Raw genomic sequence first — 66,440 nt, 5'->3', positions numbered from 1 at the left:
CCCAGCTAATTTTTTGTATTTTTGGTAGAGACGGGGTTTCACCATGTTGACCAGGATGGTCTCGATCTCTTGACCTCGTCATTCACCCGCCTCAGCCTCCCCAAGTGCTGGGATTACAGGCTTGAGCCATGCGCCCGGCCGCAAATAAAGTCATTAAAGAATATTATAACTAAGAGGCCCTCCTTCCACAAGGTTCTAACAAAACTTTCCACTTTACAAACATTCTGTGTACTAAATGCCCACTTCATTGGAACCACTCCAAACCGAAGAGTAGAATATGAGTCATATGTCTACATAGATTTAGCTGTGCCATCACATGAGTCTTGTATTGTACAAATTTGTGTGAACAATCCTGTGTGCGAGTGGAATAAAATTATATATATATATATATATATATTTTTTTTTTTTTTTTTTTTTTGAGATGGAGTTTCACTCTAGCTACTCAGGCTGGAGTGCAATGGCACGATCTCGGCTCACCGCAACCTCCGCCTCCTGGGTTCAGGCAATTGTCCTGCCTCAGCCTCCTGAGTAGCTGGGATTACAGGCACGAACCACCATGCCCAGCTAATTTTTTGTATTTTTAGTAGAGACGGGGTTTTACCATGTTGACCAGGATGGTCTCGATCTCTTGACCTCGTGATCCATTCGCCTCGGCCTCCCAAAGTGCTGGGATTACAGGCTTGAGCCATTGTGCCCAGCTAAAATAATATTTTTATGATGTAAGTAAATAGTAACGTAATAAGGAACAAAGGCGAAAGAACTTCCACCTGGTATCTGTTTACTTTGTAGCTTGGTTTTGAAAAATATGTGTTTGTTGTTAATTACAAGTAATACTTTGCTGATAAAAAGTCAAATGATACACTGGGTACCGTGGCTCACACCTGTAATCCCAGCTCTTTGCAAGGCCGAGGCTTGAGGATCACTTGAGCCCAGGAATTCAAAACCAGCCTGGGCAACAGTGAGACCTTGTCTCTCCAAAAAATAAAATAAATTAGCCAGTTGTGGTGGCACATGCATGTAGTCCCAGCTACTCAGGAGGCCCAGTTGGGATGGGAGGATTACTTGAGCCTGGGAGGTCGAGGCTATACTGCACCATGATGGCCCTACTGCACTCCAGCCTGGGCAGCACGCAATGGACCCTTGTCTCTTAAAAAAAAAAAAAATTCAGATGATACAAGTGTCTAGGTGTTAATCCCCAATTTGATTCTATTTTATTTCCAAGAAGTAGCCATTTCTTTCTGTACTTTTTCTTTTCCTTTTTTTTTTTTTTTTGAGTTGGATTTTTTTTTTTTTGTCGCCCAGGCTCAATCTTGTGGTGGGGAAATCTTGACTCACTGCAACCTTCACCTCCCGGGTTCCAGTGATTCTCCTGTCTCAGCCTCCTGAGTAGCTGGGATTACAGACAGGTGCCACCATGCCTATCTCATTTTTTGTATTTTTAGTAGAGACGGGGTTTCACCATGTTGGCCAGGCTGATCTCGAACTCCTGACCTCAAGTGATCCACCCGCCTCAGCCTTCCAAAGTGCTGGGATTACAGGCATGAGCCACTGAGACCAGCCTGTTTTTTCTGTTCACATGAAAACTTTAAGTCTGTTAAAGTTGAGTTTTAACTCAGTTTGTTTTCTTTTTCTTTTCTCCCCCTCCCCTTAACTTCAGGTGACACAGTGAGTCATTTGAGTGAGCGAGAAAGCTTTTGCCGTTTGTGATTTCCAGGGTAAGCTTGTAACGTGGCTTGTAGGCTTTGGTCACTCCTGGACTATTACCATTGTATCTACAAGCCCGTTGTCTTGGTCTTGGACAGAGTCCAGAATGCAGGCTATTCGGCTATTCTGTGAGCAGGCTAGAGGGTGACACAGGAAAGTCCAAGTCCATTTCTCATCACCATCGAGGAGGAGTCCAGTTTCTTGGAAGGTTGGTGCAATTTATTTATGTCTCTTGAACATAGCCCCTATACTTTCATGTCCAGATGTCCTAGAGCATATTACAACCCCTCCTCCTCTTCCCCTCTCCAGGGCCCTGTTCTGACAGCTGTTTGACAGTGCTTGCATGTATTTTAACTCTGAGTCAGACCAGTAGGGGGATCAGACCATTGGTGAAAATGTCAACAGTAAGATTATTTTAAGGAAATCACTCATTCTGTGTCTTCAGCATTGTGGTCTCCTCAGTAGCCTTTGGAGAGTTTGAGAAGAAACAACTAGGATAAAAGTCCCTGAGGTGACAGAGCAGCCGGCCCCTTTCTGCAGGCTCCCATTCTGAACGGGTGTTCTGAGCTTCTGTCTGTGTGGTTTCAGTTGCTGCGTTATCTTTTTGTTTTTGGTCTTTTGTAAATTGTGGGAAAGACTGTGCTCCAGACAGCCAATTCTAATTGCTGAAATTCTGTTTTCGTGGGAATAAAATGGCACTGAATTTTTCCCTTCTACTTCCCCACTCTCTGACCTTGACCAAGTTACCTAACATGACTAAGCCTTTTCTCATTTGCTAGCAGGGGCTGGGTGGGCATTAAATGAAATAAGTAAAGCACCTGGCATGAAACACAGGAGGTGATTCTAATAACTGCACTCACCCTGGCATAGCAGAGTGTCCGTGTGCCTACCTTGTGCTACGCAAGGGCTGCCGTTGGTTGCATCGTCTGACTGCAGAGGTGTAGATCCTCACTCAGAGCCATCTCTTCTCTGTTCTGGCCCTAAACAGGTATGCTCTGCTAAGGAAGTCAAAAGAATGGCAAGGGCTGGATGGCCTCAACGACCTGAACTACTTAAACATCACATACGACGACTTGTATAAAAGCATAACTGTCAACCTGACACCCGAGCTGGCTCAGGTGAACGAGTACTGAGAGGAGAGAATGTACGTTTGCTTTACCCATCGCCACCAAGAAAGCAGTCTGATGAGATTTTTTTTGTGGGGGCATCTACACAGCAAGAGAATAGAAATACAGTGTCTCATGAAGGATCACAGGGTTTGGGGGAAAATTTGACCACACACACACAAACATCTTCACTGGATCAGCTGCTGGGACCGAGGGAGTGAGCTTGGTCACTTCGTCAGCACTGGCTTTGTATTTTCACAAGACAGACGTCTGTCCCGCTGCTCTCTCCCCGTCTCCTACCCCACATCCTGTCTTAGCCACAGGCTCCAGAACCCGTGATGAACTGTGATCTGCCGTGGTCCTGCCGTGGAGCCTGTCCCTACGTGTGACCTTGCAGCCTCTTGGCCTTCAGAGCAGAGGCAAACCCAGCACAGGGCAGCTGTGTTTTAGGAAGAGCAAATGACACTCCATACCATTCTTCTATATTTCTGGTGTTGTCTTTGGTTTCATTTTTTTTTTTTTTTTTAATTACCTTTGGGTGGGGATTGAGGGTGGAGGGGAGGGTGTTTGGGAAAGATAAATAGAAATAAATATATAACAATCACTTCTTGAAGAAGTATAATTGTAAAAAGCCATGTAAAATGCCTTTTTAAAATTTAATTTCTAGGTGGCTCCAGTTCAAACCTAGGGTTTATATATTAGACCATTTATTTGGTTGGCAAGTGCAGGAACTCAGTTAAGATGCAGTTGGAGGATGTCATCTCCCGAATGGCTGTCACCTGGGGAAGGGAGTGGATATAGGGCACGTCACAAAAGAACAAAATAACTCGACCTTTATTGCTGGGAGCTGGCTTCTGCCCTTTCTTTCTCCCCAAAGTCTTGTCTTTGACTTCTGCTCTGTATTCACTCTTCCCTGTTGGCCACGTTCCCGCTCATCCCACTCTCCGCTAAGCGGGAGGCTGCTATTAGAGCAGGCTGCTTCCTGCCCGAAGCAGGCCCTCCGGGGCTCGCTGCACACACATCCCTGGCTCTCCAGGCTTCATGTTTCGTCCTTTGATCAGCATGTGGTTTGGGAGGGGGGTTGTATGGGAACTCCTCCCTCCTTTTTTTCTCTGTGGAAACTTGGCCACAGTTTCTGAACAATGTGCCTACATTACCAGCTGGCTTCAGTGATTCCTGTTTCCCTTTTTGGTTTCTGGAAAGATTCTTTGTCAACATTAGTAACTGATACAGAGAACCAAGGAGCACTGGAGTAGAAAAGAATTCAGCCAGGGAGCCGGTGACACTTGTGTGCTGTGGGGCAGCTGGGATCCAGGAAAGACCGGATGGAAGCTCTGAAATTAGACCAACAAAGCTCCAGATGGCAAGAGCCCAGGTGCACTGCTTACACCCCCACCTGCATTTTGAAGTCATATTCTTTTTTTTTTTTGAAGTCAGGGTCTGGCTCTGTCACCTGGGCTGGAGTACATCGGCACCATCACAGCTGACTGCAGCCTCATCCCAGGCTCAAGCCATTTTCCCACGTCAGCCTTTCATGTAGCTGGGACTACAGGTGCACACCCTTATGCCTGGCTAATGTTTTGTATTTTTAATAGAGCTGGGGTTTCGCCATGTTGCCCCGACTCCTCTCAAACTCCTAGACTCAAGCAATCGGCCCACCTTGACTTCCAAAGTGCTGGGATTACGGGAGGTGTGAACCATCATGCCCAGCCTTGAAGTCATATTCTAAATTGTATGTGAATTTGTGCCTCTTTGTTTTTCCCCCAAATTAAAGCCCTCAATTTGTAGTCCCTGTTCGCTTCTGCAGAAATCTGGAAAATGCCAGTTTTCCTCTCCCCCTTCTTTTCCATACAACATATTGTGGTGAGGAGTACTTTCTGAAGAGTACTTTGTATTAATTTTAATGGCCTTGTTTGCCTTCAACTTCCTTGATTTTCACGGTTTACATGGATGTGTGTATATACGTGTGGGTTAGGGCTTTTGTGCCGCACGTGGTGGTTCTGTGGACATATGATCCCCGCAAACTGCGGTAGTGATTGGCCAGGACTTGTTTTCATGTTTGTGTTTTCTTTTGAAGAATACAGTGGTATTTAGAAAATAAATTGCATTGCAAAGCTCTTACCGGCTCATATGAGAGAGCAGGCTCCTGCCCTTGAAAATGGTGGTAAGCTATAGCCTATGTTTTTTTAAACTTTTAAGCATTTCATGCTTTAAAATACCTTCACAAGGGAACATTACACCCAGAGGTTCATTTGGTTTTCCTTTGTTTTAGGGAGCATATAGCAGTAAAGGACTCCCGACCCCATTTCGACCCCCACCAGGCCTTTGTCCCTGCCTCAGCTTTTCTCCCCTTCTCATTCTCCTCTCCCTTTTCCTCACTGAAGGCTGTGAGTTGCTTTCATTGTGACAACACTGTGATGTCATTTGGAAGGATTTGCCAGTACAGACTGTTACAGGTGGCAGTGTTGTTTGAAGCTCTATGTTACCATAATTACCGTCAAGTACACACTGTTGGCAAAAGACTAACACCTGACTTTTAAAATGCTGAATTGAGGACAAAGGGAAAAGTCTCTTTTCACTGCTTAAAGTGGGGTCACATAGATACCCTTGCGGTCATAAGTCCGTCTGATGAGTGTGGAATCTCTGAATGTAACTCATGCTAATTCCGGATCTTGAATACTATATGGGATATGTTACAGTTCAAAATGTACAGCCAGGCCCGTGTGCTGTTAATAGCGTAGGATTGTCATTTAAAAACAAACAGGAACCAAATGTGACCTTGTGCACATGTTGACAGCTGAAATTCTTATGGCCCCTTAAATTTGTCTTTGATTGCTGTGTGCCGGGAAAGGTGTCCCTGTTGATGCTGTTTTTGGAGGCAAGGGGGTACTTGCAAGAATACTCATTTTGACATAATAGGTCCTTTTGTCAGAGATCCTCTACCACAGACATGAATAACTGAGCAGCAGCCACAGGGATTGATTGTATCCACCACATTGACAATAGCATTGAGCATAGCTAGCTTATTTCCATCACTACGTGTTTCTGAGCTCGCTCTTATGTTTTAAGAGGTGACAGGGGTACATTTTTGCACTGAAATCTAAAGATGTTTTAAAAAAACTTTTCACAAAAAATAGTCCTTTGTCATTACATTATTTACTCATGTGTTTCTACATTTTTGTATTTTAATTTATGAATGATTTTTTCAGTAAAAAAATACATACTCAAGAACCAAACCTTGGTGGTGGTTTCTCTTTGTCTAGGACAGGTGGGCTCCTGGGTGGGGTCTTTCCTTTTTCTTTTCGTTTTCCTACAGGAGTTCAACTTCAGGCAGCTCAGCTGAGCTCCGGGTCTTTCTGGGGTAAATACTGCCTGACCCGTGTAGCAGGTGGGTGGGCTGAGTGAACAACTGCATGGTGTGACAGAAGCACTGCTCCCAGGGTGCTGCCAGGGAACGCCCACACAGGTTTTCTTTCAGGAATCACCCAGGTGGTACCAATAAGACACTTGAATAAGACACTTGGGGAAGGGGACTTGGGGGTAAAGGGGATGGTGAGGGTTGATGGAGTTTGATTCCAGAAGGTTCTCTGGGATCAGTCTAGGGTTTATCCGCCTGATTCTGCTCAGAGATTGTTATGACTTCTGTGTTGAATGTTTGCCACTCACAGTATTAATAGTGTCAGATGCTGCGGACACAATAATAGAGAAAATAAGGATGGGTGGCCTCATTAAGCTCATGGTTCACTGGCCGTTATGACTAAAATTGTATCCTCAGTACATGCTCCAGAAGAGGAAGCTGTGGGTGATGAGTGCATGGAAGGGCAGGCATCCGGTGGGAATGTAGGGAAGGTGGGAGCGGGTGAGCTAGGGGAGACAAGGAACATGGGTGCACAGCTGCAGGACAGGGAGGAAGCCTATGTGGCTGGAGTGGAGGGCAGGGCTTCACAGGGACGGCCAGGCTGGGGAGATGGGCCTGGGCCTTGCAGTGCAGGGCTTTGCAGGCCAGGGTGAGGAGTTTGCATTTCATCCTTAGAGCAATGGATTGGAGAGTTTTCAGCAGGTAGGGCTGTGTGATGCGATTCAGATTCCATAGCAACTGTGAGAGACATCTCTGGCTGCAGGGAGAATGGGCGGTGATACAGAAGAAGGGGCGGTGGGTTGGGTGCAGGGATGATGGAGGAGGGGAGACTGGGAGATGCTGAGGTCATGCCCCCAGGACCTGCCAGTGGTGATTGGCATGGAGGACTCCACCTAAGCTGCTGGCTTCCCACTTGCACTGATGACAGGGCCATTCCCTGAGACTGGGTCACTGGAGTCAGACCAGATTGGTGGGGCAGATAAGAGATCAGTTGTGACTGCTGAGCTCAGGGAGTTTTGAGACAACTTGGCAGAGATGGCAGGATGGGGGCCATGTGTGAACTGAGCAGTCTCTGGGTTGAGGAGGTTAGTGAGGACCCAGCAGTGGATGAGACAGCACCATTGCACTCCAGTCTGGGTAACAAGAGCGAAACTCCATCTCAAAAGTAAATAAATAAATGAGATGGGAAACCAAACACTGCCTTTCAAGTGTGAGGCTGTGCCACGCTCCTTCATGGAGGAGGGGCCGCTGGGTCTGACCAGGTCTGCCAGTGCCATTACCAGCTGGCACATGTGAACTGGAGAACGGTACCAGAAAGGCTGCAGGTTGGCCATGGCACAGTTGCTGACCTGCAGCAGTCCTGAGAGTGAGCAGTGGGCCCTCCACAAGCACTGCAGTTTTGTCTAAGTGAGCCCTCTTGCTTTTCGGAGATGCTACTACTACCAGCCAGTGAGCAGACTAGGACACCTCTAGACAGGAAATTTATCTAAAAATTGGAGGACCACCTGACATGCCCAAGTGACGATGGACCCGGGCAGCTGTGCACACGGTCGGGAGGCATTTGGGGCAGTTAGACTCACCAGTGAATAGGTTTTTCTAGCACAAATGGAATGTGGTATTCCATGTCCCTAGGGAGACAAAGGGCAGGTTTTTAAATTGGGTCTTTCCAAGCTTCCGACTCTCTGGCTCACATGTTTCAGAATGAACTAGAAGTCTATTCCTCGACCCTGGGCCATGGACACTTCCAGAACTCTGAAGTGGCTCAGAAGGTGATTCCCAAAAGGCCAGCCTTGCTTGAGGTCCTGGTGGAGCCCGTCTGGACTGAGGGCGATGCTGGGCCTGCCACGCAAAGACCTCATTCCAGAAGGCCTCCCTCGGAGCCACCGGCCTCCAGCCTCATTTTTTGGCATGCTGCCTCCTGGAATTGAGGGGCTATTTCTAAGACATATGTTTTTGGCTTTTCTTGTGTGTGCCTCATCAGCCTGCACAGGATCCCCCATCTCAAGGGAGGGAAATTCGGCGTTATTGTTCCCTGCCTCTAAGGGCCTGAGGGGCCACCCAAAGGAATTCCCTTATTTCTTCTTCTCTCGTAGGTGTTGAGATTTTATCGTCCTAATACCAAAAAGCAGGCAATTACCGAGCTTTTCTCTTAACCTTAATCTGATCGTCTCAGGTTTGTGCCTTCTTGTTTTGAAGACCACAGACGAGGCTGTCAGGTGACTGCTGAAATAGAACTAAAGCTACAGTTTTCCTCAGATCTTGGCAAGTTCTGCTAATGGTACCTCTGGGGGCACAATAATCCTCAAATGACATCCAACCAGACTCCCCTTAAATAAGGTTCGGGCTGGAGCCATCTCTATGGAAATATAAGGCAAAGGACAGAGCACCTCATTTTGCCTTAGCTTTCCCAGTGGAGGGGGATTTGGGAGAAAGTGCTGGTTCTCTCTGTCGGGGAAGTGCCAAGTGCAGCAGACCTGGGGCTGCGGGGCAGGCTGGTGGGGTCCAGGTTCATTTGCGTGGCTGCTGGATATGCTGGGTTCTCGGGAAGGATGCTTGTCCATGGAGGCATGCGGCTTCTGGTGAGCCACCTATGTGGCCACCGGGGGGAAGTCTTTATCACCCTGTCAGCATACACGGAAAGCACAGGCTGATCAACAGGAAGCACAGGGTTCGTGCATGAGGTGGGCCCAGGCCAGCGTCCCTGCAGGAAGCATGAGGTTCATGGGTGAAGAAGCCCCAGGCCAGCACCCACCAGCATCCCCGCAGGGAGCATGGGTTTTATGCATGAGGAAGCCCCAGGCCAGTGCCCACCAGTGTTCTTGCAGGATGGGTGGGGACTGTGAATGGGTAAAGGTAGAAGCCTGTCCCATGTGGGTAGTGGGGGTCCTGGGCCATCAGAACCAGGGAATGGCAATTGGCACTGAGGCCCACACACCAGCAGGGCGGCAAGAACACCTCATGCTATGAGACACAGGAACACGCGCCTCTCTCAGATCTGACTTGGGTTCCGGGACTTTCTTCTGCTAGATCTGTACTTGAGTCTACTTAAACTGGGGGAAGGACAGAACTAAATCCAGGATCTTAAATTCAGATGTGCTGCCGCAGCTGTGAGCCAGGCCTAGGGCACTGGCCGGGAAGGAAACGCACAGGGTGGCTGTGAGACACAACCAGTTTCTGCCTGCACAGTCTCAGGAGGGACCCGCTATTTTCCAGAGGGACCAATGGGCTTCTGTGCCAACGTGGGTGTGACCAGGGTGAGCCCCGCATGGGCAGGCTGGAGCCACACTTCTCTGGCTGACAGGTTGGCCGGCTATGGTCACAGCTCCACCAGCAGTGGGATGTCCCCAACACTGGCACTTTCTTCAGGCATCCTCTGATAAGTTCATCATCTCAGTGAACATCCTGAGAGCAGTGGCCCTGTGGATGGCAATACTGCGGGGGCCACTGGCGGGAGGTCTGCACTCAAGTCACATCGTTGAGTCTCACCAGATGGCAGCTCTGTAAAGGTAAAGGATGTGACCGAAGCCGTGAGTTTGGCCTGGGGTTTGCAAGAGCAACCTTGGGGGAAATATGGCAATGAAGAGAGTCACGGCCACAGATGAGAGGAGCAGCGCTGCTGGGTTACTCTAGGTACAGTTTAACAAAAGCAGAAGGAACCCGGAGATTCCGTGCTGCCACGCAAAGGCCTCAAGCCCACCCCAGACAGCCCCAGACTTACCCGGGCAGTGACCCCAGGGTTGAACACAGTTGGTTTAGGGGGACTGGAAAACAAGAAGGGAAAAGGCAGATTTCACAAAACAGCCCACAAAAGGAGACCCTGTGGAAGACAATGTGCACGTGGATGAGCCAGGCTGGCAGGCGTGGAGGTTGGATGGGAGCGAAGCTCTTCCTCTGTGTTATCTGTTGCAATGACCACACTACTGGGCTTGGGAGCTTCCTTCTCCTGAGGCTAGTTCAGCCCCAAGTACGAGAGAGAAAAAGACACAGTCAACTGCAAGTGAATTGCCCACAAGCACTGTGTGTGTGTGTGTGTGTCTGTGTGTGTCTGTGTTTTAAAAGATAAGGTCTCTGTCACAGGCTGGAGTGCAGCAGCACAATCTTATCTCACAGCAGCCTCTACTTCCTGGACTCAAGTGACCCTCCTGCCTCAGTCTCCCAAGTAGCTGGGACAGCAGGTATGCATCACTATACCTGGCTAATTTCTTAATTTTTGTAGAGACAGGGTCTTGCTGTATTGCTCAGCCTAGTCTCAAACTCTTGGCTCAAGCCATCCTTCCACCTTGGCCTCCCACAGTGCTAGGATTACAGGCATGAGCCACCGTGCCCAGCCTATTTTTGTTTTTTGGTTAAATGAACACATTTTAACTATGGGCAAGCCCGACTTTTGATTTAATGAGATTGTGAAACGCGCTTACCTGAAGCAGGGCAGAAGTAGCTTTACGTGGTGTGGACTTTGCTCTCACTGCCTCCTCAACGCTGGGCTTGCCTTCCGGCATCCTCACAGGGGAGATTCCGGAGCCAACACAAACCTCCTGGCCCCATCAATCCCTGAGCATTACAAATATAAGGTCCTTGGGAAACCTGTCACCTCTTGACGTGTTAACTCACATTGAGCTCATCCAAACTGGAGTATTGAGGAAATGCACATAGTACCAAAGCAATACAGCTCAGTGTGAAAAAACAGGCTCAAATCGCTGGCAGGGCTACCACCTGCAAATACGAGTTGCTAACATGGGGCTCTCCCTCCAGGCTTTCCTTCTGTGTATGCATAGATGTACGTGCTTGTCTTCTTTATAATTTTTTTCTTACAAAAATGGTCATCTGCCTTCTGAACTAAGAGTATGGTAAGCATCTCTCCATGTTCTTATATACTCTTCTGTGCATTTATTTTTGATAGCTACATGTACCATAACTTAAAAACATCAGGACACAGTTGGAGGTGGTGGACAAGGTGTGTTTACTTCTAAAATGCCTCCACCAAGAGATATGGACACCCAAGAACAGGAGATGAATACAAGGTCAGCCCAGTGGGGACACTCACGGAGGTGGGTGGAGAGGAAGCATCTCCCTCTTGGCTCAGTTTTGCTTACGGCCAGGCCTGCTGGCCAGATGGGGTGGAATTTATCCTCTGGGCTCCCCAGCCTGCCTCTGCCCAGCTTGGCTTCTCTGCTGCTGGTGGTCTTTTTGAGAAATCCACTTGTCTTAGCTTTGTTTTGCTGCAGGCAAAAGTCCCAGCATTCAGGAAGTTTGCTATTTACTTCCCCAAAGAATTTACCAAAAACACCTGAAATTCCCACAGGTAATTTCTGTCACTTCATGAGATTAAGAAACTTCAAGTTTTACTAAGCAGCACAGAGATGAACCATACGTTACCTTGGTTTTGGTTAGTGTTTGTTGTGTGGTTAGTTGGGTTGGATTTTTTCCCCTTCCTTTATGTATACGATTTAGCTATAGGATTAATAGCTGGCCAGAGATGAATCAATTTAACTCAAGTTTAAGCCCCTGCCCCATGTGGTTTGACTGAATTCATTTGGATTCTTAAAGCACATCCTGCTGTGATGCCTGATCCCACCCACAGGTGAGAACCTCCAGGTATTCAGGGCCAAGGGGTCTGCCTCCAAAGCTTGGGAAGTGTGATCTGAATTCTAACATTTTATAAAAGATTTGGAAAGGAATACAGAAATGTAGCACGAAGTTTCTTAAAGTCCTTTGGAATGTTCTTTTAAACATCTAGGAACAGCCTGAGGCAGGGATGGCCCCACTCTGGTAACAAATCATATAGTACCATCCTCCAACAAAGCACAGTCGTCTTTCTGTATCCGGAGCACACAGTGGTTTCCATCGTAACCTATGTCGAGGCTCTGAAAGACAGAACTGCAGGAGATCCCCCTAGTCCAGAAGCCTGATAATGTCACCCACAGAGAGTCAATCTAGTAAGAATAGATGCATGATGAAGGGAATTAGCTTCTCCACAGAAGGGAGCCCTAAAAGGTGGCTGAGGAAGCTTGAATAATTATATGCATATATAGATATGCATTTCACAGGTAGCGTGTTTCTTTAGGAATTGAAGGCTTGTGGCAACTGTGCATAAGCCAGTCTGTGGACACCCATCTTCGCTATTATTATATGTTATGGTGATGTGTGGTCACTGATCTTTGGTGCTGCTACTGTAATTGTTTTGGGGCACCATGAATTGTGCCCATATAAGATGGTAAACTTAATCAATAGTTGTTGTATGTGTTCTGACAGTTCTACTGACCAGCCATTCCCTGTCTCTCTCCTTCAGGGCTCCCTATTCCCCGAGGCACAGCAATATTGAAATTAGGGCAATCAGCAACTCTACGATGGCCTGTAAGTGTTGAAATGAAAGGAAGAGTAGCATGTCTCTCACTTTCAATCAAAAGCTAGAAATGGCTAAGTTTGATGAGGAAGACATGTCTCAGAAGCTCAGACAGGCTGGCCTCTTGCACCAAATAGCCAAGTTGTGAATGCAAAGGAAGACTTCTTGGAAGAAATTAAAAATGCTACTCCAGCGAGCACTGGAGTGAGTGACAAGGCAGTAAAAGAGCATTATGGCTGATATGGAGAAACTCTGAGTGGTCTGACAGAAGACCAAACAAGCCACAACATTCCCTTAAGCCAAAGTCTAATCAAGAGCAAGGACCTAACTCTCTTTAGTTCTATGAAGGCTAAGAGAGGTGAGGAGGCTGCAGAAGAAAAGCTGGAAACTAGCAGAGGTTGGTTCATGAGGTTTAAGGAAAGAAGCCGTCTCCAGAACATAGAAGTGCAAGGCGAAGCAGCAACTGCTGATGGAGAAGCTGCAACAAGTTCTGCAGAAGATCTAGCTCAGATCAAGGTCTAGGTTAGTGGCCACACTAAGCAACAGATTTTCAATGTTGACAAAACAGCCTTTTACTGGGAAAAGATGTCATCTCGGATTTTCACAGTTAGAGAGGAGAAGTCAATGACTGGTTTCAAAGCTTACAAGGACAGGCTGACTCTTACCAGGGACTAATGCAGCTGATGACTGTAATTTGAAGCCGAGCCTCATTTACCATTCCAAACATCCTAGGGCCCTTAGGAATTACATAATATCTACTCCATCTGTGCTCTATAAATGAAATGACAGAGCCTGGATGACTGTACATTAATCTACAGCAAGGTTTACTGATTATTTAAGCCCACTGTTGAGACCTACTGCTCAGAAAAAGAAGATTGCTTTCAAAATATTACTGCTGATTTATAAGGCTCCTGGCCACCCAACACCAAGTATACAAGGAGATTAACGTTGTTTTCATATCTGTTAAGACAACACTCATTCTGCAACCCATGGATCGAGAAGTAATTTAGACTTTCCAGTCTTAATAGTTATGAAATAAGTAATTCCACTGGGTGGATTTGGGCAAAAACCTTCTGGAAAGAATTCACCATTACAGATACCACTAAGGACGTTCATGATTCATGGGAGGAGGTCAACATATCAATATTAACAGGAGTTTGGAAGAAGCTGATTCCAGCCCTCATGGGTGATTTTGAAGGGGTTCAAGACTTGACTGGAGGAAGAAACTGCAGATGTGGAAGTAGCAAGAGAACTAGGAATAGAAGTGGAGCCTAAAGATAGAACTGAATGGCTGTAATCTCGTGATCAAATTCCTTAGGGATGAGGAGTTGATTCTCAAGGATGAGCAAAGAAAGTAGTTTCTTGAGCTGGAATCTACACCTGGTGAAGATGCTGTAAACACTGTTGAAATAACAACAAAGGATATAGAATATACATAAACTTGCTGGGCGCAGTGGCTCATGCCTATAATTCCAGCACTCTGGGAGGCCGAGGTGGGTGAATCACGAGGTCGAAAGATCAAGACCATCTTGGTCAACATGGTGAAACCCCGTCTCTACTGAAAACACAAAAAATTCTCTGGGCATGGTGGCGTGTGCCTGTAATCCCAGCTACTCAGGAGGCTGAGGCAGGAGAATTGCCTGAACCCAGGAGGCGGAGGTTGCGGTGAGCCGAGATCGCGCCATTGCACTCCAGCCTGGGTAACAAGAGCAAAAACTCCATCTCAAAAAAAAAAAAAAAAAGAGAGAGAGAAAGAGAATATTACATAAACTTAGCTGATAAAGCAGTGGCAGGGTTTGAGATGATTGACTCCATTTTTGAAAGAAGTTCTACCGTGGGTAAATTCTATCAAGAAGCATCATATACTGCAGAGAAATCGTTCCTGGAAGGAAGAGTTGATTTACGTGGCAAACTTCATTGTTGTCTTTTTTTTTTTTTTTTTGAGAGAGAGGGTCTCACTCTGTTGCCCAAGCTGGAGTGCAGTGGTATAATCTCTGCTCACTGCAAACTCTGCCTCTCAGGTTCAAGGAATTCTCATGCCTCAGCCTCCAGAGTAGCTGGGATTACAGGCACACACCATCACGCCTGGCTAATATTTGTATTTTTAGTGGAGATGGGGTTTCACCATGTTTGCCAGGCTGGTCTTGACCTCCTGGCCTCAAGTGATCCACCTGCCTCCACCTCCCGAAGTGCTGGGATTCCAAGCATGAGCCACCACACCCGGTCTGTTGTCTTATTTTAAGGAACTGCCACAACCATTCCAATCTTCAGCAACCACCACCCCAATCAGCCAGTGCCCATCAACACTGAGAGGCAGGCAAGACCGTCCACCAGCAAAAAGATTAGAACTCACTGAAGGCTCAGATGATCATTAACATTTTTTAGCAATACAAAAATTTTAAATTAAGGTATGCGCATTGGCTTTTTTTTTTAGACATCATGGTACTGTACACTTAATAGGCCAGAGTGGAGTGTAAACACAACTTTTTCATGAATTCGGAAACCAAAAACTTTGTGAGACTCACTTTATCAGAATATTTCATTTATTATGGTGGTCTGGAGCAGACCCTGCAATATCTCTAAGTTCTGCCTGTACATTTCATTATTGAAAAGCAGACAAGCAGAAAGAATTAAAATCACTTGTAATTCTGTATTACTGCATGTGTGTATTTACAAAGATAAATGCACGCAGAGAACTATCATCCAATCACAACTGCTGACTGGCCATGGAGGGTCTCAGGGCTAAAGGAGATCCCAGCAATGAGGGTGATCTATGCTGTGAGTGGATCCCAGCAATGAGGGGCTACGCTGTGAGTAAGCTGCCCTTTGCAGAGATGGAGTGGAACTCCAGGACACTGAGGCGCTGTCCAGCAGCAGGGCACCAGCCCAGAGAGGCCTCCGTGTTGGGTACTCCTGACAGGCTCCTTAGTTGAGCCCAGCCCCACTCTGTAGCAGCTACCAGGTGAGGCTCTTGGGGACCTGGCTATCCAGAGTCTGTCTCCAGCACTGCTCCCTGTGTACACTGAGGACAGCTGTCTGGACCCCAGGGGCCTGCCACAATCCTGCCCTTCCTCCCTGCCCTCAGTGGTCCTCGGAGGTGATACTCACACGCCAGCTATCTCCATTGCCCCATGTCGTCTGGGTGTCTCCTGCACTGATCACAAGAGGGTGGGGTTCTTTGCCTGGAATATGTCCCAGGGGAAATGTGTGTGAACGGTGATGATATGAAGTCATGACAGCTCTGCTCTAACCTGAATCCTGGAATACACACAAGGAAGCAGAGGCCTAGAACCCAGCCTCAGACTCCCAGGGCATGCTGGTTCCTTTCCTAAACCCACATTTAGCACCTCAGTCCCAAGCGGGCTGCTCAAGGACACTGTCCCATTGCAACTGCTGAATGACCGTGGAGACCCTGGGGGCTAAATGAGACCCCAGCAGTAAGCACGACTCTCCCCCTAGTCCCAGCTCATTCCAATAGTGTCCAGGGCCACAGCTGCAGGCTGCAGATTCTCAGTCCACGGGAGGCATTCACAGATGGGGCTGTCCTTGTGAAACCCCTCATCTCACGGACATCGCTCCTTTCGGGGGAGTCATGACTGAATCTGTTGAGCTTTAGTGGCTTGCTGGATTCTTGTCACGAGGGCAGAGTATGTCAATGGAACGCATGCTGGAGTCAGTGTAAAAAATGTGCCTCTGCCAACCATGGGTGGTGGGGGTAAGGTCAGGCCCCCGGGCACGGCGATGAGCCAGGCGCTGGTGTGCTCTGTGCTACATCCTATACAGAGTGGCTAGTCATTCTGCTGATGTGGTGCTGGCGACTTGGCTGAGTGACTGCGAGACTGAGGGCCTGGCGCTGCAGTCAAAAGGACTGAGGACGGAAAGGCTGTGAACTTGCCCCTGTGCACACCCTGAGGCTGTCTCTGAGCTGAGGAGCAGGGACAGGGAATGTGACTCAGTGGCGAGCTTAGATCAGAGCACTCTTTTGGGGCACAGCCAAAACAGTGTGCATTTTCCCCGGTTACCTTGGGGAAGAGCAACATGAAGACCTGAGACTTCATCCTGTCCTGCTGCTCTCCAGCGCCCCCATCTGTTTGGGACCGGTAAGAAATAAGGCCCCGAAGGAAATAACCCTGTGTATCTAGCACTTCCATAGGTGAGGTCCTTGCTCTAAGAGTGCACTTTTTGCACAATATTCAAGAATTGTGTTGCGTGAGAAAGTCTTATCGAGCTGCAAGATGCAACTTGGTGGGAAGTGACAGGACACCAGACAGAGGATCTCCTTTAGCTCCGGTCAGCTCCAGGGAAACATTCTTCCTAAAGACAAGAGTCCAAGCCCTCCCTCTTTTTCAACTTTGCCTTGAAATTCCAGCCAGCTCAGCAACTAATTACAAAAACATTATTCACCATTTTAGCCATTTTTAAGTATACAGTTCAGTGGCATTAAGTATATTCATAATATTATGCTTTCATCATTTTTATCTATTTCTAGAACTTTTTCACCATTCCTAACAGAAAGTCTGTCCCTGGCAAGCACTCGCTCCCATTCTCTCCTCCTCCTAGCCCCGGCCATCACCATTCCACTCTCTGTCTCCACGAGCTTTACTACCCCAGGGATCTCACATAAGTGGAGTCGTACAGTGCTTGTCTTTTTGTGTCTGGCTTATTCTTTCTAGCATAATATCGTCAAGGTTCATTTATGTTGCATCATGTGTGAGAATTCCGTTTTGAGGCTGAATAATCTTCCACTGTACGGACAGACCACATTCTTATCCATTCATCTGCTCATGGACACCTGGACTGCTGTGAGTAGTGCAGCTATAGATGTGGGGGAGTAAATATCTGCTCGAGTTTCTGCTTCCAGTGATTTTGGGTATAACTCAAGTGGAATTGCTGGGTCATATGGTAATTCTGTGTTTAACTTTTTGAGGAATCACCAACCTGTTTTCCACAGCGGCTGTACCGTTTCAGGTTTCCACCAGCAATGCACACGGGTTCCTATTTCTCCATATCCCTGCCAACACTTGTTTTCTGTTTTGTTTTATTTTGTTCTTTTGAATAAAGGCTCTAATCTAATGGGTGTGAAGAGGTATCTTACTGTCATTTAGATTTAGCAACTAATTTTAAGAATAAGATTTTCTGCTGCAAAATAATAAATATCACTCTGCATTCATCATTCATTAAAGGTCTTTATGAACCAAAAGTCTCCTCCAAAAGTTTTCCTCCTCTAAAACTGAAAGGCCATAATTGGCTCTAAGGACATATGGCAGCTGCCCGTGAAAAGATGGCAAAAGGCAGGCCTCTTCCAAAATGCCTAACAGCAATATGTATTATTTTCTTTTTTGTGATGGAGCCTCATTCCGTATTCCAGGATGGAGTGCAGTGGCACAATCTCTGCTCACTGCAACCTCCACCTCCCAGGCTCAAGCTGTTCTCCTGCCTCAGCCTCCCAAATAGCGTGGGATTATAGGCATGCGCCACCACGCCCAGCTAATTTTTGTATTTTTAGTAGAGACGGGGTTTTGCCACGTTGGCCAGACTGGTCTTGAACTTCTGACCTCAGGTGATCTGCCCGCCCCAGCCTCCCAAAGTGCTGGGATTACAGGTGTGAGCCATGCACCTGGCCCAGCGACATGTATTTTCATGTAACTTGACCATTGACAGCATATGTTGTGTTGCAGGTTTTCACCAAGTTTGGCGCAATCCTTTTTTCCAACTATAATTAAGAGTAACTTAAATTGGTAAATAATTATTTGTTATATTTGTTCAGTAACAACACTGACTAAACTCTTTGAGATATGGTAGCTTGAAGAAAATTTCACAAATGAGAAACCCCAGTCGAGTCTGGGTGCAAGGCTGTACATGCAAAAACACACCTATTTGAAATTCCATTAGGCTTCCACGCCAAGTCTAACCTACATTTCTGAAGTCTATAAACTATGACAGCTGCTTTGAGGATTCATTTAATCTGATGAAAATCATTCTGACAGATGCTGTTTTGAAGATGCTACATTATTTTCTCTCAGGAAACAGAGACAGTCAAAACTATCATCCCTGCTCTCCCCATGTCCTCAGGCCTTTCCAGAATTTAAAAACCACACTTATTTAAATGTAAAGGAACTGCGAGCCAGGCAGAATAGCCAGGATAGAATCCAGGTAACACTTCCTATCCACTAGTTAACTGCAGCTTTTTCACAGCCTGACTAAGCAGCCAGCAGATGTTCGTGCACGTGGGTCTCTACTGTCCCTCTGGTAAGGACCATATCAGACTCTTAAAAGGACCTGTTGTTTTTAACAAAAGTTCACTATTATTTATTTCCTAAATTTTCTTTTTCTTTTTTTTTTTTTTTTTGAGACGGAGTTGCGTTCTTCTTGCCCAGGCTGGAGTGCAATGGCACGATCTCTGCTCACCGCAACCTCTGCCTCCCAGGTTCAAGTGATTCTCCTGCCTCATCCTCCTGAGCAGCTGGGATTACAGGCATGCACTAGCATGCCTGGCTAATTTTGTATTTGTAGTAGAGATGAAGTTTCTCCATGTTGGTCAGGCTGGTCTCAAACTCCTGACCTCAGGTGATCTGCCCGCCTTGGCCTCCCAGAGTGCTGGGATTACAGGCGTGAGCCACTGCACCCGGCCTAAATTTTCTTTTTTCTTTTTTTTTTGAGATGGAGTTTTGCTCTTGTTACCCAGGCTGGAGTGCAATGGCGCGATCTCGGCTCACCACAACCTCTGCCTCCTGGGTTCAGGCAATTCTCCTGCCTCGGCCTCCTGAGTAGCTGGGATTACAGGCACGTGCCACCATGTCCAGCTAATTTTTTGTATTTTTAGTAGAGACGGGGTTACACCATGTTCACCAGGATGGTCTCGATCTCTTGACCTCGTGATCCACCCACCTCAGCCTCCCAAAGCGCTGGGATTACAGGCTTGAGCCACCGTGCCCAGCCTTGGCCTAAATTTTCTTGATGAAGAAGATTTATACCTTACTGGCACTCTGTGGAAACCGCAGACAGGCAGGATAAAATGCCAGAAACACTCGGTGGGTGAGTGACCCTGTGGAAAGCAGGTATCAACCAAGACTGACTTTGATGCCCTCATTTTTAAGGGAAAGTGGAATGGGCTGAGAAGCCCAAATTTATAGTTGTAAAACTTCCCTCAACTCTAAAACAGCAATTATTTAACTCAATATATTCAAATTACTGCCGTCCCAACATGTAACTAATATAAACACTGAGAAGACTTAGCATTATTTTGTGTTCTAAGGCTTTACACCCTCCCTTATCATCGTGGGACTCTGACAATGTGCTTTCTGCCCCAGACCTGAGGGGTGTAAAGTGAGGCACGCTGTGAGTTAGGGCTGGACAGGAGGACCCCTCCGAGGCAGACGCTGCTGCAACCTACACCTTCATCCTTTCACCGATGAGAGCTTGAGGGCCCTCAGTGGGGTCAGCTGGGGTGTCTCTCAGGTGGCCCAGATTCTGCATCCCTGCACTTGGTCCAGCATCTATCCCTAGTCTAATGCCTCTTCCATAGGAAAGCCCTTCAGTATTGGAAGAAGGCTACCGCAGGCCTCTGGGACATCCCTTTCCCAGGCTCAAAGCCATGATTTCAAATTTTTTTCCTCTTTCAGCTGTTCTCCCGACTGCATTCCAGAGTGGTTTCTATTTGCCTAGAACTGTACACGACACCGCACATGTACCTACTCAGTCCCCACAGGGCACCGATACTGCCACGATATTTTCTCCAGGTCAGCCAGGAAATGAATCCAGGCTCCCCAAAAGGATCGATTGCTAATAATCTTCAAACAGGATTGCTACTGATCGGCAACTTGTAGACAAACTTTGTATCTGTTGCCCTGCTCCAGCCTGGCTCACCACAGCCATTTATGTGGGGGTCTTTTCTCTTCTTCCCTTCACCCTGGGGGAGCTTCTGCATTCCTGGAAAAATGCAGTGCCCTTCATCCTCCAGAATAGGATTCTGTGCAGCAGGGAGGGGTCCTATGTGCATCTGACTGGTCGGCCTCATCCTTCCTAAGCATCCTGGTAGAAATTAGGGTCAGCTTAAGTTACCAAATAGATGCATTCTGGGATGGGGAGAAACATGCATCACACACACACACACACACACACACACACACACACACACACACACAAACACACACACACGGTAGTCAGCAAGACTGGGAAGAATATGGTCAAATCCCTGATCCTACTGAAAGTAGTCAAAATGGCAGCAAAGGCATTCCTGGAGAGTTATATGCAACAGAATCATTTTCATGTTAGTTTTGACCTGGGTTCGTGGAAGTCTACTCAAGTTATCCTCCACAAATGCTGTCTCCCCTTCCGGTAAACGTACTCTATCAGTGGGAAGCGTGTAGACACAGGGCAGGGCACACAGCCTTTAATGAGCCATTGGTTCTCTATTTTCCCTGAAGGATAGAAATGATCTCAGGTGATGAAACCTACTGTTTACCAATCACCACTGTGCACTATGGGCCAGGTGCTGAATTAGGTGCTTTTTTTAGAATTGCTGTATCTAAGTCTCTTGGTCCTGTGAGGCAGGAGCTGTCCATTTTACAGATTAGAATGGTAAATCAGAGAGATGGCTGGTCATTTGCCCGAGGGTTGCACAGTGATAAGTGCTGGGAACTGGACTTGGAACAAGGGCCAAATAGGGTGCATAACCTTGGCCTCAAGCCCAGGCCCCTCATTGTAAAGGGCTTAGCAGCCTCAAGGTTTAGCTTGTCCCCTGTAAATGATTTAGAGACGCAGAGTTTTAAGGTAAGCACTCTATATGTAACCTGAGAGCCCTTTATTCAACCAGACAGTATAATATATTCAAATCTACCTAAAGATTTACTTTCTGACTTGATAGAGGATTTTTTTTTTCCTGAAAAAGATCATTTATGTCTCTAGCATATAACTAGCATACAAAGCACTTCCACATAAATCATGAGCTCATCTGAGTTCCTTCCGCAGGTGATGTTCTATTTTATGGAGGAAGAAATGGTGCTTCAGAGAGGCTGGAACCTTGCTTGGGGTTCTGGGGACGACACCCAAGAGGAAGCTCTTGGACTGTGCTCTTCGGTTGGGTTGTTTGTGGTCTCCGCCATCTCAGATGACTCTGTTCCTGGGTCTTGGGAACAAAATGCAGGGGAGGCTTCAAACCATCCACCAGATCCAGAGGCAGCTGACAGGCCCAGAGACGATTCAGAACTACAGACAGGAGGAAGCACGGCAAATGGACACCAGGAGTGTGGGCTCGGGTGTCGAACGGTCCGCGTTCAAATCCTGACTCTGCCAGGGACCAGCTGGTGAGCTGGTGTTTGAGTTTTCTGAGGCTTAGTTTCCTCATCTGTAAAACCGGATAGCAACAGACCCTACCTCCTTAGGTGACTGCATGTACGTGTATATATACACACACGTGTGCACACACACACACACACACACAAAGCAGAAAGCAACAGATTCGAAACAGGGTTGAAATAGAGTTTCGGAATTTGGCTGCCTGCGGGCTCTGTGCTTTCCTGAGGCGGGAAAGAGGCAAAGAGACTGCTTTTCCAGGGTAAAGACCTTGTGAACTGGGGTGCACCTCAAATCAAACCCTCTGTCAGTGCAGGAGAAGAGGCCCCTGGACCTCCCCCACTGTGTGCTGGTGAAAGGTAGTCACAGTGTGCACACAGCACGTGTGTAACAGAGAGGACAGTGGGAAGACGGGGCACCCTCGATCAGCTTCTGCCCGCACAAAGTGAGTGGGCCCGGGCGCTCTTCTCGGGCACTGATGAAAGGGGTGACTTAGGGCGCAGCTCAGCACACACACTTATTGCCCAGGAAAAGTGGTCTCCTGTCCACTCTCCTCAGGAAAGCACGAAGCCCGCAGGGCAGCCTGGAAGCAAATTCCCAAGCTCTTGCTTTCACTCTGCTCAGAATCTGTAGCTTTGGACTTTCAGATTTTATGGAAAATACGTTCCCACCTGGAGTGACTTTTTAAACATTTCCTGGTAAGTCCATGGAAAACAAATCCTTTCCTGCCATTTGTAGTTCTTGAAATATCTTCTTGGCTTGGTCTCATTTGGGATATTAATTTTCTGGACACCAAAGTCATAATTAGCACGGCTGGTGAGCAGAGGGAAGTGTCTCCCTCGACTGCACCCAGACATTTCTGGGTAACGTCATTCTTCAGAGTTTGACAGTCCAGGCTGTCTCCGCCTTCAGCCTGGCTTCAGCACTGAGAACATTCCCACAAGATGGCACTGGCGGTCCTCTCAGCCCGCGAAGGCTCCGGCCAGCTCAGCTACCACCAGGAGAAATGGAAGCTGGCTGGCCACTGTGGCGAGGGCTGCTGGCACTTGGGGATGAGGTGCCCCTTTTCCCCAGGAGTGGCTAATTGTCACATGAGTTTGATTAAAGATATATAAAACTCAGCCCCAGTGCTGTACATACAAATCTAAACCCAAGAGAAAGTAACCCGGAACCTAATTCCTTCTAAATTCAGTATATGAAATTCATAATATTTTTTCAAAAGGGCACAACCAGAGGTGCTTTTCTAGGGAGAATGCTTGAGCTCCGGTTCACGCCGGTCTAACGGCACCTTCTTTGCAGCGAGATGGAATCATACGACTGGGATCAGAGTCTTCAAGTCCTGCAGTGAAGAGGCTGGGACAGCAGTAACTGCTCTGCCTCCTCCTCAGATCTGCTGCTTCCCAGGCACTGTGACTTCAGGACAAAACCTTACCCGAATCTGTTCTTCTGGGTCTGGGCCAGGTCTGGGTCTGTGTGGGAAGGATGCTCTTGTTTGAGGGTTCTGGAATGTTCCTCTCCAGGTAGCGTTCCACCCACAGATATTTGGTTAGTTGTTGATCCAGATGTCAAAACTTCACAGAGATGTATTTTTCTTTAGGAAAGGTGAAAACCCCAGGTTCTGAGTGTGTGGGGTGAACAGGGCTCATCAGTAGATGGCGTGTTCCACACACTCCACATGTAGTGTGAGAGCCACAGTCTGGGAGACTGGTTGAAAGAGGCGGGAACCTTCATTTTCTCTGTAGACACGGCCCCAGAAAGCTCCTGTGCGCCCAGCACTCTTCCCATCCCAGATCATCTCAGCATCTAGCGTGTGGCTCTTCCCTCCCCTCTTCCTGCTCTTGCTTATTCTACCTCTTTCTCTGGATGCGAAGAAGGGGAAATAACGACAGGAAGTGTTAATTACCCTTCTTACATCTTACGGATTTAATATGAAGTGATGGTCCTGGGCCACTGAGAGTCTCAAAATTCGTCACCTATGTAGAAGTGACCACATGTGAGGCACAGCCCAGGCAGTGCTTCCTGACATGAGCCAGGGAGTAGGGGGTGTGGGGGCCTCAGCCTGGTGCAGAAATCCCAGCCATTCCGCTGCCATCTCTACAGGAGTCAGAGATGATTCACAACCGCAGACAAAAGCAGTGTCATGGCACGTTTGAGGCTTGGGCTTAGGAAACAGATGGTTCTGGGGTGAAATCTCCGTTCAGATGAGCAGCCTCTCAAAGGCTCAGTGTCCATCTGTAAGATGGGAACGATTCCTCTTTTGTGGAATAGGGAGTTTAAATAAGATATTCACTGCTCTTGGAATACGCCTCCACTGACAAGCTCATGTTTAGTGGCGATAAGTAATGACTTAGTTTCCTACAGAAAGAGTCTAGATGTTGCTTTTTGTCTTCTAAAGCATAACATAAGACTTCTTTTCTCTCTCTCTCTCTCATTTATTTCAAGATTGGGGACTTTCAGAGTTTCTCAGGGCTTCCTTGGAGAATGCCAGCGTGCCCACCTTGCGTTTCCTCACTCCTTTTTTCTGAGCACTGCATCATGCCATAGCTCAGGGTTTGAGGGCATGACCATGGGAAAAGGCTCCCCCGGCACCAAAGAGTGGGAATCCCTGTCCACCTCTGCTCCCAGCAGCCTGAACAATTCAAACCGTATAAAGCAGCAGAAAGCACTGCTTCCTTTACTTATTGAAATGTTTCACAGAATGTAACGATTAGGAAGAATGTAGGTTATCAGTAAAGTCAAGGGGCGTGTTAAATAAAAAGTGTGCATGTTTTACTTCATGACAGTGCAGAAGACACTGGGGGCAAGCCTGCCTAGGCTTAGCTCCAGAGCTGTGTCGTGGGGAGGCCTTGGCTGTGGATGGGCCACCTGTAAAGATGCTAGATCAGGCGGTGCACACAGTCCTTTGCAGTATTCACAAGGGCTCCTGACACTGCCCTAGGAAGTGCCTGCTCACAGTACTTTATTCCAGCGTTAGCTCGTTACAACAGAGCTGTGCGGCCGTCCAGCCCGGCCTGGGGACAACTGGTATGACTATTAGTCTGCATAATGATCATTTATTTATTAAAAAGTTTACTTGTTGCTTGATTTCAGTATGTAACATTTACCTTTAAAAAGCTTCCATCTTTGATTCTAAACACGTCCATGCTTTAGAGTCATTCTTTGGAATTTCAATTATGAAGACGTGTTGGTGACTGCTTAATGCTGATTAGACAGGTGCTTTAAAAATCACTCTATTTATTGTCTATATTTTGAAATACAATCTTCAGGCTCAAGGGTCATGTATTAAAATGGCGTAATTTTTGGGAGGAGCGAGTCCATGGTTCAAAGTACAACGTATGTATTTTAAATAGGATAAAACTATGATGGCTCTAAAAAGGAAAATGATCATGTAAGTAGAAAAAAATCCAATGAGACAACTGTTAGTGAAATTCCTATTAGAAAGAAGTACACGCTAATCCAATACAGACACCAAAAATCTCATCTGGTCTGAGTCTGCTTCCATCTCCGGAAGCACAGGTGGCTGACCTTAAATGGGACCAGCTGTGTCTAGGATGTTTTTGTCTAGAACCCAGCAATGGAACTAGAGAGATGCCAGAGTTTACTTGCACTGAGGATTCTTTCAGCAACGCATCTCTTAGTCATGGAGCTATGCATCTAACAAGAATCAAAGCGTGGCCTGTGAGAACCATGCAGAGGGTAGGCTCAAGTCAGGTACACGGCATGATGGACAAGCGCTTTCTGATACCTCTGTGACTGGATTCACCAGTGATTACGTCCTCAATCCACCTTTCCTACACGTAGCAAGGGAGGGATTGGGCGAGCTGAGAGCACAGCTACTCGCCAGCCAGCCAGCCAGGATGATGCCGTAAGTGTCCTCAGGGGTCTCTGGATCTGCAAATTCACCTGCTGCCTGATTGGAAATGTCAGCTCTGGGAACCCTCCGAAGGCCCCTCCTCAGATCATACCAAGCACTTGGGCTTTTCCCAGACTTAGCAGAAAAAAGAGAGCAGGGTCAAGTAGGCAGAAAACTAAACCCACAACCAATTCTGCTTACTTTTCAAAACCAGCTAGTGAGTTAGGATAACTCATATTCACCCCGACAGCCCTACCTTCACCCGCTTTTATAGCAAACACTGCAGAGTGTTAGAATAGCATGGGAACACAGCAGGGTAGGCTGTGGTATAGACCAGCATCAAAGTCCCCTAAAGTTTGGGTTTCGAGAAATGCACTGTGAGCCACAATTCAAGTCTTCACTCACTTCCTGATATTGACTATTCATGATGTCCTGATCTCTATTCACTGGGTCTCTTCTGGGTAATTAATATTCAGGGCCCTAAGGTTTATTGTGGTTTATTTATTCGTTGATTTCATTCATTATTCACACACATACTCTACATATATATATGTCGAGTATCATTCTATGTCTATCTGTCTATCTATCTATCTATCTATCTACTTATCATCTGTCTACCTGTCAACAAAAGTTCTCTAAAAAAGGAATTTGGAGTAAAGAGACTATTCCAGTGAACAGTCTGCAAACCAGGGAGACGAAGCCTCCAATCTAAAATGAAGGTATGCTCCAAAGAACAAAGGAAGGCTTGGGTCTTAAAGCAAAAGTTCGCACCCAGGTTCCCAATTAGGTCTGTTTATTCAAATAAAAGAATGAAATTTGCTTAGTTCTGATGGGCTGATATAGCCAAACCCTGATTGATTGGTTCAGGTGAGCTCTAAAAGTCCCAACGATAAAAAGGTACAGCTTTGCGGGGGAACTCAGAGTACCTGTATGACCCTAGTCAGCAAATGGCCACTTGGCTCTATTTAAAATCTGGACCCACAGTGAGCCACTAAGGATCTATATTGGAAGACTGGCTCTTTCAGTTTCCCATTTATTCACATCTACCCACCTACCTACCTATCTACTTACCTACCTACCCATCTGTGTGTCTCTGGTGTTTGTAAGTGCCAAGCATGCCTGCAAATAAGGAAGTGTTTGTACAATCTCTAGAGCACCTCCTACCTTTTCCAGCCTGTCCAGTTGCTGGAGGAACATAGGAGCTTGTCTGCACTTGTCATCACTGTCACCTTCTTCCTCCTCTCCACTAACAGGCTTTGTATTCACACACTGTACAGGATGCTGGGTTAGGGACTGAGGTGAAGACTGGTCCTAGAGGGCCCTTTACATATCAAGAGGACAACAGGCCACTCCTGTGAGGTTTACCAGAGGCTAATGTGAAAGTGGGTCACCATGGTTTTCTGGAAACATGGGCTGTCTCTATTTTGATGTGGCCAGTTTCTGTGGCAACCACATGAGAACTAAGTATGTTCTTATTGACAGAAAGGACTTCCACAAGCTTGATCCTCCATCAGGGACGCGACTGCCCCCAGAGCTGTTCCTGAGGACAGGCAGGGAAGCACAGAATCTCTGTGAACTTGGCAAATGAGGCTTTCCAGAGAGGAATGAAAGGGCAGGAGCAGGACAGAGGGGAAATGCCCAGTGTGTGCTGCACTAGGCCCCAGGCCCACGGCTCTCACTCCCACCTGCTTCTTTCAACGGTTTCCTGGGTTGTCCTTTGCCTTGAGGCAGCTTCTTTTGCTTTCCATGAGAACAGCCAGATAACATGCTTTACCACCAGCAAATCTCACCAGTGAAGCCATCCATGTGCCTTGTCATTCACAAAGTGAGGAGGCAGATGCTGAATGATGGACAGAGCAAGCTGTGACCTGGAGCGCTTCTCTGCGAGCTGAGATGCCCATAGCCACGAGCAAGAACAGGGTAACTAGAATGGGGCCCTGGGTGGGTCCTTCTGCAGGCAGGACATGACATGCTTCTAGGGAGCATTAGGGCTCAGTGGAAACTTTCCATTTAAGACATCAGAAGGGAATTTATTTGTAGTGTCTAACCCTTACTTTGAGGTGGTATGTATGAGTAGCCATCTACATGACAGCCTTCCTTCTTCCACATGGCTGGGCAGGTAAGTCCACCCATCTGACTTCTGAGGCCCACTGAGAAGTGCCAGAAAGTGCAAGAACAACACAGGTGCATTTCAGGAGAACTGCCACCATCATCTCTAAGGGCAGCTGCAAACCACCCTGCATTAATGATTTCTAATTCTAATTAATGAATCAGAATGCAAACTAAGGTTGGGGACGAAGGAGGAACCGGAGGCTCTTGATTCTCCTTTTCATACCTGTTAGAACCTGTAGGAGGGGGAGTCTTATTAGGGATGGGAGAAGGGAAGGACATTTTCGGCTGAGGCACAGATTCTAATGGGGGGCTCTCACTGGCACTGTGGGGCCCCACGGGCAGCGTGGATGCCTGGGGCATGGTGGTCAGCATGCACGGATCTGTGCTCGCACCGTGCCTGGGTGCTTCTATCAGGTAAATATTCACTGAGCAACCACCTGGTGCCTGCCCAGTGCTGGGTGCTGGAGACCCTGCAGGGACCACCCAGATGGGGCCAGCCCTGCTGGGGCATGAGGGTGCCGGGCTCTCTACAGGGTTATGGGACTCAAGGCTGACTTACCTGCTTTGCAGGGCCCTTGTTTCTCTGGGTCACGTGCTGTAGATAAGATGGCCCTACTCTTACATTTTGTTATCTCAAACCAGATTACTGCCTGACCAATACAAGTCTTTGTGTGGACAAGAGAGAATGTGCGAAACCAGAGGTATCCCAGAAAGTCTGCACAAGTGGTCCCTGCTCTGAATGGCCGGGTGTGAAATGCCTGTGCTGTCCCATGCATCTGACAAGCCACTTGTCACCTTAGAAACCAGAGGGAAGAAGTCCACAGAGAGGTGAACACCCCAGAGGAAACCATAGCATCTGGCTGGGGCATGTGGGCACTTGGTCAAGACCTGAAGCAACCATTGTCTATGATGGTTTATTTCCCAAGGAAACAAAGAATGCAGTGCTTAACGTGAGACTCATGCACAAAGCACCCAGAGAAAAGTCATCTGCCTCTGGCCTGCTTGTTTCATAAAGGCAGGTGAAGATGGAATGGCAGCACTAACTCAGAACGCTGATTTAAAAGAAGTCAGCTGCATCGCAGAGAACACAAGGCAAAGAAGAGTTCTTTTCAAGCTCCAGATGCAGTTTGCTGCTTTTCCTCAGCATTTGCCTCAATAAGGAACCAATCTGAATATTTTTAAACACAGCATCTTTGTGGTTCAGTAACAGGGCTGAGAGCGAGCCCTAAAACGGTTTTCAAGGATATAAGTGCGAGCATACCGTGCACTGTAGTTTCCAATAACGATTGCAATGTCAGATGACACTGTATTTGTCTTCTATCATTTTCTTAAGAAAAGAAAAAAGGTCGAGGGTGCAACCAATCCCCTGCCGTCTCCTCTCTGACCAGTAGAGGGAGAATGAACTTCATTCATGGCAGCAAAGTAGGCCTCAAGTTATCCCCAGGGTGGTGACCACGTTCCTGATTCCCTGGGACAGTCTGGGTTCAGGCATCTATCCTGGTGTTATTACTAGGAGTGCCTTCTTTCACTTTTAAAGCCTGTCACACTAAATATGCTGTATGGCCACTCCAAGCTGAGACATGGAATTGTGGTACGATCCTCAACTTTTCCGGGCTCTTGACTTTCATTTCTCATGGAAGAAATGCTCAGATTGCCTGTGCTTGGTTCAACCTTGATACTTGAGCCAGCTGATAAACAGCACCTTCAAGGCTGACTCACGTTCTCTTTCCATCACTTTCCCGCCCCTCCCCAAGGGCAGGGCCTATACTTTCCCAGCTGAGTTCCCACAAGAACTTTCCATGTATCACAACACGGCTTTAAGCTTCTGCACGCACGACTCCCGTTCAAGGCCAAGGACCATGGTGGGATTTGTTGTGTGCCCAGCGCCTGGCATATGGTCTGGTACACACACATACTCAACAAACACTGTGAGCACCAAATGACGTCACCGATCGGCGACCCTCAGCTTAGCACAATTTGTGGTAGTGGCCAGGGAGTGAATTAACCAGGGTGCTTAGCTGGAACTGTTTGTTGCTCATTTCTTATGTAACTTTCATGCCTTGCTAGCCTCAAAGGCTTCCAAAAGAGTGATTAGAGATAGTGGATTTACTTTTTTTTGTGCCCCAACAGTCTGGCTGAGCTGGATCTGTCTGCCATAGGGTGATATCTGGAGTCGCCAAGCAAACGGGCTCTTCCTCTAGCTTTTGCCAGACTGATCCGGAAGATTAGTTTTTCTCCCTCTTTAGAGGGAGCTCAGGTTAACAGGTACTTGTTCAGATGTTTTCAAGTCAAACTTGAGAATGGTGATGGAACCATGAATTGAAGCTTAAATGATGAGCACAGTTAGCTAGAGGCGGTAAGGAAGAGAGGGATGGGGTGGTAAGGAAGAGAGGGATGGGGTGTGTCTTATCAAAGACCACATCTGGGAGCCTGAATTAACCAATTTAACAGAAAAAACCTCTTCTACCTTCTTTACGGCAACTCCTGGCAGCTGCCAACAACAGGTGAACAGCTTTGCAGGACTCTTGCCTAAGCCAGAGGAAGACTAAGGATCAAAGGTAGCTCATCCTGTAAAGAAAACATGTCTTTTTTATAAAGTGTGATGCCACTCATGACCAAAACAAGTCATGCAAAAGGGACAGTAACATGCAAGGCGCTTTCTCAGGAGCCCTGGTGCAGACAGACGTGCAGCCTTACCCTGAGCACAGACGGCCCGGCATGCCCTGCGTCCTCAGCTGGCGTCTCAAGTGCCTGAAGGATCCGGGTCTTAAGTTGTCAACTTTGGTCTCCTTACCTAACTCTACCCCACCACTTCTGGGTGTAGTTATCTGCAGGTGAGCATTGGGAAACAGCCTGTTTCTGTCGATTTCCCCTTATCCCTAAGCACCTAGGAACAGGAAGCAGCCTCAGGGCTGGGTGAGGAATGACTCAGTGTGAGCAGTAGGCCACGCCTTACAAAGCAGGGGTCCTTCCAAAATAGGGAGCTTACTTGTCGGGACACAGAAAGATTTTTTTTCTTGTAGAAACAATATGGATGATGCTTAGGTCCCTCAGCTGTCTCAGAAGACAAATAATCCAAGCATAGACTATGAAATGCTAGTGTGCTGGGCCATAGGGCTGAGAGCTGGGCCTGGCTCGCTGTGGGCGTCTCCAGAGCAGCTGCAGCCCTGAGGACAGGCCGGGGGTGTCGCCAGCTCCCGTGTGGGCAGGTCTGTTTGCTGCGGATCAGGTACTTTAAGCTTAGGAACACCTGTGTGGGATTCTATTTTAGTATTCTGGAAGCATCGCTGAGGAAGTAGTCCAGTGAAGCCAGCTCTAAAAAACTCTTTTCTGTAACAATTAAAAAAATATACCAAAGGACCCACAGGGATGAATAAATTCTTAAACTATTAAGAAGTTGCTATAAATATGCAGCGTTAATTCAATAATTCACTGGTACAACGGACTGGTTGTACAGTGAATTATTGTACACTGGTATTGTAACGGACTGGTACAACAAGATCTTTTAAGGCTCATAAATTACTGCTGGCTTTGGCGGCAGCTAGTGTCCTGGGGTGCATGCCAATTGCTTCTTTACACAGCAGCCGGGTGTGGGGGGCACAGGGAGCCTTCTCTCTGGCTAGCTACCCAGGGACCCGGGGTAGAGGAGAGCACAGGGCCTGTCTGTGGGGATGTGCCTTCACAGCCTCTCCATCCTGGCTGGGGACCAGACACTGGCTTGTCTCTATGGCTTCACAAAAAATGTAGCAGCGGTAAGGAGGGGGAGAACTCACAGCACTGCGCCGTGGTGGAGAGGAGCGTCAAGTGGGTCGGGAAACCTCTTGCCTGAACCCGGGAACAGGGTGTTCTGCCTTTCAAATACCAGGCCAGCCTGGTTGCCTTCATCTCCACAGGTGCCTCTGTACCCCAGAGTTTCCTTTATGGTCCCTTATCTCTTCTACCTGGAACCCTTGGGGCTACATAGGTTTCAGATTTCAGGATTTTTCAAGTTTCATAAAGGCACCATGTTATAAAAATCATACATGGTGAACAACTCCATAGGGGCTTGGGCAGCACCCCATATCCAAACCCATTAAGTCTTCTATAGCAAAATGTATGGATATTACACTAAGTAGAATTTAGGGATTATACATAGCCTCACATCAGGTCACTTTTTGCCACATGAGTTTCAGTGTGAAAACATGAAGCCCTCTGCAGTTTTCCAAGGGCTCTGGAATGTGTATTTGCTTGCCTTGGCGACAGGGGCACTTTCCGCTCACAGCTTCCTATGCGTCTCTGTGCTGCCACCCAGTCTGCTGCCAAGAAAGGGAAATGGATTAGAAACAGACAAGACAGTAAAACTGTCAGGAGGTAAAAAGATTACTCCTGGATTACATGGAGCTGCCGTGGTGAGCTCTATACATCTATTTGTATAGAGTAAAATTGGATTCATTCAATTAAGTGAAACCCTTGGCAAAGCAGAATAGAACAAATGCAATCAGGGAATTTCCCCCAAATTGTATCTTGGCCATTTCTGGGTTAATAGAACTGAGCACCAACAACTGTCTTCCATTTGTGTGGCCTTTCGCTAATTTCAGAGCCAGCTGCCTGTGGTCCCTCAGTCCTTCCTGCGCAGTGTACGGGGCTGAGAGCCCACAAGCCACACTGACCTCCTTTTCATACAGGTGAGGATGCAGCTTAGAGACAGACAGTGCCCGTGGTCACAGGACTGGGAGGAAGTGGAGCCAGGACAAGCACCTGGGTCCTCAAATTCTCTGGCAAGCTCCGGTCTTCCCACACGTTGCATGCACAAACCTCAGAACTGTGGCCCAAAATACATTCTGCCTGGCTTTTGTCCTGCAATGCAATTTGAGTGAACTGTGGTCAACTAAATTCTGGAAACACTACTTCCTGTATCCTCCTCTCAGAGACCGAAATGCCCCTTAATGTGCTGGAGCTCTGAGCAGTCTTAAGGAAAACAGATTAACTTCATTTCACCCATTTCCTGAATGCCTTTGAATAAGGAAACCTTTTGGGCAGAGCTTCCATTAGCATCAACCGCTGTGGCCCACGCTACAGAGGGCCGTGAGACATGTACTAAAGGCAGAGTTTCAATTGTGTTCCGTATTTTATGTAGAGGTGAAGGTGGCTTATACATTTTGGAAAGAGTTGTACCTCAAAGGCTAAGGAGCAATCACAGTGATCGAGCAGGAGGTCCTGGTCCAGGGAATCAATTTCTCCATCCTCTGTCTTTTTCTCCACCACTGGGCCATGTGCTGTTTGGCCACTGGAATGACAAGTCTGTGTAGCTGAAGCCTGGGCTCACTCCACTGCTGTCCGAGAACGAGGCTGTGCATTCAGTCCCAGCATTTCTGCTGCCTTATCATTTGTGATAAAACAGAAGAAGTTCCATGTAGGGCCACATGCCCTCACTGTATGCACTGTCTGGGCAAAATCGGGCAGATAAGAGGCATTTTTCATGTAGAAAGGAGAACTCAAGTTTGGTCTAAGATGCCCTCTGTCCTGCAGTTTTCCTTTCCTACTCAGTATAATCTTTCATGGGGAGAGGAGCAGATTTAAATGTAAGATGGAATCATACCTTTGAGTGCCGATTTTCTTTTCTTGGGATTTAATGTATCTATGTGTTGGGAAATTTCAGAAATTATGAAACCCTTGGTTAGGTTGGTGCACTGGACCAAGTGTGCTTGGTGAGACATTAGTCCCAGGAGCCGTAAAAAAGTGCCATTCCTTTGGGGATGTACTGCCCCGAATCATGTGCGAGCCCTAGAAACACAGCATTTCTCAAACATGCATCATTTCAGGCAGATGAGAAAGAAGCCACAGTCACCTCCACCCTCTGGACGGCGAAGAGCTTAGCTCGTGTCGACATTTGCATCCAACAGTACCACATGGAAAGCATTACACAACAACAACAGGCAGAAGTGTCCTCATAAACACATTTTGCCTAAATATTCTATATTAACCAGAGCCATCCACTCACAGGGTATTAGGATGACCTTTAGTTCCAGGTGCTTGGCTATAAATGATGGAGATACACCGAGTACTAATGAACATGCTACTAATAATAGCTAGTATTTGTTCCTGACTCTGGGCCCAGAACTACTATATGCACTGGAGACACATGAACTCATGTAATCTTCACAACAGTCAGCTTAGGTAAGTATCATTAATAATCACAATCTACAGATAAGGATGCACGCACAGAGAGGCTGAACAGCCTGCCTCAGGCTACACAGCTAGTAAGAGGAGGAGCTAGGAACCAAACTCACAAGCGTGACACCGAAGCCTGGGCTCCTGACTGTAGCTGATGCTTTCGAATCCAAGCCTCAAACGCATTAACGTTATGTGGCTTAGGTGCAATCTTGAGAATTTATTCAAATGTTACCTGATTTGTAAGAAAATCAGAGACAGACTTGTCAAGACAAACTCACTTTACTAATCACTGACGAGGCAGTTGAGATATCTGGAAGAATTTCTTGTCTCTTGTTTATGAGACAAAAATGATGATGGGATTTGATAAAGCCACACTTTTACTAACCTAGAAACAGTGTCCAAATTTAATGCATTATATTGTACCTAATGAAAAGGCCAATGTGTGCACCTAAATCCTATGCCGTAGGTGGGTGGGCCTGGAGAAAAGGGCTTGGGGTTCCAGAAAAGCCCAGAAAACCCGATGCACACTGCGTGCTTCAGGTTGATCTGCATGAACAACATGAGCCTCCTGTGTCCTCCCCTAATTAGGTAAGCTGGTCACGTGCTTCCTCCTTTCTTGGTCTGAATTCCCACAACTGTAAGAGGGAAGGACGGTAGGCTAAGTTCAATACCCGCACGGAAAAGTCAGAGGGGACTGGCCTTAAAAAGAAGCCATGGGCCTGTCCCCAAGTCAGTTTGCCAGTTTGCAATGTCTGAGGTGGCTGGGGCCGAATGTCAAATGAATAATGAAAAATCAACTGGGCGTTCCCAATTAAGCAAAGAGTTATGGAGGGGAAGGCCAAGGGCCTACAGGAGCACAGAGCAGGGGTTTAAACTGGTTTGGAGGGCCAGTGACGTTTCAGCTGATATCTGAAAAGTGTAGCATAGTCAGCTGAGCAAGTGTTGAGAGGCAGACATGTGGGTGGCCCCGGGAATGGGAGAAATGCTCAGGGGTGGATTCTGCCTTTTCTCAACAGCAGCACAAACTTGAGTAATTTAAAGACTCATGTTCAAAACCCCTGAAGAATGTGGCTCCAGCACTGAGCTGAGGGCAGGAAAGCTGAGATGCATGGGTGATGTGGTGCATAAACTATGTGGTGCAAAGGCAGTGTGATGTACAGGTGGTGTGATGCCCGGGTGTTGCGATGCACGGGTGGTATGATCTGCGAGCAGTGTGGTGCATGGACAGTGTGACGCACAGGTGCTGCGATGCATGGGTGGTGTGATCTGCGAGCAGTGTGGTGTACGGACAGTGTGACGCACAGGTGCTGCTGCGATGCATGGGTGGTGTGATCTGCGAGCAGTGTGGTGCATGGACAGTGTGATGTATAGGTGGTGTGATGCACGGGTGCTGTGACGCATGGGTGTTGGATTTGCAAGCAGTGTGGTGCACAGTGTGGTGCACAGGTGGTATGATGCACAGGTGGTGTGATGCACGGGTGGTGTGGTGTGTGGGTATTGCACAAGGTGGCATGGCACAAAAATGATGCGATGCACAGATGCTACGGTGCAAGGGTGTTTTGATGGATGGGTGGCACTGGAGGAGCAGCGGCTCTGCTCATCATCCAGTTCTCTTTTAGATTAAATTCTCCGTGGGTCACATTAATTTGGTGCCTCACCCATGCCATCACTACCTCCAAGTGGCTCTAATTCTTATTTAGGCTTGAAATTCTTAAGAGTGGGATGCTAACACTGAAGAGTTGAATCATCCTTTAATATTAAGTACAAAGGAATTCCACGGGCAATACAAACTCGAACATTGCTGCAACTCCAGGCAGATATCCTAACAGGCAGATTATAAAGGGCGGATGCTGTCAAAGCAGAGAAATAACTTGGGAGTATATAAAGTCAAATGATCACTGTGAGGAGGAAACTTTTAAAACTAAATTATTAATTCTTCTCTACTCTGGAATTGTTTAAAAGATTTTCTGTCAATGGCTTTACTACATTGTCACCATGACCTACAATTAAAACCTGGATTATTTTACATTGTGATGCACTGGGCACAAGCGTACACAAACACAGACACACACGCACAGACACATAGACACACACACACACACCTACACACACATGCAGACAAACCCATACACACACTCACAGACACACACACATACACAAATACTGACACAAATGTGCAAACGCACATACAGATACACATACACAGACACATGCACAGGGACACGCAGACACACATATACACACACATATGCAGACATGCCCACACACATATGCAGACACGCACATGCATGCACGCATCACACACACACAGCCCTAAACAATTCTGCCCTTGTATCCTGGGATACACTAATATTTTCTGCATGGTCCCATCTCATTGTTTAAAAATGCTGATCTCCATCCACTAAGCCGACTTCATGACCAACCAATGGGCTACAGCCTACAGTGTGAAAAGCACAGAGATTCTGAAACCACACTACTAATGATAACAGTTCCCCGTGCTTTCACTTTTCTCTGTTGTCGTAAGCAATGGCGGAAAGTCCTTGTGTGATTGTGCAGGTGGACTCCTACACTGCAGGCCCATATAGGAATGGGTATAAGGCTCTGGACACTGTGTGCACCTCTAACAAGGGCAGAGGAACACAGGAGCACAGCTGTGCCTGTTGTTGGGTCAGTGATTTTTCTGACAGAGTAAAACCTTATTTAGTTGGGTTCACTAATTTGAAGTTCATATTCATTGGGTAAAAGGTTATGGGCAAATATGATAGTAGGAAGAATATTAAAACCAAAAGACCCTAAATCTACAAATAATTGATTTTATTACAAGTAATCCCCCTATGTGCCTTCAGTCACATCACCTCTCCGAGAATTCACGTGGCACCTCTGGAGTAGACAAGCGTGCACTACGGCTTGATCATGAAAGTAACACCACTGCATATTTTAAAAAATGCACATCTACCATTCACTATAATTAACACGAATAGCTGAAGTTCTACTGCATGAGGTAGGCATTATAAATGTTTTTAGGTTTGCTATTCAGGATATGTACATGCATTCCTATAAAAACCCAGGTGAATTACTGGGGAAAGAAGATGAATAGGTCAGGTGTGGTGGCTCACACCTGTAATCCCAGCACTTTGGGAGGCCAAGGCAGGCAGATTGCCTGAGGTCAGAAGTTCAAAACTAGCCTGGCCAACATGGTGAAATCCCGTCTCTACTAAAAATACAAAAAATTAGCTGAGCATGGTGGTGGGTGCCTGTAATCCCAACTACTCGGGAGGCTGAGGCAGGAGAATCTCTTGAACCCAGGAGGTGGAGGTTGCAGTGAGCCCAGATTGTGCCCTTGTACTCCAGCCTGGGCAACAACAGCGAAACTCCATCTCGAAAACAAAGAAAGATGAATGAAAGTCTGTGTGATGTTGCAGCCGTGGAGCTCATTGAGCTCACCATGCGGTGTGGTATGCCAGACCTAGACGCAGGACATTCCCAGAGGAACCACATGGGTAAGGGAGACCACTACATCAACCCCGCACTGGGGAGAGCTTGGAAAGGATTTTCAAGTCCAACCTCATTGCTTAGGTGTGTTCAAAACATCCCAATGCACTGCCCAAGAGGTGCCTTGTCGTCAGGTGGGTTTGGCAAATGTCTGGTTAAACGGGCTGTGTGGCTTTCTCTGAGGCAGGGCCTCCGCACCAGGTCACAAGCTAAGGCGCATAATGAAATTCCAGGAGAGAATCCTGGAGGCTGCTTGCCTCTGACCACATGATGGGAAGCCACGAGCAGGCTTGGACTAGGCTGCACAGTGGTGCTCCCACCCTCCGCAAGGGAAGGGCACTGAAAATGTGGGGAATGAATCCGAGGCTGACATTTACCCACCTGTAACATGTCCTGGGGATACTCTCAAAGGGAAGAGTGGTGGGCAATGCTGCCCCAAATTTCTCAATGTTTCTCTTGTATTCTTTAGGGCAATGGGTCCAAGTGGGGTCCCAGGACCCGGGGCATCAGCATGGATTCACCTGGGACTGGTCAGAATGCACATTTCTATATACATAAGCCTTCCTCAAACATAGGTGCCCAGCGATCTGTGTGTTACCGGCCCCAGGTGCTGCTGGTGCCGCTCGAGGCTGACGGCCAGGCTCTGTCATGAGTGGGCAGTGCCCACACAAAGGGCTACCTGGGAAGTTCCATCACCTCCACCTTCAGAAACAAATCAGGAAAAAATCACTTCCTCAGGAAACAACCCCTCCCCTTCCCTCAGCTCCGAAACAATCCAGCCCCAAAGCCTCAGGGAGAGGTATGTTGGGGCCCTTCTGAGGGCCTGCTCTTGGCCACCAGGCCACACAGAAGCCTTCACAGCCTCGATCACACTAAAACCCCTGGAAAGTCCTGTAAATGGGTATCACAGGCCCACCTCTGAGATGAGAAGCTGAGGCTCAGGGAGTGGCAGTGATCTGACCCAAGCCACAGAAGGGCCCTGGCAGAGGAAGGTTTACTCCTGTCCTCCCTGCGCTCCCCCACCACACTGAGAGGCCTCCTGGGAAATGTGTCCACAGCTCCAACACGGATAAAACCGTGAGGGGCCACAGAAGCCTTTCATGGGGCTTACGGGCCACAGAGGGCGCTGAAGGAGGTCAGGAGGCCTCTGGCATCGGGTCTGGAAGCATGGTGGGATGACGGGTGTGCTCTGGAGGGTGCAGAGGAAGGGATGGGGACCCACACAGACGGAGGGCCTGGTGGGAAGCACAGCACCAGGGAGGGTGGCCGGAGAAAGTGAGCGGAGCAGACTTTGGGATCAGCAGGGCCAAGAGCAGAGCATGGGTCCTAGCTGGCAGCTGAAGTCTGCCCACCCAGGGTGGCCTGAGGCTTTTACCTTCATCAGAATTTCACTCGAACTTTGCCCTGATGCCAAGTGATCCAGGGTTGCATTCACCCTCTATGAAGCCCAGGCTCGGAGAGGGTGGGACCGGAGACAGAGGTGGTCTCACTGGGGCCTAACTGCCCTGGTTTGAGGAAGGAGCAGTGTTTACAGGATCCTCCTAAGAACTGCCCCCCACACTGGACCTCTGAGGACACACGTGCACCTGTCTCCTCCAGCGTTTACGCTCTGTGAGAGCCATGACTTCTAGGCCCTCTTACTCTTTTGCCATTAAAAATCCTCTGAACTCTGACAGCACTTCCTCTATTTCCTGGAGTTGGTGCTTCTCACCACCCTGCCCTTCAACCATCTGTCCCCATCTTCCTGATTAGACCTCGGCCACCTCACTCTGGGCAGGACGTCTGTTTACTCTTTCTCAAGAGTAAACAGATTCGCTGGTTCGCTGGCTTTGTTAATCCCAAGTTTGGGACTCAAGACCAACTTAGGTTTTCATTGAAAAATGACATGTGTTTCTCGCATTTGCAAGCACTGCATGGGCACAAAGTAATATACTCCATAGTTCTTTCTCAAACACAGGACCAGGCAGGGCAGGAAGGACTTGAGGCCGGCAACCACTATGTGCCAAGCGAGAGGCTGTTCTGGCTGAACTGCACCCCTGCCCTTCCCAGTAACACACATCCATCTACCCATTCATCCATCCATCCATTCATCCACCTATCTAACTATTGGTCCATCCATCCATTCATCTCATTCATCCATCCATCTATCCATCTCATCCATCCATCCATCGCATGCATCCATTCACCCCATCCATCCATCCCCACCCATTCATCCTATTAATCCATCCATCTATCCCATCCATTTATCTGTCAACTGTCCATCTATCCATCCATCCCATCCACTCACCCATTATCCATCTATCCATCCCATCACTCATCCATTCACCCATCCCAGTTATTTATTACCCATGCATCCATTCATCCATCTGCCTCATCCATCCATTCATCTCAACCATCCATTGATTGCATCCATCCATGGTGAGGTTTCTTTTTTTCTTTTTTTATAGAGACGGGGTTTCACCATGTTGACCAGGATGGTTTCCATCTCTTGACCTCGTGATCCGTTGGCCTCAACCTCCCAAAGTGCTGGGATTACAGGCGTGAGCCACGGCGCCCGGCACTGTCCTTTCTGGAAAGTCCTACCGGGCGAAAAGAAAGCCCTTCTCTGGCTGCCTGCCCTCCGGGAGAAGCCGCGCCCCCTCAGGCTACAGGGCTCCGGGCGACTGGGGACACCCATTCCCGGCGGGCACCCGGAAGTCCCGAGCTCCGGCCCCGCCTTTGTCGCCCCCTCCATCGCCCCGCCCTGCCCCGCTCCACCGCCCCGCCTCTCCGCTCCGTCGCGCCTGCGTACTGGGAAGTCGGCGCCCGGCCCCAGAGCGGCTGTTGCAGTTGGTCTGGGGCAGTCGGCCGGGGCGGCTGTTGCAGTTTGTCTGGCCCAGTGCGCGGCTCCCCTGCCTGCTGGGGAGCCGGTGGCGTACGCGGCGAGGAAGCGGGGACGGGGAGGCGCCTTCTGGCTGGGGCTGGGGCCGGCGAGAGCGCGAACGAGCGACGGCGGCACGGGCCTGTGGACGGTGGCATCAGCGGCTAGCAGGTAAGGTCCGCGCGGGGCGAGCGTGGGTCCTGCATGCCCGTGAGAGGGTGCGGGTTGCGGGCGGGCCAGGGGTGCGGCGGCCGGGCCAGGGGCGCTGGTGAGCGCGGCCCGCGGGGGGCCCGGCAGAGCACTGTCCTTCGGGCGGCGCCCACACTGGGCCCCGTGCCGGCCGGGCCGCGGCGGGGACACGGGCGGGGCGGGCCTGGGCCTCCGGGCGGGCACGCGCTCCTTGTTCGCCGGCCGGTACTCCTCCGTCACCCTATCTCCGCCGCCACGCGCCAACATGGCCGCCACCCTCCTGTCCCCACTTTCTGGCCCCCGCCGACCCCTTAGCGCGCGCTTTGTTTGAAGCAGAGCTGGAAGGCCCTCGGGTGGGGCGGTGGGGCCGCGCAGTTGAACGCGGGGAGGGGGAGGGTTGCCTAATCCCGGGGCCGGGGGAGGGGCGGGTTGGGTCACCCCAGGGACGCTGGCCTGCCCTCGGGCCACCCTTCCTGTACCCGGGGGATGGCCGTGGTCCTTGCAAGCTGTGGGTTGCCGGAACGCCCACCGGCCGGTCCTCGCGCCGGCGCAGCCCCCTTCCTGATGCGCGTGGTGAAACTTGCGTGCTCTGCAGAGAGCCAAGCGCTTTTCTTCTCCTGAGTGCCCTTGGATGTATTCGTCTAGGAATGTATGTGTTGAAATTTTTTATTGATTCATTTATTTTTCGAGACGGAGTTTCGCTCTTGTTACCCAGGCTGGAGTGCAATGGCGCGATCTCGGCTCACCGCAACCTCCGCCTCCTGGGTTCAGGCAATTCTCCTGCCTCAGCCTCCCGAGTAGCTGGGATTACAGGTGTGCGCCACCATGCCCAGCTAATTTTTTGTATTTTTAGTGGAGACGGGGGTTTCACCATGTTGTCCAGGATGGTCTCGATCTCTTGACTTCGTGATCCACCCGCCTCGGCCTCCCCAAGTACTGGGATTGCAGGCGTGAGCCACCGCGCCGGGCCGAATGTGTTGAAATTTGCAATGTGGGACTGACTGCGCATCCCCTCCGGTTTGGCTTTCTCCAGCATCTTACTGTAGCATTGATTGTGCGTTCTCGATTTTACAAAGGTTTCTTTTGAGTAATGGCTTCAGTAATGTCAACCCATTCACATGTCAAAGTTTGTTTATGCAATTGTTTTTACATTTTTCTTTTTATTTGTAATTTTTGAATTAGATTTTGTGTTTTTGGAGAGGTTTTCCGTACGTTGTGGAAGTGTTTTTAATCTTGGTAAATATGGAGTATCACGTTCATCAGAAAGCAATACCAGGAACGTTTAAATGCTTTAAAGGCTTTCACTCTCCAGTGACTTGTGCGAAAGACGACGTTCATACTAAAACGGGAATACCTTTTTTTAATTGGAATTTTCTGGAAGGAATTCTGTGCAATCTGAAAAGATTGATGGAGGCTACAGTAATTGCTTTCTACATCGCTTTTGTTAAGCAGTGAAAACTAGGCGCACTTAGAGATTTCTACCTGGGCATACTGAGTTTTTGAACACCCTTGAAGTGAAATTTTGGAAAGGGCAGGTGAAATGAGGCTTCTTCCAACCGCCCCCCCCACCTCTGCTTGGTTAACTGGCAAACACCAAAATATTGTTAATAGCTGGTAATTTACAGAACGTTGGTTATCAGATTTGATAATTATATATTACGGTTGTACGATATATGCATGTCAGAGTTATAGGTAGTAGGTCGTAGAGTCTTATGAAAATTCCTTTATAATCTTTTGAGTAGCGAAATGGTATCTGTTACAATGGTTATGAATTGTCAAGGCAATCGGGCCGGTATATGTCTTCAGTCATGTTTTTATGCCTGAAATCCAGGAAACAGTGTAAATGGATGTTTCCTGAAACCGCCATTGCAATGCTATATGTTTGTTGCTCATTGGTGTCCTTACAGTATATCTCAGATAATGGTGTGTCTCCCTTACTTGTGAACTGAGGGGTCATGATATTGCTGTGGCTTGTGTGTGCCCTTCTGCATTTTGTGGGTAGTGTCTCACATTTGGCTATCATATTTATAAGATGAGAGTTATTAATTTGGTTTTAACTGTAAGTGGTTTTCCCTTCCCAGTGACTTACCTCATTGCACGTAGTTACAGCGTGAATGGCTGCACTCCTTAATTGCTCGAGTCTTTTTTCTGGTGTGTTAGATACACATTCTTTTGGTTTATCATTTAAAATAATATTTGCTGAGAAAGCATTTAAATGTTAACACTGTGTTTATATTTATTGGATGCCTAATTAAATGTGTTTTCTTTCCCTTTTACTGAATGAAAAGAAATTGGAAGAAGAGAATCAACTATTTTTTTCAGTTAAGAAGACATGGTATTGTGAAACCAGTGTAGTCTCTGGAGTTAGACCTGGAGTCAGAATGTATATCTACCATACTAGAAAAAGGATGCTTGGAAGAATGGCCTTCCAAGTCAGAAGCATCTGGGTTGAAATTGAGCTCCACTCTGTACTGGGCCAAAGCCACGTAACTGATTCATCATGAAGCTTTTTTTTTTTTTTTTTTTTTAAGAAAAAAAAATTCTTTTTATGTTACTTGAATATGTCAGTTTTATTATCTCGGTATACACTCGTTTGTTACTGAAAATTGCAAAAATAGCACATTGAAGTCCTTTTATTGGAGTTCAAACTTTTGAAAACAAGAAACTTTAATTATACTGTAGCCAAACTACCCAGTGTTTTCTTTACATTCTTGCCCCACAAGTCCGTTTACTCTGATTCTTGATGTTGGGCTTCATCTCAGGGACTTCAGGCTTCTGACACACATGGGAATCTTAGGACCTACTGGCTCTTTGGGTCATGGCAGAGAGGAGAGCTAAAGTATGTTGAAGTTACTCAACCACATTCAAGCTACATAGGTCTCTTACAAATTACTGGTATCACGGTAGAAAGGAAAAGCTAACAAAAGACATCACAGAACTCTTTATTAAGATTATTGGTGGCCGGGCGCGGTAGCTCAAGCCTGTAATCCCAGCACTTTGGGAGGCCGTGACGGGTGGATCACGAGGTCAACAGATCGAGACCATCATGGTCAACATGGTGAAACCCCGTCTCTACTAAAAATACAAAAAATTAGCTGGGCATGGTGGCACGTGCCTGTAATCCCAGCTACTTGAGAGGCTGAGGCAGGAGAATTGCCTGAACCCAGGAGGCGGAGGTTGCAGTGAGCTGAGATCGCGCCATTGCACTCCAGCCTGGGTAACACGAGCGAAACTCCGTCACAAAAAAAAAAAAAAAAAAAAAGATTATTGGTATACAGGCTGTCCTAGCATAGCGTAGCTTTCTCAGCCTGGTGCATAAAATTACCAGCAAGAAAAGTACAAGAATAATAGTTAGTGGTTGAATTGGCTTGGTGTCATGATTCCCTGTCACAGCGGTCTCAGGCTATGATCCACACAGAAACTGCAGCCACCTTTGAATGGTTCTCTTCTTGATGAAGAATGGTTCTCTTCTTTGAACTCCCATTAGGCCAGTGTCTACTAGTTCTTTTTCAAGCCAAGGAAATCTGCTGAGTAAGAGGTATCTCAATTTTACCCTTTTTTCTTTGTGCATAGATAGCAGTGTTCTTACTTGGCCTACTCCTAAGGCAAGCCATCTCTGATGTCCTGGAAGATTCTCTTCTATCTAGTGGTTGGAATGAATCTTCTGGTAGAAGGCAAGGCGGGAATTTGGTACACGGGTTGAAAGTCGTGTTCCTAAGGTTCTTTATTGACATCTCTGAGCAGAAGAGAGGCCCGGGAGTCGTCCTGGAAATTTTCTTCAGTGAGCATTTATGAAGACTCTGAGGTCAAGGTTGGGTTAAACTTTTGTGGTGGGTCAATGACATTTTAAAAATGTGAGGTTAGTTGAATCCACAGAAGTGGAGTCAAGGGATAAGAGGGCCCAGGGCTTACTGTATTACAGGGAAAATGTAACATTTCATAAGAGAAGCAAATTGTGTAACTGTATGTTCTCACTTATGTTGAGATGTTATATATCTGCTTTAAACATTTGCATAGAAATACATTGCTAAATTTCTAGCAGTCTTTTCCTTTTATGAATGTATACTATTTTACATCTTTGTGGGATACATATGATGAATACTTGTTTTTCTTTGTTTGTTTGTTTGTTTCAGACGGACTTTATTCTTGTTTTCCAGGCTGGAGTGTAATGACACGATCTCAGCTCACTGCAACCTCCACCTCCCTGATTGAAGCCCTCTCCTGCTTCAGCCTCCCGAGTAACTGGGATTACAGGCATGTGCCACCACACCCAGCTAATATTTTGAATTTTTTTTTTGAAAGAACTGGTAAATGCAGGCTACTGTAATTAGTGTGGGAAAACTGCTTCCAGGAGGATGCCATGTCTAAACAGAGGCCTGGATGAGGAACCCAGTTAATCCAGGTGAATGGCAGGAAAGATCTTCTAGGGAATCAGTATCACAAACACAGGCTCAGAAGAAAGAGCACACAGGGAGTCTGGGGAACTGTTAGCAGTTCATGGTGAAGATTAGAGAAAGGAGCACAGGGGCAGAAAGCAAGGTTGGAGCAGTGAGCAGGCTCAATGGCTGAAGCTCGTGGGCTTCGGGAGAACCTTGGCTTTTATCCCGAGGACAACGTGCAGCTTTGGCAGCAATGAAGTCAGGAAGAACCTTGATCAGATCTGCATTCCAGAAGAATCACTCTGAGCATGGTGACACATGCCTGTAGTCCCAGCTACTCAGGAGGCTGAGGCAGGAGAATTGCTTGAATCCAGGAGGTGGAGGTTGCGGTAAGCCGAGATCGCGCCATTGCACTCCAGCCTGGGTAACAAGAGTGAAACTCCATCTTCATGATCCGCAGCGGCTGTGGCGCGGCAACCCAGGCGGGCGGCGATGCACTGTCCAGGGTAGCCAGTTCCCTCTGCCCGGCGCTGTCTCGGCGCCCGCACCGGTTACCCTCACCCACGCCCCCGCCCGCGCCTCCCCGCCCCCTCGGGCTCGCGCCGCCACCGTGCAGCCTATTTTGAATTTTTAGTAGAGATTCTGTTTCACCGTGATGGCCAGACTAGTCTTGACCTCCTGACCTCAAACGATACACCCCTCTTGGCCTCCCAGAAAGCTGGGATTATAGGCGTGAGTCACCATGCCCGCCCTCATATGAATACTTGTTACATGTGTAGAATGTGTAATGATCAAGTCGGGGTACCTTGAGTATTTATTTATTTATTTATTTTTTTGGCAGAGTATTGCTCTGTTTTCCAGGCCGGAGTGCAGTGGTGCAATCTCGGCTTGCTGTAACCTCTGCCTCCCTAGTTCAAGCAGTTCTCCCGCCTCAGCCTTTGGAGTAAGCTGGGATTGAGGCATGCACCACTATGCTGGGCTAATTTTTGTATTTTGAATAGAGACAGGGTTTCACCATGTGGTCCAGGCTGGTCTGGAACCCTGACCTCAGGTGATCCGCCTGCCTCAGCCTCCCAAAGTTCTGGGATTACAGGTGTGAGCTACTGTGCCTGGCCGAGATTGATCATCTCTGTGTGCTGGTTAACATTTCTAGCCTTCTCTTTCAGCTACTTTGAAATATACAATAGGTATTTGCTAACATATTGCAAATACGTCGCGCCGTTGCACTCCAGCCTAACTATGGTGACCGTACTCTGCTATAGAACATTAGGATTTACTGTTTCTAACTGTACATTTGTACCCATTAACCAACAACCTCTCCTCCTCACCCCCATCCCATCCCAGCCTCTGATACCTGTCATCATATTCTCTCTTTCCATAAGATCAACTTTTTTTTGTTGTCGTTGTTGTTTTTAATTCTCACATGTCTGTGAGAATGTGTGATGTATGGCTGGCCTGGCTTATTTCACTTAACATAATGACCTCCAGCTTCATCCATGTTGCTGCAAACAAGGCGCTTTCGCTTTGGTGTTTTTTTCTGGCTGAAGAGCATTCCATTTGTATATATGCCATGTTTTCCTTGCCTGCTGGTTGGTGGATATTTGGGTTGATTCCATGTCTTTGCTGTTGTCAATAGTGCTGTGATAAACATGTGAGTGCACACTGATTTGATATGCTGATTTCTTTTATGTTGGTTAAATAGTCAGTGGTGGGATCGCTGGTTCGTGTAGTAGTTTTGTTTTTAGTGTTTTGAGAAATCTCCGTACTGGTTTTTGTCACGACGTTACTGGTTTCCAGTCCCACCTCCGTGTGTAAGGGTTCCCTTTTCTCCGCATCATGTCAGCATGTGCTGTTTGTATTTTTGAGAATAGATACCCTAACTGTGGTAAGGTGGTAGGTATCTGGTTGTAGTTTTGATTTGCACTTACCTGGTGAATACCGATGTCAGCATTTTTTAATGTATCAGTTGGCTATTTGTTTTCAATGTCCTTCGCCCATTTTTTCGTGGGATTATTTGTCGTTTTTAATTGTCGGTTATTTGAGCTCGTTACGGGTTCTGGATTTTAGTCGTTCGTCATGAATAGTTTGCACACGTGGTTTCCCATTCAACATGTTATCTCTTTGCTCTGTCGTTTGTGTTCTTTGCTGTGCAGAAGCCGATTGAAAGAGATGTATTGAGCACGGTGGCTCACGCCTGTAATCCCAGCACTTTGGGAGGCTGAGGCGGGTGGATTGCCCGAGATGGGGCTATGAGACCACCCTGGCCAACGTAGTATAACCCCATGTTTACGAATGATACAGAAAAATTAGCTGGGTGGGTTGCTGGCCATCTCCCGGGTTCAAGCAATTCTCCTGCCTCAGCCTCCCAAGTAGCTGGGACTACAGGAGCATGCCACTATGCCTGGAGTTTTCCTCTTGCTGCCGAGGCTGGAGTGCAATGGCGCCATCTTGGCTCACCACAACCTCTGCCTCCCGGGTTCAAGTGATTATCCTGCCTCAGCCTCTGGAGCAGCTGGGATTAGCCCAGCTAATTTATTTTTTATTTTTATTTTTATTTTTGAGGTGGAGTTTTGCCGTTGTTGCCCAGGCTGGAGTACAATGGTGCTATCCCGGCTCACTGCAACATCCGCCTCTTGGGTTCAAATCTGTGTCTGCATCGATTCCACACAAGAGTTCAGTCATCATATGGGAAGGGAATCATAGGTGTGGGGGGCTCCATGCGGGACCCCAAGTGCCCCTGAGGCCAGTCCCTGTGGCCACGGCAAGGAGCATCTGCTTCCGCCAGTTGGGCAAGAGTCTTTCCTGTCTAGAAATGGGCAGAAGGACTTCCCCTGCTCCCCACCCACCGTCGTATCCCAAACACACCCGTGTGGATGGATGCCTCGACATCTCCCCTCAGCCCAGGGCCTGAGCTCTTCCTGATGGGGGTTTAGCAGGAGTGACCGCCTCTCCCCGGGTCCATGTTGCGGGCAGCTGCCTTCTCCTCAGCTCCCACGGGGCAGAACAAGAGCCAGCCAGCTCTCAACATCCCAGGATGTTCCAGGGATGCTGCTAACTAAAGCAGTCGGGGCCTTGTGAGTGAGCGGTGGGAGGGATCAGGGTTTCCTCGGCCTCTGTCAGTTCCTGGAGCATCTGAAGGGGCAGCCTACACCTGGAGGCACGAGTGGGGCTGACCTGGCAGCCGTGGGTACCCAGTGCCTGGCATCTCCCGGTCCCTCTGCACTCCTTCACAGACCCCCTCCACTGAGCAGCACAGCCCTGAGGACAGAGGCAGCAGCCCGGAGAGCATTTCCAACAGAACTGTACTTATTGAGATTTACACAGGAGACTCCCAAGGTATTGCTCCCCTCCCTCCCACCCTTCCCTTTCCCACCTTTTCCCATCAAGCTAAGGCCCAGCAAGGTCAGCACTGGCGGAGAAGTCTTTGCTTTGAGGCACCTGATGCCCTGAGGGTCCGAGAGTTGAGGGCCCAACCATTGGGGATTGGCACCAGAGAGCCTGCCCTGTCCTTCTACTGGCTACGATGCTGCTTTTTCTTCCTCTTAGAGAGGAAGGGGTCACCCTTTCTCTTTGGAGACTGTGAGGTGTTACGTGGCCCCCAAACCGGGGATTGTGCCCCAGAGACTCTGAGCCCAGGCCTTAGGTGGGGCGTCTGAACAGCAGGGGATAGGCCTCTGCAGAGAGCTCCCTTCTTGGAGGTGGTGGTGGCGGGAGCGGGAGCCGGTGCTGGTGCTGGGCTGAGGCCTCTTCTCTTTGCCCTTCGGGACTGAAGAGCTCCCTGGGGTCCCCGCCCTTCTGGACTGAGAAGGCCCGAGGCAGGGACAGGGCTCTGGGACAGCTTCCAGGGCCGCAGCCTGTAGTGGGTCCCCATGACAGAAACCATGCCAGGGATCTCCCTCTCCTCCCCACTTGACCGCTTACACAGCCTGCGTGACTCCTTGACAGGAGAGGCTCCAGGGAGACCCCAGGTGTCCTGGGTCCCCATGCCTGGGCAGGTGGGTCTCTGGTCCTGGGCAGGAGAGTCTGGCCAAGCGGCCCTGAGCCTGCCAGAATCCAGCCTCTCCAAAAGCACCACCGGGTTTTTCGCCACCCCAATGCACACTCTGCCTTGTCCCTGAGGGTCCCGGGCAGCCGTGTGGGGTGGGCAGGTTTCCATGCTGACCCCTTGTTGGGGGCCAGGGACATCTCTCTCTGCTCCTCGGCCCGCTGCAGACTTGGAAGACATGGAGTCCAGCTGGGTGGTGCCATGACTAGGGGCTGCCCTCTTACGCCGTTCCTCCTCCAAGGATTGGAGGCGCTTCTCTGCCACCTGCGGGAGGAAACCGGGCATTTTCTGGCGCTGCCCCACGTGTGAACAGGGCCCAGGGTGGTGGAGACCAAGGCACTTGGGCGGCAGACAGGGAAGCCTGAGGCAGCTGGGCTTCCTGTCAGAGACAGAGGGTGTGTCTCTGCCGGGCATCTTGCTTGCTGGGCCTCACTGCAGTTTGCATCCTGACTCCCCTCCCTGGCTCCTCTTCATCCTGCTCCGTCTGAACCTGCACCTCCCCACCTTGGAGCGGCACCCCAAGAAGCCGAGCATCCCCCAGAGCGTTGGGGTAGGCAGTCAGGTGGGGCACCTGGGTTCCCCTCCCTCCCTGCTCTACCTGGGCAAGGGTGAGTCCTTCCTCCTGCTCCAGCTCCTGGCTTAGGGCCAAGAAATCCATCTGTGGATCTGGGGAAAGCAATTCCTCCAGGAATCGGGGGTGAATGACGGCCTCCACCTGGAAACAGAAGGAAGACGGCGGGGCGTGAGGTACCCGGGCAGGGAGTAAGGTGGAGCCAAGGACACCTGGAGGAGATGCAGAAAGCAGTGAGCGCCCCGTCCCAACCCTTCTGGAGCTGTGTTATATCAGGGCAACCACCAGCTCCACACACAGACCACAGACCTGGTAGCCTACACACATGCAGACAGAGACACACAAACCGCACACAGACACACAAACACACCCACATATGACACAGGAAAAATAGACACAAGTAACATACACACTCTACACTCACACCCACACAGACACACTCACATGCACAGACCCTCAAATGGACGGCAACACACACAGCCATCTACTGCGGAGTCGCTAGGGAACAGAGCTTAATTCCAAAGACCTGCGAGTGCCACCCCTTGGAATCCTGCAGACCCCAGCACTTGAGGCCAGCCCACCTTGGTGACGAAGTCTCTCTGGGAACACAGATGGTCGACACAGCTCAGGACGCCTGGGTCTAGAAGCATCCCGTCCCCTTGCTGCTCCGCTTCGCCCTCTTTCCATTGTCCCTCGAGCTCCCCCGTGGCCCCAACGGGAGTCCCCAGCAGCTCCTCCATGATGTCCACATACTCCTGCACCACTTGAGGGGGTATCTCCTCGGGAGCCTTGGTCTCCGCCGGCTGCTGGGGCCTGGGTGGTGACAGGTGGGCCTTGGTCTCTGCTGGCCGCTGGGGCGTGTGTGGTGGCAGGCAGGCAGGCGGGGCCTTGGGGCCAGCCTTGCTGGGAAGGTCCACTGAGGCAGGGAGGGAGGAGGATGGGCATGGTGAGGGCTGCTCCTCCTGCCTGCATCACACAGGGGAGGGCAGGGCTCAGGGACCCGAAGTGGGTCCGAGCTGTGTCAGGACCACCTGAACCACAGCGCCCCTGGAAGAGATGCCATAGGCGGGGCACTTGTGAGACAGCATCATTTTGGAGGAAGCTTGGAGTCACTGATAGACGCTGAGTACTCTACCCGCTCATCCCTGCTTCCTGGGCAGATTGTTGAGTTTTGGAATGGCGAGGGGAGAGAGTCGCTAGGAAACGTGACCAGGTGAATACCCACCTCATGACCACGGGCAGCCCAGCACTCCCCCCACCCCCACGCCCCCCGGCTCCCCTGAGCTGTCTTGTTGGAAGGAACAAATCCCTCTCTTGAAGGGAGGCATGGGGTGTGGGGACATTGGCCTCCCTTGGCCCCTCTGGCCTTTGCCGTGGCTCCCGTAGGAATGTGAGAAGCCGTTACCTGGCTCCTTGACCACCTTAGGGGCTGGCGGTCCCTGGGGTTCAAGGCTCGGCAGGGCTGGAGGAGGCCGGCCCTGGGGCCCCTTCATCCACTGCGACTTCTGAACCTGCATCTCCTCCTCAGCCTCAAACTCCAGGAACCTGGGGTGAAGAAGGTGCAGGCCGTGCTGAGAGGGTCCAGGCCCCCTTCCCCCAGGACCATTCAGCAGCCGATGGCAGGGATGGGAAGGCGTGCCTCGGGCATGCTGTCCGGGCCCTCCCTGGGCCCCATCCCCCAGTCCCAGACGGAACCGCTCCCAGAGTTCTGGGCTCTCCCTTCCTCACCCGGCCCCTACAGAGCCCATGGCATCCCCAGGGCTTTCTGAGTTAAGTGAGGGCTACAAGGCCCAGGAGGGCACCACGGGTTCCCCTCCTCCAGCCTTCAGCTGGCCAGGGGTGGGGTTTCTGGCAGAAAGCGTCCACGATGTTGCCCAGATGCAGGAGTCCTGAGGTTGGGACTGTGGGTCCCTGAAGGATAACCTGGGAAGATGAGGCCTGGGAGACCCCTGGTTGGGAGGAAGCAAAAGCCGGGCCCAAAAGACAGGGTCCCTTTTCCCTGAGGCTGCTGTCTTTGTGTCTTAAAGGAGGGGACTACGGGGAGCAAAAGCAGGCAGGCCAGAGATGGGTCTCAAGGTGTCCTGGACGCAGGTCTCCCCTGACCCAGCCCAGGTGTCTCCACTCCTGGCCAGGCTGGGATGGGTGAAAACCGACTTCTGGCCACTGCTGTCAGGAGAGTGCACCCCGCTCTGCCTATAGTTGCCAGAGCCCCTTCTCCCCATCCTCACAGCTGTCGGTGATCTCCTTTGGGCTGCTCCCTCCCTGACCCTTAGTGTCAGGCAGGGGTTGGCCCACCAGGGCAGGATAGAGACCCCAGAGCACTGTAGGAGAGAGGAGCAGCTTCGTGAGGGCGCCAGGGGCCCAGGAGGGCCTGTGTTTGTCCACACCCTTCTCATGCTCCACGCTGAAAAGTCACCACGGCCACCGAGCCTCTGTCACCCTCTCTCACCCTGCCGTGTGGGCTCTGCCCCTGCACCCCAGACTCACTTTGCCGCCATCTGGTAGAAGATCTTGCGTTCAGAGTTGCTCGTGTGCTGCCATTCCCGCATGGCCCACCGCAGTCCCTCCTCCATGGTCATGCTGGGCTTCCGCCGGGCCAGGGATCTGAGAACCGGGCTGTAAGGCGGTGCGGTCAGTCCCAGTCCGTGAGCCCACCCTCCATCCCAAGCCTACCTGGTCCCAACACCCGGTCCCTGTCCTGTTCTCCCCCACGTGGGTGGGATATGCCTCCCAAGATAAGTCATCAACACAAGCCACCGGCTGGCCTCTCCAACTGCCCCTCGAGTCCTCAGTGTTACCCTGTTGACAAGGGAACTCGGTACTACGGGTGGAACGTGAGTGTCCCCATCATTCCTGTGTTGAAACCCTAAGCCCCGGTGTTTCAGTGCTTGGAGTTCATCAGGGTTAGAGCAGGTCATGAGGGTGGGTTCCCATCATGGCATCTGAGCCCCGACAAGGGCAGGAGGAGACACCAGGGCTCTCCCTCTTGGCCGCAAGAGGACATCACAGCCAGAGGCAGCCCTCTGCATCCAGGGCACCAATGTGCTGTCGCCTTGATCTGGGACTTCCGGCCTCTGGAACAGGGAGACCTGAATGTGTCCCGGTAAAGCACCCAGTCTATAGGACTTGTTATGGTAGAGCCTGAACTGGCTGAGACAGCGCACACACAGAATGACCGGGGAGCGAGGGTTAACGTGCAGGTTCCAGGGCCCCAGGACTGAGGATTTAACCAGCTTCCTGGGGACTGTGGAGCAAGGCAGCAAGGCATCCCCTGGGGACGCAGCCTCAGGGTCCTGGAGAGGAGCAGAAACCAGAACCAAGGCAGAGCGGCATCGAAGCCCAGTCCACGCCAAGCCTGTGAGCCCGGGGCGACTCCACTCTGAGAATCAGGGTCCTCCAGTGCATCTGGACTGAGCTCCAAGGGAGAATGCAAGCAGTTCCAGGATGCAGTGCGGCAAGTTTTTTTGGGACAGAGATGGGACCTCCTTAACACCTGCACCCTGGGCAGGGGACTTGGCTAGGGGACTGGCCAATGTGTTGCCTGGTGGGTGTGCTCAAGCTCCCGTGGAGTACGGGTTTGCTCATCGCGGCGACACGGGGTCATAGAGGCACTGCAGGATGGAGAGAGGGAGGACTGGGACTGAATCAACAAACTCTGAGATGCTGGCATTGCTGCCTCAGTCACCACAGTCCACAGCCCTGGGCCATCACTGGAGTCGGTGGCTTTGGAGAGCTATCCTAGATGGCCTAGTCCTGATCATGATAGTAATGGGGGGCGTGGGCGGTAATCCTAACAGCTGTCGTGTGATGTGGTCACAGCACGTGCTGGTCACCGTGCTACATGCGTCATATGTGAGCTCAAGTCACCTCTTCACCATCCTCTGAATGAAGCATCATTGTCCCTTTTTCTAGAAGGGATCAAGGGCAAAGCTGCAGATACCTGCCCAGTAAGAAAGGATTGGCTGGACTCATGGGAGAGTGAGGGGCAGGTGAGGTGAGGCCCCTGAGAGTGTGTCCTGAGCCGCAGCCAGATGAATGTTGCTGAAAATGTGCCCTTCCATAGCTCCACCCGTCGCCTTCCAGACCGCCCCGCAAGATCCCCTGGAGAGCGTGACCTCCCGTCCATTCGGCTGCCTCTTTTATGGGTGAGCTGCAGGATGAGCTCCGGGGCGCCGAGGACACTCACATGAAGAAACAGGAAAGCGCTTCGGTGTCCGGACTCTGGGGAAGGTGCCTCCGGGCCAGGGGCTTATAGCGCTGCCAGAGTCGGAAGTTCTCATACACGCTCTTGGGGTTGCGGGAGTCGTCCGGTTGGGCCTTGGCCTGGGAGGGAGCCTGGCTGCCCTCTCCGTGAGCCCCCTGTGGCCATAGACGAGCATTCCATGGGGCCATGATGAGGGCCAGCTGGGGAGCCGGTGGTGGTGCTGGAGGAGGAAGGCCCTGGGACCAGCCTCCCTCGCAGGCCTGGGTGCCCCCAACGATGTGGGCAGCCATAGCGGGCACCACAGGGGCAGCTGCCAGGGGTCGGGGAGGTGGACATGCGACGCCCTGACAGACGGCACCTGGAGCCTGCCAGACCAGGGGGGCCCCAGTTAGAACCAAGGTCTGTGCCCGAGGGGCGTTCACAGGCCCCACTGCTGTCATCTGGCCAAAGACGTTGGAAGCCCCAGTCCAGTTTGGGCCGCGGCCATCCTGTCCTGCCACCAGGGGGGTCCTGGGGAGGGCGGACAGCACCGGAGGGCCGGCTGGAGGAACCACTACAGTCACGAGGGGCGGCCCGTGGTGTGCTGGTCCGGGAGCAGGTGTGGCGAAGGACAGAGCCGTGAACACTGGCACGGAGGCGCCAGGGTTCTCGGTCACACCCGGTTCCAGCACTGGGCATGCTGTGGAGACAAAGGAAAGAGGTGAATGAGCTGGGGTCTCCAGGTCTGCCCTTGTCACTGGGGAATTAGAGGGGTGTCCTTCAGCTGAGGGCGTGTGACAGGGAAACTCTGCAGCTTGCAAGTGTCCCCGAGTGTGCATTGCGTGCTCTGTTCCTTCTCCACAGGAGGGTCGCTTCACTACAGAGCCTGGCATTTAGCCAAGATTGCACCACTGCATTCTAGCCACGGTGACAGAGGAAGACTCCGTCTTGAAAAAGAAACGGTGAAAGAAAACCACTGGATGGAAATCTCTCCCAAGCCAGCACCCTGTAAACCCTGAAGATAACCCAGACGTATCACATCCAGCGTGCAAGTGATTGTTCTGGCACCATGCCCAGCAAGTGCCAAACCTGGGTCAGAGTCAGGCTGCACTTTACTCAGTGCTCAGTGGTCCTGGCTGCCAGTAGGGAAGCTCTGTTCCCAGGGAGCAGGTCTGAGAAGCAGTGGTGGAGTTCCCTGAGATACTGTCATCAGGTAGCCAGCAACAGCAGCAGCGACAGCGGCCCACGGTGAGAGCACAGCCAGCAAGCGGTGAGCAGTGGGGCTGTCAGGGGAGGTGTCCAGGGATTTTCACAGCTGCTCGTCATGTTACAGTAGGTCGTTTGACAATGAGCCCATCTCTTGTTTTTTTCCTTTGAGCTCCCAGTAACTCAATATAGTAACCAACCACAAACCAGAGGTTCTTGGGTCACAGGCCCAGTGTGGCAAAGTTGTCTGGAGCTCATCCCTGTTCACTAGGACCTCATGCAGTCTCCAGTCAAGGGGGATAGGGATCAGTCAGGACACACATCCTAATTGAATAATAACAATAATAAGAGGACCCTCTTCCTATTTGTGCGGTACTCTCCTTCCTCGACTGAAAAGGAAACCAGTCTTATAGACCCTTGCACTGAGAATCAGCAAGAGTCCACACCTGTCCCCTGTTGATGAGGTAGTAGACATGGAATAGAAGCAAATTCTTCCTCTCCAGAGTAACACAAAGTGCAGAGGACAGGCCACGAGCTAGCAGACAAGAGGAAGTGGGTCTGAAGACCTGAGTTTCCCCAAAAGGACGAACAATTCAGAACAAGCTCGGAAGCCCAGGCCGTGTTGCCTGAACTTCCCCAACTGTTGCCACCCCTGTTAAAGCCAACAGTCACCTGAACTGACGGAGAAGCCTCCTCTGGGGAGGGAGCTAAGAGTCTGTGGCAGTTACAGTGGCCCCAGCCTCACCCACCCAGAGGCTGTCACCGCATGCTGTGTCACAGCCAACACACCCAACGGTTTTCTGGCTGAGACCACTTTTCCCCACTCCTTCCTGAGATCCAGAAAACTCCAGTCCAAATCCCTCTGAACACTATGGAAGGACACCTTCCAGGTGCCTGAAGACACAACACAGGGCTCACAGGCTTTCTTGTCATTCTCCCTGGGCCACCAGCACAACATGATCCCAGATCCCACCACTCCCTACAAACACACGGTGACGTGACCTGTCTGTCCCCCTCTAGAGAGAATCAGTACATCCACTTTATCCTTTCCCCTACATGGTGTATTCCCCCAGGCATCTTGGTCCACCTCCAAGAAGCCGTCCTCCCTAAGTACAGACTCGGTTCCACGGCCCTCCCCAGGTGTGGTGTCTTTGGGAACATCCAGATTTCCCTTCCTCCTCGACACTAGCCCTACCAACTGTCTTCTGGGGCTGTGTGAAATTTGAATTCTTAAGGATTTGAAACATGGCAGAGACTTGGATGATGCCCCTGTCCCTACAGACTCACCTCCATTTGAAGCCATCCCCTCAGACTATCTGACAGTTTCCACAATGCGAAGTCAAGGGCAGGACCCAGAGAGTGACCTGCCTCAACAGACTCTCCTGAGTTCAGGTAGATCGGTGAAAATCTGAAAGTGAGTAGGTTTAGAACATAGGACCCCAGACATTCTGCAGAGGGGGAGGGGCAGTGCAGCAGGTACCGGTAGGGGCGGGGGACATTCTGTGAAGGGCTCCAGCCGGTAGGCAAGAACTGAGGTTTCCTTCCAGCCGGAGGGCAGCAGCGCAGACTCTGTGCGCCTCTTTACGCAAATTTTAAGTTGTCCCTCTGTCTCACGGTACAAAGCTTCAACCTGATGTCCGCTTCCATCCTTTGTCGGGAGACCTACTTTTGTGTCCCTGAACCCATGCTCCTTTCCACTTGGGCTCTTTCCCACTCCCGATGAATCTCAACAGGGGCTACACGTCTTACACACAATTTAGCACACTTCCTAAGAACCCTCGTGTTTGTCAGACGATCCACGTCTGGACCCTCTGCCTGCTTCAGGCAGAAACCCTTTACCAGAAAGCCTCAGTCTGGCAAAGAGTGGCTGTGCGGCCAGAAAGCCTTTCATTTTGTTTACCAGCATATTGTGCTGGTATTAAATGTTTATTTTTTAATCTGTTAAATAATTTTAATTTAACCAAGCAATACTTTTGCATGGTTCCAAATTCAAATTGTGCACAGTGGAATAGGCAGTGACCAGTCTTCCTCCCACTTTTTTCCTCTCCACAACATTTATTTTTCCTGTAACAAACGAGTGTTCTGATTCTTTTTCATCTTTCCAGAGGTATATTATACAAACAAAAGGATAAGGAAGCTATTTTTGCTGTCTGCAAATGCTTTCGGGTTTTTTCGATGAAAGATACGTATATATGGATATATTTGTTTTTGAGACTGAGTTTCGCTGTTGTTACCCAGGCTGGAGTGCAATGGCGCGATCTTGGCTCGCCGCAACCTCCGCTCCTGGGTTCACGCAATTCTCCTGCCTCGGCCTCCCTAGTAGCTGGGACCACAGGTGCACACCAGCATGCCCAGGTAGTTTTTGTATTTTTAGTAGAGACGGCGTTTCACCTTGTTGACCAGGAGGATGGTCTCGATCTCTTGACCTCGTGATCTACCTGCCTCGGCATCCCAGAGTGCTGGGACTACAGGCTTGAGCCACCGCGCCCGGCCCAATCTAATCTCTTTCATATTCCTACCTCTTCCATTCAGAGAAGAATTGATTGATACGAAAACAGAGAGTGCGTTATCTCTGATGCAGTCTGTGATTGAACTTTGAATGAGTGATCAGAGACTGCAAAACTATTCCCATAAATGTTTGAAATTTCACTTCTATGTTACATGGCACTGACCTAAACATTTAAGTCTTTGGGGTGTTTTCTTAATATAGAGAGCTTCCAGCAATGGCCTTTTTTCTTTTCTGCAGTGAGGGTGTGAATGACTTGGTACTAGGCCAGCCTGACTAGTCTAGAGCTTGAGGTTCAAATAAACATTTAATACTCATTTTTCTGCAGTATAGAGGACTGGCTGCTGAGTGACCTTTCCCCTCCCTTTTCCTCCTAGTATCCTTTGAAAGAAATTGTGGTTATCCATCAAGATCCAGAAGCTCTTAAAGATGTCAAGTCTTTGGAGAAGTATGTCACTGAGGTAAGATGGATGACTTGTCTGTTTTGGGTACAAAGAGACTTCCCTTGAGAACATTATTTTGGTGAATAATCTTCAATAAAGTACACATTGACTGTATATTTTTATTAGTATATTGATTACCAATTTAACAATATGTGATATTTTATACTATTCGTGGAATCAACATAAATTTGATGTAATTCTTTTAAAAATATTTCAGGATCAGTGAATTCTTTTGCCCTATCACCTATCATCTTCATTCACATCTATTCCCTGAAGAACTTTTCTTTTCTTTTTGGAGGCAGAGTCTCTCACTTTGTCAACCAGGCTGGAGTGCAGTGGTGCATTACCACAACCCCCACCTCCTAGGTTTAAGCAATTCTCCTGCCTCAGCCTCCTGAGTTGCTGGGATTACAGGCATGTGCCACCACACCCAGCTAATATTTTGTATTTTTAGTAGAGATTTTGTTTCACCATCATGGCCAGACTAGTCTTGACCTCCTGACCTCAGGTGATCCACCTTTTTGCATCCAGCCCTCACTTGCTTTAAATTAAAGTCTTTAACCAAATGAGGAAAAGTGAACCCAGGTTGGTGGGCTGAGCCCATCCCTAGCTCCAGAGATGGGAACTTGGCCAATTAGAGCTCAGCGTCTGCTGGCCACCAGATGGGATGTGACCCAAGCGAGGCACATGGGCCTCTTCCCAGGAGCTCTAGGTGTGCAGGGAAGGGGCTATATTTGTTTGCTGGAACAGCCATAGCAAAAGACCATAGACTGTGGCTTAGGCAGCACAGTTATTTTCTCACAGTGCTGGAGGCTGGAAGTCCCAGCTCCCCATGCCGGCTGACAGGGTTGGTTTCCATCAGGGCCTGTCTCCTTGGTCTGTGGATGGCGGCCCTCTTGCTGCCTCTGCACGTGATCATCCCTCTGTGCGTGAGCGCTCCTGGGGTCTGTCTCACTCAAGCTGTTAAAAATCAGTTAGCAAAAATTCATTTTGCTACTTTGATTGATACATGTCAGCATGAGGAAGCAAGTTCATATAGTTCAGGTCAGGAGCACGGAGAGCACTGTTTTTAGTCCTCAAACGAATAACGTTCTAGGGAAAACAATTACCCTGTAACACACAAACGACTGATTTCCCACATCTCCTCCTAGGCTTCCTTATCCTGAGTTCTTTGATGGAGTGAGTGGCTTAACAGTGGAACAGTTTCAGAAAATCAAGGGCTTTCCTAATGCTTTCTGGGGTTGGGGTGGAGAAGATGACGACCTCTGGAACAGGTACCTCTGTGCTGTTTTTGGGGTCTTCTAGAAATGCTACCTTAGACTGCAGACCCATGCTATGGGATAAGAATATGATGCAAACCATGTGTGTAATTTAAAATGTTCTAGTAGCTGTAGTTTAAAAAGTTAAGGAAAAAAAAATGAAATTGAACAGATGTAGTGGCTCACACTTGTAATCCCAGCACTTTGGGAGGCCGAGGTGGGAGGATCATTTGGGCCTAGGAGTTTGAGGCCACATTGAGCTATGATTATTCCACTACACCCTAGCTTTGGTGACAGATTGAGACCTGTCTTAAAAATTACACACATACACACATACAAATTACAAGTTTTTTTTAAAAAGTCGTAATTTAGCCGGGTGCTGTGGCTCGAGCCTGTAATCATAGCACTTTGTGAGGCTGAAGTGGGTGGATCATCAGGTCAAGAGATCGAAACCATCCTGGTCAACAAGGTGAAACCCCGTCTCTACTAAAAATACAAAAAATTAGATGGGCACGGTGGCACGTGCCTGTAATCCCAGCTACTCAGGAGGCGGAGGTTGCGGTGAGCCGAGATCATGCCATTGCACTCTAGCCTGGGTAACAAGAGCGAAACTCCATCTCAAAAAAAAAAAAAAGAAAGAAAGAAATCTTAATTTAAAAATATCTTAATATCTGAAAGAACAAGCTGTATATACCACCAAAGCAGCTATTTTCTTTTTTCTCTCTTGACGTGGGAAAATAAACTTGCAATATAATTTAGCAGTTTTTTGTTTTGTTTTTTGAGATGGAGTTTCACTCTTGTTACCCAGGCTGGAGTGCAATGGCACGATCTCGGCTCACCGCAACCTCCGCCTCCTGGGTTCAGGCAATTCTCCTGCCTCAGCCTCCTGAGTAGCTGTGATTACAGGCACACGCCATCATGCCCAGCTAATTTTTTGTATTTTTGGTAGAGTCGGGGTTTCACCATGTTGACCAGGATGGTCTCGATCTCTTGACCTCGTGATTCACCCGCCTCGGCTTCCCAAAGTGCTGGGATTGCAGTCTTGAGCCATGCGCCCGGCCGCAAATAAGGTTATTAAAGAATATTATAACTAAGAGGCCCTCCTGCCACAAGTTTCTAACAAAACTTTCCACTTTACAAACATTCTGTGTACTAAATGCCCACTTCATTGGAACCACTCCAAACCGAAGAGTAGAATATGAGTGATATGTCTACATAGATTTAGCTGTGCCATCACATGAGGCTTGTATTGTACAAATTTGTGTGAACAATCCTGTGTGCGAGTGGAATAAAATAATATATATATATATATATATATTTTTTTTTTTTTTTTGAGATGGAGTTTCGCTCTTGTTACCCAGGCTGGAGTGCAATGGTGCGATCTCGGCTCACCGCAACCTCCGCCTCCTGGGTTCAGGCAATTGTCCTGCCTCAGCCTCCTGAGTAGCTGGGATTACAGGCACGCGCAACCATGCCCAGCTAATTTTTTGTATTTTTAGTAGAGATGGGGTTTCACCATGTTGACCAGGATGGTCTCGATCTCTTGACCTCGTGATCCATCTGCCTGGGCCTCCCAAAGTGCTGGGATTACAGGCTTGAGCCACCGTGCCCGGCCAAAATAATATTTATATGATGTAAGTAAATAGTAATGCAATAAGGAACAAACGCGAAAGAACTTCCACCTGCTATCTATTTACTTTGTAACTTGGTTTTGAAAAATATGTGTTTGTTGTTAATTACAAGTAATACTTTGCTGATAAAAAGTCAAATGATACACTGGGTACCGTGTGGCTCACACCTGTAATCCCAGCTCTTTGCAAGGCCGAGGCTTGAGGATCACTTGAACCCAGGAATTCAAAACCAGCCTGGGCAACAGTGAGACCTTGTCTCTCCAAAAAATAAAATAAATTAGCCAGTTGTGGTGGCACATGCATGTAGTCCCAGCTACTCAGGAGGCCCAGTTGGGATGGGAGGATTACTTGAGCCTGGGGGGTCGAGGCTATACTGCACCATGATGGCCCTACTGCACTCCAGCCTGGGCAGCACACAATGGACCCTTGTCTCTTAAAAAAAAAAATTCAGATGATACAAGTGTCTAAGTGTTAATCCCCAATTTGATTCTATTTCATTTCCAAGAAGTAGCCATTTCTTTCTGTACTTTTTTTCTTTTTCTTTTTCTTTTTTTTTTTTTTGAGTGGGATTTTTTTGTTGTTGTTGTTGTTGCCCAGGCTCAATCTTGTGGTGGCAAAATCTTGACTCACTGCAACCTTCACCTCCCGGGTTCCAGTGATTCTCCTGTCTCAGCCTCCTGAGTAGCTGGGATTACAGGCCTGTGCCACCACGCCCGGCTAACTGTATTTGTAGTAGAGATGGGGTTTCACCATGTTGGCCAGGCTGATCTCGAACTCCTGACCTCAAGTGATCCACCCGCCTCAGCCTCCCAAAGTGCTGGGATTACAGGATGAGCCAGAGACCAGCCTGTTTTTTCTGTTCACGTGAAAACTTTAAGTCAGTTAAAATTGAGTTTTAACTCAGTTCGTTTTCTTTTTCTTTTCTCTCCTTCCCCGTAACTTCAAGTGACACAGTGGGTCATTTGAGTGAGCGAGAAAGCTTTTGCTGTGTGTGATTTCCAGGGTAAGCTTGTAACGTGGCTTGTAGGCTTTGGTCACTCCTGGACTATTACCATTGTATCTAAAAGCCCATTGTCTTGGTCTTGGACAGAGTCCGGAATGCAGGCTATTCTGTGAGCCGGCCAGAGGGTGACACAGGAAAGTCCAAGTCCATTTCTCATCACCATCGAGGACGAGTCCAGTTTCTTGGAAGGTCGGTGCAATTTATTTATGTCTCTTGAAAATAGCCCCTATACTTTCATATCCAGATGTCTTAGAGCATACTACAACCCCTCCTCCTCTTCCCCTCTCCAGGGCCCTGTTCTGACAGCTGTTTGACAGTTCTTGCATGTATTTTAACTCTGAGTCAGACCAGTAGGGGGATCAGACCATTGGTGAAAATGTCAACAGTAAGATTATTTTAAGGAAATCACTCATTCTGTGTCTTCAGCATTGTGGTCTCCTCAGTACCCTTTGGAGAGTTTGAAAAGAAACAGCTAGGATGAAAGTCCCTGAGGTGACAGAGCAGCTGGCCCCTTTCTGCAGGCTCCCATTCTGAACGGGTGTTCTGAGCTTCTGTCTGTGTGGTTGCAGTTGCGACGTTATCTTTTTGTTTTTGGTCTTTTGTAAATTGTGGGAAAGACTGTGCTCCAGACAACCAATTCTAATTGCTGAAATTCTGTTTTCGTAGGAATAAAATGGCACTGAATTTTTCCCTTCTACTTCCCCACTCTCTGACCTTGGCCAGGTTACCTAACATGACTAAGCCTTTCCTCGTTTTCTTGCAGGGGCTGGGTGGGCATTAAATGAAATAAGTAAAGCACCTGGCATGAAACACAGGAGGTGATTCTAATAACTGCACTCAGCCTGGCATAGCAGAGTGGCCGTGCGCCTGCCTCGTGCTACGCAAGGGCTGCCGTTGGTTGCATCGTCTGACTGCAGAGGTGTGGATCCTCACTCAGAGCCATCTCGTCTCTTTTCCGGCACTTAACAGGTACACTCCGCTAAGGAAGTCAAAAGAACGGCAAGGGCTGGATGGCCTCAACAACCTGAACTACTTAAACATCACATACGACGCCTTGTATAAAAGCATAACTGTCAACCTGACACCCGAGCTGGCTCAGGTGAACGAGTACTGAGAGGAGAGAATGTACGTTTGCTTTACCCACCGCCACCAAGAAAGCAGTCTGATGAGATTTTTTTTGTGGGGGCGTCTACGCAGCAAGAGAATAGAAATACAGTGTCTCATGAAGGATCACAGGGTTTGGGGGAAAATGTGACCACACACACACAAACGTCTTCACTGGATCAGCTGCTGGGACCGAGGGAGTGAGCTTGGGGACTTCCTTCGTCAGCACTGGCTTTCTGTTTTCACAAGACAGACGTCTGTCCCGCTGCTCTCTCCCCGTCTCCTACCCCACATCCTGTCTTAGCCACAGTCTCCAGAACCCGTGATGAACTGTGATCTGTCGTGGTCCTGCCGTGGAGCCTGTCCCTACGTGTGACCTTGCAGCCTCTTGGCCTTCAGAGCAGAGGCCAACCCAGCACAGGGCAGCTGTGTTTTAGGAAGAGCAAATGAAACTTCACACCATTCTTCTATATTTCTGGGTTTGTCTTTGGTTTCATTTTTTTTAAAAAAATTACTTCTGGGTGGGGATTGAGGGTGGAGGGGAGGGTGTTTGGGAAAGGTAAATAGACATAAATATATAACAATCACTTCTTGAAGAAGTATAATTGTAAATAAGCCATGTAAAATGCCTTTTTAAAATTTAATTTCTAGATGGCTCCAGTTCAAACCTAGGGTTTATGTATTAGACCATTTATTTGGTTGGCAAGTGCAGGAACTCAGTTAAAATGCAGTTGGAGGATGTCATGTCCCGAATGGCTGTCACCTTGGGAATATAGGACATGTCATAAAAGAACAAAATTACTCGACCTTTATTGCTGGGAGCTGGCTTCTGCACTTTCTTTCTCCCCACGAGTCTTGTCCTTGACTTCTGCTCTGAATTCACTCTTCCCTATTGGCCACGTTCGAGGTCATCCCACTCTCCGCTAAGCGGGAGGCTGCTATTAGAGCAGGCTGCTTCCTGCCTGAAGCAGGCCCACCGGGGCTCGCTGCACACACATTGGCTCTCCAGGCTTCATGTTTAGTCCTTTAATCAGCATGTGGTTTGGGAGGGGGGTTGTATGGGAACCCCTCCCCCCTTTTTTTCTCTGTGGATATTTGGCCACAGTTTCTGAACAATGTGCCTACATTACCAGCTGGCTTCAGTGATTCCTCTGTTTCCCTTTTTGGTTTCTGGAAAGATTCTTTGTCAACATTAGTAACTGATACAGAGAACCAAGGAGCACTGGAGTAGAAAAGAATTCAGCCAGGGAGCCGGTGACACTTGTGTGCTGTGGGGCAGCTGGGATCCAGGAAAGACCGGATGGAAGCTCTGAAATTAGACCAACAAAGCTCCAGATGGCAAGAGCCCAGGTGCGCTGCTTACAGCCGCACCTGCATTTTCAAGTCATATTCTTTTTTTTTTTTTTTTTAAGTCAGGGTCTGGCTCTGTCACGTGGGCTGGAGTACATCAGCACCATCACAGCTGACTGCAGCCTCATCTCCCAGGCTCAAGCCATTTTCCCACCTCAGCCTTCCATGTAGCTGGGACTACAGGTGCACACCCCCATGCCTGGCTAATGTTTTTTATTTTTAATAGAGCTGGGGTTTCGCCATGTTGCTCCGGCTCCTCTCAAACTCCTAGACTCAAGCAATCCGCCCACCTTGACTTCCAAAGTGCTGGGATTACGGGCAGGTGTGAGCCATCATGCCCAGCCTTGAAGTCATATTCTAAATTGTATTTGAATTTGCGCCTCTTTGTTTTTCCCTCAAATTAAAGCCCTCAATTTGTAGTCCCTGTCTGCTTCTGCAGAAATCTGGAAAATGCCAGTTTTCCTCTTGCCCTTCTTTTCCATACAACATATTTATATATTGTGGTGAGGAGTACTTTCTGAAGAGTACTTTGTATTAATTTTAATTGCCTTGTTTGCCTTCAACTTCCTTGATTTTCACAGTTTACATGGGTGTGTGTGTGTATGTGTGTGTGTGTGTATATACTTGTGGGTTAGGGCTTTTGTGCTGCACGTGGTGGTTCTGTGTCACATATGATCCCCGCAAACTGTGGGAGTGATTGGCCAGGCCTTGTTTTCATGTTTGTATTTTCTTTTGAAGAATACAGTGGTATTAGAAAATAAATTGCATTGCAAAGCTCTTATCGGCTCATATGAGAGAGCAGGCTCCTGCCTTTGAAAATGCTGGTTAGCTATAGCCTATGTTTTTTTAAACTTTTAAGCATTTCATGCTTTAAAATACCTTCACAAGAGAACGTTACACCCAGAGGTTCATTTGGTTCCTTTGTTTTAGGGTGCATATAGCAGTAAAGGACCCCCGACCACATTTCGCCCTCCATCGTGCAACCCCGCCCCCACCAGGCCTTTGTCCCTGCCTCAGCTTTTCTCCCCTTCTCATTCTCCTCTCCCTTTTCCTCACTGAAGGCTGTGAGTTGCTTTCATTGTGACAACACTGTGATGTCATTTGGAAGGATTTGCCAGTACAGACTGATTCTGAGTTACAGGCGGCAGTGTTGTTTGAAGCTCTACGTTACTATAATTACCGTCAAGTACACACTGTTGGCAAAAGATTAACACCAGACTTTTAAAATACTGATTTGAGAACAAAAGGGAAAGGTCTCTTTTCACTGCTTAAAGTGGGGTCACATGGATACCCTTGCGGTCATAAGTCCGTCTGATGAGTGTGGAATCTCTGAATATAATTGTCATGCTAATTCCGGATCTTGAATACTATACAGGATATGTTACAGTTCAAATGTACAGCCAGGCCCCTGTGCTGTTAATAGCATGGAATTGTCAAAAAAAAAAAAAAAAAAAAAAACGGAACCAAATGTGACCTTGTGCACATGTTGACAGCTGAAATTCTTATGGCCCCTTAAATTAATCTTGTCTTTGATTGCTGTGTGCCGGGAAAGGTGTCCCTGTTGATGCTGTTTTTGGGGGAAAGGGGGTACTTGCAAGAATACTCAGTTTGACATAATAGGTCCTGTTGTCAGAGATCCTCTACCACAGACATGAATAGTTGAGCAGCAGCCACAAGGATTGATTGTATCCACCACATTGACAATAACATTGAGCATAGCTAGCTTATTTCCATCACTACATGTTTCTGAGCTCGCTCTTATGTTTTAAGAGGTGCCAGGGGTACATTTTTGCACTGAAATCTAAAGATGTTTTAAAAAAAGTTTCACAGAAAATAGTCCTTTGTCATTACATTATTTACTCATGTGTTTGTACATTTTTGTATTTTAATTTATGAATGATTTTTTCAGTAAAAAATACATACTCAAGAACCAAACCTTGGTGGTCGTTTCTTTGTCTAGGACAGGTGGGCTCCTTGGGTGGGGTCTTTCCTTTTTCCTTTCCTTTCCTACAGGAGTTCAACTTCAGGCAGCTCAGCTGAGCTCTGGATCTTGCTTGGGTAAATACTGCCTGACCCGTGTTGCAGGTGGGTGGGCTGAGTGAACAGCTACACGGTGTGACAGAAGCACTGCTCCCAGGGTGCTGCCAGGGAACGCCCACACAGGTTTTCTTTCAGGAATCACCCAGGTGGTACCAATAAGACACTTGAATAAGACACTTGGGGAAGGGGACTTGGGGGTAAAGGGGATGGTGAGGGTTGATGGAGTTTGATTCCAGAAGGTTCTCTGGGATCAGTCTAG

The 66,440-nt window shown here is 48.8% G+C and overlaps 3 protein-coding genes and 1 pseudogene across 28 annotated transcripts; 1 reads left to right on the top strand and 3 right to left on the bottom strand.

Moving 5' to 3' along the window:
• Positions 1-8,337: 8,337 nt before the first annotated feature.
• Positions 8,338-33,636, bottom strand: LOC144582803 (uncharacterized; annotated as a pseudogene).
• A 6,208-nt stretch (positions 33,637-39,844) lies between these two features.
• LOC118153478 (uncharacterized) lies at positions 39,845-42,555 on the bottom strand. The gene is made up of 3 exons (XM_078375402.1): positions 42,551-42,555; positions 40,204-41,050; positions 39,845-39,991 (listed from the first exon to the last, which is right to left on the bottom strand). Exons 1-3 carry the CDS (start codon positions 42,553-42,555, stop codon positions 39,923-39,925), a joined length of 921 nt encoding a protein of 306 aa, XP_078231528.1. The 3' UTR covers positions 39,845-39,922.
• LOC100398366 (beta-1,4-galactosyltransferase 5) lies at positions 40,238-66,076 on the top strand. Of its 26 annotated transcripts, XM_078371961.1 has the most exons (9): positions 40,238-40,443; positions 48,074-48,176; positions 53,369-53,403; positions 53,520-53,601; positions 54,504-54,887; positions 57,729-57,812; positions 58,946-59,068; positions 61,775-61,876; positions 62,657-66,076. In XM_078371961.1, the coding sequence occupies exons 6-9, from the start codon at positions 57,781-57,783 to the stop codon at positions 62,799-62,801; spliced, it is 402 nt and encodes a 133-aa protein (XP_078228087.1). In that variant the 5' UTR covers positions 40,238-40,443; positions 48,074-48,176; positions 53,369-53,403; positions 53,520-53,601; positions 54,504-54,887; positions 57,729-57,780; the 3' UTR covers positions 62,802-66,076. The 26 variants fall into 26 exon arrangements, 21 of the variants coding, with proteins under 21 accessions (XP_078228087.1, XP_078228086.1, XP_078228084.1 ...); XR_013535242.1 differs by lacking the exon at positions 48,074-48,176 and having other exon boundaries at positions 53,369-53,445; XM_078371960.1 differs by lacking the exon at positions 53,369-53,403.
• LOC144582495 (NUT family member 2G-like) lies at positions 48,208-56,235 on the bottom strand. The gene is made up of 7 exons (XM_078371950.1): positions 56,133-56,235; positions 53,643-54,339; positions 51,944-52,072; positions 50,862-51,001; positions 50,038-50,372; positions 49,484-49,600; positions 48,208-49,149 (listed from the first exon to the last, which is right to left on the bottom strand). Exons 1-7 carry the CDS (start codon positions 56,146-56,148, stop codon positions 48,352-48,354), a joined length of 2,232 nt encoding a protein of 743 aa, XP_078228076.1. The 5' UTR covers positions 56,149-56,235; the 3' UTR covers positions 48,208-48,351.
• Positions 66,077-66,440: the final 364 nt, after the last annotated feature.

The sequence above is a fragment of the Callithrix jacchus genome, chromosome 5, assembly GCF_049354715.1.
Source record: "Callithrix jacchus isolate 240 chromosome 5, calJac240_pri, whole genome shotgun sequence".
Classification (NCBI taxonomy): Eukaryota; Metazoa; Chordata; class Mammalia; order Primates; family Cebidae; genus Callithrix; species Callithrix jacchus.
This window is presented reverse-complemented; position numbering and strand designations above follow the sequence as displayed.

Bases quoted from the DNA above. Each gene is read 5' to 3' on its own strand.
- LOC118153478 (XM_078375402.1), bottom strand. The intron at 39,992-40,203 runs GTACGCAGGCGC...TTCGCCCGGTAG, and splicing joins GGCCGGGCGCCGACTTCCCA to GACTTTCCAGAAAGGACAGT.
- LOC144582495 (XM_078371950.1), bottom strand. The intron at 50,373-50,861 runs GTAACGGCTTCT...TCCCTGCCTCAG, and splicing joins TAAGGTGGTCAAGGAGCCAG to TGGACCTTCCCAGCAAGGCT. The intron at 49,601-50,037 runs GTGGGCTGGCCT...TTCTGTTTCCAG, and splicing joins AGAGAGACTTCGTCACCAAG to GTGGAGGCCGTCATTCACCC.
- LOC100398366 (XM_035298897.3), top strand. From the start codon at position 57,781: ATGTCAAGTCTTTGGAGAAGTATGTCACTGAG. The intron at 57,813-58,945 runs GTAAGATGGATG...ATCTCCTCCTAG, and splicing joins TGGAGAAGTATGTCACTGAG to GCTTCCTTATCCTGAGTTCT. The intron at 61,877-62,656 runs GTCGGTGCAATT...GGCACTTAACAG, and splicing joins CGAGTCCAGTTTCTTGGAAG to GTACACTCCGCTAAGGAAGT.